The 60,948-nt window shown below is 54.2% G+C and overlaps 2 protein-coding genes across 2 annotated transcripts; both read left to right on the forward strand.

Annotated features, from left to right (window-relative positions):
* The first annotated feature begins 22,252 nt into the window (after nt 1-22,252).
* On the forward strand, nt 22,253-33,765 carry CNEP1R1 (CTD nuclear envelope phosphatase 1 regulatory subunit 1). Its single transcript, XM_028501970.2, has 6 exons — nt 22,253-22,394; nt 23,472-23,543; nt 25,626-25,699; nt 28,852-28,961; nt 29,082-29,136; nt 32,410-33,765. The coding sequence occupies exons 1-6, from the start codon at nt 22,370-22,372 to the stop codon at nt 32,449-32,451; spliced, it is 378 nt and encodes a 125-aa protein (XP_028357771.1). The 5' UTR covers nt 22,253-22,369; the 3' UTR covers nt 32,452-33,765.
* Nucleotides 33,766-38,053: 4,288 nt separating this feature from the next.
* Nucleotides 38,054-60,503, forward strand: HEATR3 (HEAT repeat containing 3). Its single transcript, XM_028501985.2, has 15 exons — nt 38,054-38,337; nt 38,456-38,628; nt 39,859-39,946; nt 41,587-41,699; nt 44,776-44,885; nt 46,658-46,798; nt 48,269-48,555; nt 51,979-52,069; nt 52,156-52,322; nt 52,577-52,659; nt 53,305-53,441; nt 53,930-54,018; nt 55,937-56,080; nt 57,770-57,946; nt 59,770-60,503. Exons 1-15 carry the CDS (start codon nt 38,200-38,202, stop codon nt 59,995-59,997), a joined length of 2,166 nt encoding a protein of 721 aa, XP_028357786.1. The 5' UTR covers nt 38,054-38,199; the 3' UTR covers nt 59,998-60,503.
* Nucleotides 60,504-60,948: the final 445 nt, after the last annotated feature.

Consider the following 60,948-nt stretch of genomic DNA (forward strand, 5'->3'; position numbering starts at 1 on the left):
CTGCAGAGAGAGCAGAGCACGTCGAAGCCGCGTGTGGCCGTGAGCAGCACGGATGTGGCCGGCGTTCTTCAAGATGGAATCCCCTGGGGGTTCCCTGATGAAGAAGCCCTTTCCTTTGGAAGATCGTGAAGCAAAATGTGAGATTGTTTTAAAGAACAGAGGAGACTGTGATCCCCAGGCAAGGAGCGCACACTCATTTACAGCAGCTCCCGGGGCACACCAGCGCCTGTGGAGGTCACTGCCGCCGGCACAGTTCCCTGCTGGAGAGCAAACGGATGACGACCTTGGCACTAACCCTCCCAGTTAACATCCACCATCCCGCATCCACCATCCCACAGTGCGCCTCGGATCACATCTGGGGCCCCCCCGTCTGTTTCCTCAGCCGGGTCCTCGCCCAGGGCTGCGGAACCTGCCTGCAGACCCCTCCCTCCCCTGGGTGCTGTCTCCACTCCCGCCCCGTCCTTGGTCCGAGACCTCAGACGCTCCCTCCCGCACCTGCTCTCCCTGCCCCCTTTCCCGCTCCAGCCCGCCCTACACATCCAACCTGTTCAAGGGCCCTTGGGAAACGCCACGGGACGGCTCTCATCCGAAACTCCCTGCCCCAGCTCTCGACGTCCTGACAAGACACGGGTCCAGCCCGTCCTCACAAGGTTTCCTCACTTACCGAATTATAAGCACCCCGTTCACTTCCAAAATTTCATTTCTTGGGACCTCTGGCCAATCAACTCTTCCCTCACTTCTCCCAGCCGTGTGCCGTTGGCCACAGCTCTTAGCAGCCCTCTCCTTCCAGGCCCCGCTCCCACAAGCCCCCTTCGCTGACACACACTCCTTGGGTCACCTCCTCAGAACCCAGACCCCACACGGGGATCAGCTCCTCCTTGTGGGAGGCCCTGCTCGGAGCAGAACACACAACTCTCAGCCTCTTCCGTCTCCCACTGTTACGTCTGCTCTCCCACTAGTTAGGGCTGCACGCCCTGTCTTATTGCACGGCAGGTAGAACAAGCAGGGATTGTTGCTTATCTTCATGTCCCTCCTACATAAGGTGGAGAGCTTCGCATATATCAGGGGCACTTTGTTATTATTTTTATCCTCCCCGGTGATTTCAGAGAGAGAACGGAGGTGGAGGGAGAGAGAGAGAGAGAAAGAGAGGAGCATCGATCAGTTGTCTCCCATAGGCTCCCTGACCGGGGATCAAACCCGCAACCTTTCGGTGCACAGGACGCTGCTCCAACCCACTGCGCCACCCGGCTGGGGCTGGCAGGTGCACTCGGAATGTCTGCTTTGTGAATGAGAACGGAACGTGATGGCAGGAACATGCTTTTCCGGCAATTCAGGAAGTACGGGCGGCTGCGGGACACAGGGTCGAGAGGCCGACAAGAAAAACAGGACGTGACTCACGTCTGCACGGTGACAGCCCACACGAGCTGGAGGCACCACAGAAACAAAGCTCGTTGGGGCCACGGTTTGAACATCCATTGTTGTGGCGCATGAAGGAGTGAGTCAGCCGACGAATGTATCACTGCACCTCCCCCCAATGTCAGAGTGACCAGGACGGCAGCGGCACGGCCAGGTTCACGGACCCCCTGGTGGAGGGGGTCGCAGATTGCCGGCACTGGGGGTCCCAACCCAGGGCTCACAGCAGACCCTGGGGCGCCACGCATCTGAGGAACACCTGAGGAACAGTCTCTGAACACCCCACCAGGCAGAGGGGGGCCAGACCAGCAACCTCCAAGCCTCCTCCCCAGCACGACACCCTGCACCCAGCCCCACCACTGTCAGCCTGGCTGTGGGACGGGGACAGCAGGGCTGCGTGAGCGAATCCAGCCAGAGATGCACGCAGTGTCCCCGGCTGGTGCAGAGCCTCGTCTTGGGGCTGCGAAAGGCCGAGGGAAAACCAAGCCGCTACGGACAACCGAGGAAGAACAACGAAGCCCCGCCCCCCACTCCTCCTTCAGAGGAGCAGCAACGTGACCCGAGGGCCGCTCTCGGCCACGCTCCCCGCTCAGCTGCGCGAGGAAACCGCCGGAAGAGGCCCTGTTTCCCAGCACCCCTGCCGCCGCCATCGTCTGGAAAATATTGACGTTTCCACGCTGTTGCAAGGCCAGAAGCGATCGCTGGGGGCGTGCGGGGCTCCTTACAAAAGCGCAAGTGAAAGCTGACCCCTCCACAAGGGCCAGGCGAGGAGAAGGTAAGCAGAGCCCCCCCTGCCCCCACCACCGACTCTGACCCGAGCGCTGGCTCCGCACACAGGTACCGCCCCTCCCTTTTGAAAGATCAGCCACGTGCCCGTAACTCTTTGACGCCATTGGGGGCACGAACATCTAACAGTGTGTCCGAATACTAGGTTTCCTCTGTGCGTACCCTCCCAGCCAAAGAGGTAACCCCAGGTCACCGAGGCCAACGCACAGGCCCCTAAAGGAAGGCTGTGTCGCCTCGCAGGCACGACGACGCTCAGGAACCCGTTCTTGTTTCAAAGTAGGATGAGTTTGGGGGCTTTTGCTGCCCTTTCCCATTCGTTCCTCCTTGCTCGTTATAATGGCAAGTACTGTATGGAGCCGCTGATCTTTGTCCAGTGAGACTCAGAGAGAAAAAGAGGGGGCGGGGAAGGGGGGAGGGAGGGAGGGAGAGAGACCTTGATTGATTCATGCTTGAAGGAGTCTATTCTAAAGGATACGAGACACTTTCATCAGAAGTGTTCGTCTTCCAAAGAAGTCTTCCCAGGATGCGGGTAAAGACTGGCTCGCTCGACTCCTAAACGCCCCAAAGTCCCGGGGAGCGAGCGACTCTCCGCGGCCGAAGGCACACGGGGTGGTGCGCAGCCGCTGGGTGGCGCACTCGCTCCCAGGAGTCACTGCGAGAGCCCTGCGCAGGGGTGCAGCAGAGCGCAGGGACTCGGATGTGCTCGGTGCCCCAAACCAGGGATTCTTCCTGCAGCCCCCCGGCATCCAGACCCCGAGGCCCCTGTCCTCAGGGACTGTCCTGCAGGCAGCACCCAGCTCTGTTCTCCCCCGGGGGGCAACAGCGCCCGGGGCTCCTCCCTGCATGGTTCCGGCTGGTGTCCACAGCCCGCTTCCCGACAGAGCAGAGACGCAGCTCGGACTTGCAGATGCGAAGCGTTTGCCCCCGTGCCCCGCAGCCCGAGCCGCGCAAGACTGTCCCCACGACCGCGAGCTTTATCTCTCATCACACGCTGACCATTCTTCACGCTGCCCGCCCCCTCGGACCCTCGCCACAAGGCGCTCTCGCTGGCTGTCCCTTCGACTCTCCACGCTGCCTTTTAACGGAGTGGTACGTTCGTGCCTCACCACCCCCCCCACGTCACTAGAGGGGAGGCGGCCCGGACGCTGGTCCCGGTCACCCAGGAAAGGGGGGGATGTGGAAATGGCCCCTGCCTGGGTTTGCATCCCAGCTCTGCCACGGACTAATGGGGAAGCCTGGACGAGTTCCTTCTAAGGTGGCTGTGCCTCAGTTTCCTCCCCTGTATAATGGGGCTGTCAGGAGAGCCCACCTCTAAGTGCTGCTGAGATGACTGAATGAGTTAACACGGGCGCCCAAGGCAGAGAAGGCCCTGGACAGACAGACACACGGAAGCCGGGACCACCCACTTCTGCCTCTGGGCCTCCCTCAGGCCAGGGCCTCGGCTGTGGGTCCCGCAGAAGCCGGCGCCACGGCGCCAGCGCCCGGAGCCTCCCTCTCGGAACCGTTCCCGGAGAGCAGCCGCCCTCCCTCGACAGCCACTCCCCAACCCTGTCCTTCCCTGGGCTTCCGCGGATGGGGAGAGCATTCTTCCACTCTGAATTATTAATCCAATCTGACACCCACCTCATCTCTAATGCGGGCAAGAGAGAGGCTCTGTCAAGGTTCATACCTATAAAAATCAATTCAAATACAGCTCCAGGAAAACGGCTGCTGCCCCAACTGCAGCGGCGGCTCCGCTCCGGGGCTGGGACTGCCGGCCGAGCGGGCCGCGGCGGCGACTTCATACACTCGGTGACTTGGAAGGGCTCCGCCACGGAAGGGGGCGGCCAGCTGCACGAGACCGCCGGCCACACGGGCTCACGCCCTCCGGGACTTTACACACTGGTCACGTGCAGGTGAGTACTCCTCCATAAGGCACCGTTAAGTAAAAGAAGTACGTTCCAGAATGACATAGAGGTGGGAGCCATTTCAGTTAAAAACAAGGTGGGCGCCGGGGCAGGGGCGGGGGGTTTGCATGGTTCTGAAAAGAGATTTCACTTTTATTTTTATTTTTTAATTCATTATTTTTTTAAACCTTTACCTGAGGACATATCCATCAATCCTAGGGAGGGGGGGAGAGAGAGAGAGAGAGAGAGAGAGAGAGACATCAATCAGTTGCCTCCTGCAGGTGCCCCCACCAGAGGCTGAACCCGTGACCCTTTGGTTTATGGGACAACACCCCAGCCAGCTGAGCCACACTGGCCAGGGCTGATTTCACTTTTGATTATCAGATACTTTTCTCTATTGATCCATTCCTTTGACTAAAAAAAAAAAAAAAAGACCCATTACCCCGGCTGGTGTGGCTCAGTGGATGGATTGAGCGCGCCTGAGAACCAAAGGGTCACTGGTTCGATTCCCAGTCAGGGAACGTGCCTGGGTTGTGGGCCAGGTCCCCAGTAGGGGGCGTGTGAGAGGCAGCCACACATGGATGTTTCTCGCCCTCTCTCTGCCCCTCACCCTCTCTCTAAAAATAAATAAATAAAATATATTTTTAAATAAAGAAAAACATTAGATGACACACTTCCGCTTCGCTGTGGAGTGCTGATTTGTCTCATAAGAAAATAACTGTGTGTGTTTGGAGCGCATGCCGTTGGCTGGTTGGTAGCACAGGGAGGTGTGGGCTGTGGAGGAAGGGCTGACCCCCAGAGCGGGTCCCAGTGGAGCTGACTGAAGAATCCCAAGAAGAGATTCTCGGGGGGCCAGAAACCCTTTGGTCCGTGGGTCTGTTTTAGTTACTAGAGGCCAAATGACTATGGAAATGTAAAAGTTAAAGCAGAATGGCCCTGACCAGTGTGGCTCAGTGGGTTGGGCGTCGCCCCACAAAGCGGAGGGTCACGGGTTCGATTCCCAGTCAGGGCACATGCCCAGGTTGCGGCCTCGCCCCCTGTTGAGGTGTGTGTGAGATTCAACTGATCAGTGTCCGTCTCCCTCTCTTTCTCCCTTCCCCTCTCTCTCTCTAAATAAATTTTTAAAACTTCTTTAAAAAAAAACCAGAATGGCTTAATATGATCAAGTTGACCTAAGGGACTTCCCAAATAGCAAATATTAATAGCATCCATTTTAACAAACACAGAAGTCTGCACAGTAAGAACACACCTAAATGACTACGAAAGCTTTTAGCAAATTGAGCCACAACAATAAAATGTTACCTTAGCATGTCTTCACCCCCCTTTAAGTAGCCCTCTTGGGGAGAATAAGAAGTTGGCAGAAAAGGTTTATATGGCTTACTGCTAAAAAACCCACAAAGACAAAATTACCCTTAAGAAGGAATTATTTCCCAGAGTCCATACATTACTTTCCACAGTTCTGGCACACTCAAAGGTGATTAAGTCTTCCGTTCAACTGGATTTGAAAGACGCGAACAATGGCTTTTCGCAAGACTTTTTTTTTTTTAATTTTCAGAACCCTATTTTGTGAGGCCTACTTCTATTTTGGTCGAGTGTCTTTGCTCAGCTGGGGGTGCGGAGTTGACGCCTGAAAGCCCAGCTCTGTCACAAGAAGGGCCTGCGCGAAGTCACAACAGAAAGGACCTCCAGGCTGATGAATCTGACTTGCCCACTGGATGAACTAAACCTGCAAGTAAGTAGATAAAGCTGACGGTGTTCGGTACATTATTCTGAAACATCGCTGTGTGGGCGTTGTTTTTTAAACCCTCACCTTAGGATACACGGGGGAAGAAAGAGAGAGAGAGAGAGAGAGAGAGCGCAACCAGTTGCCTCCCGCCGATTTTTTTAAAGCTTCTCTTTGCCATATGCTGCACCGCCATCGCCACAGATTTCCACAGCTACCTGCCACTTTCGCTGTGTCTGACGTGAACCCCGCCACGTGGTTCAAGAAGACGCCCGAAGGATCTGCGTGCGTCAGTACCAAGCATTCAACACCCACGCTGAAGACCAGGGTTACAACTACTCACGTGCCCAACGCAGGTGGACACACGCAGGCGCCTCACTGGAGAGTCCTGTGGTCGAGGTGTGGCGGCGTGGACCTGCACCTAAGACAAAAACAAGGGGCAGAAGCGAAGGAGGAAAGGCGGGCTCCGACTGGTCAGACGAGGGCGGAGCACAACGAGCTGTCCCGCGTGGGGCCCGAGAAGGGGAAAGGTTCTTGGAAAGCACGCCCTTCCCCGGGGCAGAGCACAGAGGCCGGGCTCCACCCTCTTCCCGTGGCTCCCGGCCGAGCCTCCCGGCCATGAGACGGAACAAGCAGATGGCTCGACGGGCGCAAGTCAAAAGGAAGCCGCATTTGCCCTGTTGGGCTTCCTAGCAACGGGGCCGGCCATGCCCAGAAAGCCAGCCGGCTCCGCGGAGAGGAGAGATGCCGCAGGGGGGTTCGGAGCACAGCGGCCGCCAGAGGAGGGGAGGGCTCCAGACAGGCCCCCCCTGCCAAGACAAATCCTGTGCCTTTGGACGCCCACACTGCCCACCCCATGGGGACCTTGGTTTCCCCAGCAGGTCCGGCCAGCCTCCCTGGCCCTGCTGCCAACCGCCTGACCACTCGGGGCCTTTCCCAGGGCAGCGGCCTCAGGCGAGCAACCCGGCCCAGCCACCAGGGAGTTGCTTCCCCCTTCTCCGCGGCGGGCAGGGCCCAGGCACCCCTAACGCACCTCGAGCAGCCGGACAAAAGGCCCATGTGCCGAGAAAGGCAGGTGTGTGCATGGGCCTTCAAAACAGCCCCTACGTGACCTGGAGGTTCCTGACGGGCGGCGAAGAGGAGTTACGCTGGGGCAGGAGTTGCTGTTATGGAAGTTATGAAAACATGCCCAGGAAACACATCCCCAGTGCAGCGCTAATGGCCACAGGAAGCCTTGGCATTATTAAACGGCGCAAGGTCACCCTGAGCCCTGGCAATGCCACTGCATTTTGCCACGTCCCCTGAGGGCCCCCTCTGACCAGCGGTGCCCATGAAACCCTCGGGGCCTCCCCTTCTCACTGAGTGGGCGGTGGGTCAGCCACTGTCAGACGGGAAATGGAATTTGCAATTACGAATACACCTCGGGAAATGCATGCAGTTTCCCAGGTGCTCGGTGAAGATGTTTAGAGGGCATTCTATTTAAGACCCGTAACAACCGTACGAGCTGGGTAACGTCAACCTCCCCACACACTTTCCACGAACACGTGAGGACACCGAGGCTCGGGCCACGGGAGTGGCCACGCGGCGAGGCTGCAAAGCCCAAATTCAGGTCCAAGTGTGCCTGGCTCTGAAGCCCAGGCTCTTTTCCCCACACCTCACAGCCCAGAAACTCAGGGCTTACCCCGGGAAGTCGCAGGTAAAAACAATGCAGGGAAAGCGAGGAAAGGGCAAGTAACCGGGATACAGATACTGAGCCATTCATTCCACATTTTCTCGGGAAGTAACACAGGCATGAGAAATTCTCCTTGGACAACACGGGGTGTCAGAGGAGGGGCTCCGGCGTGAAAGGGCTGCCTGCCCACTCCTGTCGGGGCTGGGCCACAGCAGGGCAGGAGCCTTCGCCAGCCCCCCCACCCCCGGCTGGGTGGGCACACCCAGGGCGGAGCAACTCAAGACCGAAGCCCCAGGACTCCTGCGGAGGAACTCTCCCTGCTGCTGGAGGGAATGCAAGGGGTAAAATCCCCTCGGAAAACAGAGACCAGCCAGTCCACTCCTAGATGCTGACCCAGAGAGAGTGAAAGCACGTGTCCGCCCCAAGACCTGGACACACGGATGTTCATGGTGGCTTCATCCAGCACAGCCCACAGCTGGCAGCGCCCCTCAGCAGGTGCGTGAAGAGCAAAGGGTGGTATGTCCGTACGTCTTTGTCTGTTCAGGCTGCTGTCACAAAATGCCACGGAGTAAGTGGGTGGCTCGGAATGTGAACAGAAGTGAGTTTCCTCGGAGTCCCCGGGAGCTGGAGTCTGGGACCAGGATGATGAGGGCTCTGCTCCTGGCCAGCGACGGCCAACGTCCTGCTGGGTCCTCCCAGGGCTTCTCCTCTGCGTGCCATCCCGACAGGACTGGGGTCCCGCCTCGGCCAATTCAGCGCATCTCAGTTACCACTTCGAAGCCCTGTCCCCAAGTCCGGGCTCACTGGGGTTAGCACTCCCGTGCACGAATCTCGGGGGAACCCGGTTCAGTCCACATAATGGACCGTTACTCAGCAGCAAAGAGGTGCAGCACTGACCCTCCCAACAAAACTGGCAGATCTCAAAAAATAATTGTGCTGAAAGAAACCAGATGCATCCCCTCCAAAAACAGTGTAGTGTATGATTCCGTTTTTATAATTCACATAGAATTATACAGAATATATACATTTGTGTAAAGCTCTAGAAAATGTAAATTAATCTACAGTGATAAAAGTAACAGATGCACCCTGGCCGGGTGGCTCAGTTGATTGGAGTGTCATCCCGTACACTAAAAATATTTCAGGTTCGATTCCCAGGCAGGGCACACGCCTGGGTTGCGGGTTCAATCCCCTGTTGGGTTGCATATGGGAGGCGACCAATCAGTGTTTCTCTTTCACGTCAGTGTTCCTCTCTCTCTAATCAATAAATGTATCCTCAGGTGAGGATTAAAAAAGAAGTAACAGATCCATCGTCGCCTGGAGAAGGGGGATTACAAACCCCGAAACGCTGGGAGGTGAGAGCTGGCCTCACCATTCTGACTGTCCCGCTGGTCTCATATCCACTCATCAAAACTCAAATTGTACACTTGAAACCTATGCCCTGGCTGGTGCAGCTCAGTGGATGGAGAGCCAGCTTGCAAACCAGAAGGTCACCGGTTCAGTTCCCAGTCAGGGCACACGCCTGGGTTTCGGGCCAGATCCCCAGCAGGGGGTGTGTAAGAGGCCATCGATCCATGCATCTCTCACACACTGATTTTTCTCTCCCTCTCTTTCTCTCTTCCTTCCCCTCTCTCTAAAAAGCACATAAATAAAACCTTTTTTAAAAATTCATTAAACACGTGCAGTGTATTATCAGACATCAATATCACACATCACTAATGATACATGAATAAAGCTGAAAAAAACCCAAGCCTCTTCCCTGCTTCATTTTCTTCTTCTTTAACATCAATGGGCTTCCGTGTGTTTGAGACCTAGGGCCGTTCAGAAGTCACGTAGATGCTGGGTGTCCTCACGCACAGAGCTCCGCTCTCGTCGATGGAGAGAGAGTCCTCCCGCTTTCCCCACCGTTTCAAATTAAACGTACCTGTCACTCGCAAAGCCTCCAGGAACGCTGGAGCGATTATTTTTAACTTTTTACTGTTGTATCTCAATTACCTCCAACTTATTAGACAGCTGATCTATTAAGTTCTCAGGATAGGACCCAGTGGGGATCAATTTTAAAATTAAAAAGATTTTTAAGAGTCGACTCTTAGAAGTTCCATCATAATTTCAAATTTCCCTGAAAACAATTTGAATGTTAACACTCCTCTGGAGAAATTCCAATCCAGCCTGCAGAAATAGGCGGAGAGCGGAGACCCGGCGCCGGCCGGGGGACCGCAGCCGAAACCAGTTTCTGCCACGAAACTGGACCAACACACCGCTCAACGGTGTGACTGCGCTGCTGAGCAAACAAGCCCAAGTGATTGGAAAACGTATATCCATGCACACACCAAAAAGAAAAAAGAACCCCACAAACGTTTAAGGTGGCTTTATTCATAATCGCCCGAATCTGGGGACAACCAGATGCCCTTCAGCGTGAACGGATAAACACACTGTGGTACGTCCATATGACGAGTCTTACTAAGCGATGAACAGAAATGAGCCCGCACGCCGCAGAGAGACACGAGGAGTCTTCAAAGCATGTTGGTGCGTGAAGGAAGCCCGTCTGAACAGGCTGCCCGCTGCGGGAAAGGCAGAGCTGGAGAGAGGCAGGGAGGACCAGCAGCGGCCAGAGGTTCCCCTTCCCTCCGTTTCCACCTCATGTCCTTTTTCCGGCCCGGGATCCCCTTCAGGACACATTCCCTTTAGTCGTCCAGACTCTGCTAAGGTGACAACTTTGTCAGCCAGAGGCTTCCCAGAGCCCTGCCCTTCCCGGTTTGCGCCCAGGACGTTGCCCCAGGACGTTGCCCCACCCGGAAACTGGGGGCCGGACCTCATTCTCTGCAACCTGGACAGCTTTCTCCGGGGAACAGTGTTTATTTGGGAACATCACCAGCAGAGGCCCGCTCCGCTAGATACAAGGGCTGCGAAGAGCCTGGTGTAGCCCCCGGATCCACAGCGGCACCCGAGTCAGCCTTATTTACAGGGACCCCGACTCTGACCAACAGCCATGGGTCGTGTGTCCAGGGCTGGCTGCAGCCGGACTCAGCGGTTTCCTAGACAACTGGTACCGTCAGCTTGCTGGGTTCCAACACCCAGAGCACATGTCGCCTGGGCTGCCTAAAAATACGAGACCCTGGGTCCCAGACCCTAAAAATACGAGAGCATTTTAACAAGCTTCCAAAGTAGGAGGAGCAAGGCAGGGCAGGGGGTGCAGGGGCCCCAGCTCCAGCTCTCTGGCTCTGAGTAACTAGGCTCCGAGGAAGGGCCGCGGAGCCGGGCAGCGATGTATGAAGTGACCGTGAGGAAGAACTCAAGGCAAAGGCCTGCCAGGGTCTATCTGGCGCTTGCACAGATGACGTGCAAACGAGCGTGCACAAGCAATTACGTCTGCAGACTACCTCCCAACAGGCGGGCATCGAGGCTGCTTTGTTTGCAGATTCCTCCAGCAATACAACAAAAAGCCTGAAGAGTGCTGACCAGCCCTGGTTGGCATAGATCAGTGGACTGAGCGAGGGCTTGAGAACCGAAAAGTTTCCAGTTCAATTCCCAGTCAGGGCACATGCCTGGGTTGTGGGCCAGGTCCCCAGTAGGGGGCGTGCAAGAGGCAACCACACATGGATGTTTCTCCACCTCTCTTTCTCCTTCCCTTTCCCTCTCTCTAAAAATAAACAAAGAAAATCTTAAAAAAAAAAAAAAAAAAAAAACAGCAACAGAGAAACACATTAAAAAACAACAACAACAAACGAGAACGCAGACCAGACTGGTCACATTGCGAATACGCACTCACAAAGGGTTTGCGCTTTTTGTCTACACGCTTCAGTGTTGTTGGAATCATTAAAAAACAAAACAAAACACTGTAACCTCCTGTGAATCTATAATAACTTCCAAAGTGAAAAAAAAAATGTAATGTGTTACTTTTGCCATCAAAAAAGATGAAAAAGGGATGCTGTTCTTTCAGTGCCATAAACTAAAAGGGAAGTAAAATCAGCAACAATGGCCAGAATCACATCTAGGCACGTGCATTTATGTCCTCCTCTAATTCTGCGGTTTACTCCAGGATCGCCTGAACACCAAGCCACGGATTTAAAGACTGGTTCACTGTCCCTTGTCCCTGCAGAAGGTCTTCCCTGCTGTCCCCCAGGAAGTCTGACCCATGAAGACGTCTAAGCCCCAGGAACACAAATTGTTTTCTAACAGGAAGTTGAAACACCACTTCCACAATATCGATAGCCAGTGAAACTTTCACAAGTGGAAATGCTTCCTTCTAACCCCCGCCCCCACACCCCGTCCTGCCCACTGCCGAGCAAACCCCACCCCGAAGACCAGCTCAGTACCACTCGGCGATGCCCTCCCAACTCGACTTCTCTGCCAGTGAACACGTTTAAGTCGATATCACACCAAGGGAAGACCCAGGGAGGCTGGCAGAATGTCTCACAGAGAGGAGAAAAGGAAGAGAAGTAAGGAGGAATGAAAACCACAGTAATTTTTAAAGAAATATAGCCTTGGCTGGTGCGGTTCAGTGGACTGAGTGCCAGCCTGCAAACCAAAGGGTCGCTGGTTTGATTCCCAGTCAGGGCACAGGCCTGGGTTGCAGGTCAGGTCCCCACTGGGGGACCCATGAAAGGCAACCACACATTGATATTTCCCTCCTTCTCTTTCTCCCTTCCTCCCCCTCTCTCTAAAAATAAAATAAATAAAAATTTTTTTAAAAAGTAAATGGAATGGCATGTGTTTTTTAGGACATTCACAAAGTCGTGCAACCATCACCACGTTTCTAATTCCAGAACATTTTTGTCACCTCCCCCGAAAGAAACCCAGAAGCAATCACCCTCTCGTCTCCCTTCCTCCCAGCCCCCAACAGCCACCACTGCGCTCTCTGTCTCTGTGGGCTGTCTACTGCGGGCGCTTCCTATAAGCAGGATGCCCGCTTCTGCGCCTGCGCTGGCTCCTTTCACATAGTGTGTCTGCAAGGACTCCCCACGCCGTGGGATGTATCAGTACCGCGTTTCCTTTTCATGGCCGAGTAATGTTCCACTGTGAGGACATCCCACTTTTGTTGGACCATCTGCCAGCTGGTTGTTCCTACTTTTTGGCTATCCTGAATAATGTTGTTATAACCATTCGTGTGCACGCTTTGGGGTCCGCATATGTTTTCAGTTCTCTCCGCCAGACACTGAGAAGTTGAACGTGCTGGGTCCTGTGTCAGCTGCCTATTGAACTCCTTGGGGGCCAGACTGGTTTCCCACCGGCCATGTATGAGGGTCTCAGTGTCTGCCCACCCTCATCAACCCCCGTCGGCGCCCATGTACCGTCATCGCCACCATCCAGGAGGGCGAGAGGTGGGGTCTCGATGTGGCATTGACTCGCATCTCCCTGATGACTAAGGATGCTGAGCGTCTTTTCACGTGCTTCGTGGCCACTCACATGCCTTCTCTGAAGAAACGTGTATCCAGGCCTTTGCCGCTTTTCAATTAGGTGACGTGTCTTTCAGTTGTTGAGTGGCGAGACGTCTCTGTATACGAAGGACACGGGACCTTCTTCAGGTGCATGGTTTGTAAACCTCGTTTCCCCTCCTCTGGGCTCGCTTTCCACTTCCCGGACAGTACCAGGACAGGAGGACAGAAGTGTTGAATTTTGATGAAGTCGGGTTCATGTACTTTTCTCTGGCTGCTTGGGCTTCAGGCGCTACATCTAAGAAACTACTATCTACCAAACCAAGGTCACTACAATTTACTCGTACATGTCCTTAACTCACATTTTGCTCCGAGGCTCAAAGATCTATAATGCAGAATATCCGTAGAAGGCCTTCTGAAGGTCCTTGCTGCTGAGCACAACGCCCACCTTCCCGTGTTGTGCCCAGGAGGTCCTAGGAACTTTGGAACCAGCCCAAGGGGCCTCGGCACACAGGCCGTGACCTCCGCCGGGAATGCTCCCCGCTGCCCCTCCTCGCCCCTCCTCGCCCCTCCTTCTCCCGGGTCACATCTCGTTCCTGAGGAGAAGCCTGCCTGACCGCCCCACAGGTCAGGCCACTGCCCGAGGGCGGCTCACACTATACCAAGTTCACGTGCCTGTTCCCTGTGCTGATCATGCTTGTGATTTCACGTTTATTCATGCAGCTATTTAAATGACGGCTCCCCCGCTGAACTGAGTGCTCCACGAGGACAGAGACGTGCCTACGTCTCCACTGACCGTGTTGTCTTCGGGGCCCAACACGGCACCCGGCACCCGGCACCCGGCAGGCACTCACTGACGCGTCTGCTGGCCAAATACATGAGTAAACACGGGTGAGGGGAGTAAACCAGAGGGTCACGGGCAAGGACCTCTTGGGGAGAGAGGAAGGAACACAAAGGCGAATGAGGGAAATCAGAGAATGCTTCCTGGAGGAGGGGACGCCTGCGCTGAACCTCAGGCAGCGGTCTTCCAGCCGGGGGCACGGACCGTGGCACCAGGAAACCGTGGAGTTCACGTGCGTGAGGGTGGACACTCTGAAGACGGCCCGTTTCAGACCCCGGCTTCCGTGCGCGCCCCTTCCCGGACGGACCTCATCTAACAGACAGAGGAAAAGGGCTGTGACCTTCCCCACCTTCTCCCTGCACAGTCGCCTTGTCCCACTGTCCCAGAGACCCGCCCTCAACGCCCAGAGACTCCCTCCAGCGAGTTATCCCAACGCGGAGGCTTCAGAACAAGATTAAAGAAAGCGGGGAAGGGAGAACAAAGCGAAGAATTTCAACCCGAGAGGCTGACGGGAACAGAGCCCATTTCATCCAATTCCCAGCACACCTCTGAGCCCTGTCTGTCTTAGAAGAGTGGGAGGGATGTTCGTCGGAGGGAGGCTCACTAACAGACCTACCTGATTAAAGATAAAGTCATCCCACCAGGTGCAAAAATCAACAAAAAAGGGACCACAGACCACAGTGAAAGAGCCCACAGCATCAAACTCTTGGAAGAAAACACAGGAGTAAATATTCTCAACTTTCACTTACTGACAAGTTGGACTTCAACAACATTTTTAACTGTTGTGCTTCAAAAGACACCATTAAGAAAACGTTTCCAGTAATAAGTCCTGGCTGGCGTAGCTCAGTGGATTGAGCGCGGGCTGCGAACCCAAAGCATCGCAGGTTCGATTCCCAGTCAGGGCACATGGCTGGGTTGCAGGCAACAGCCCCCAGCAACTGCACATGGATGTTTCTCTCTCTCTCTCTCTCTCCCCGCCTCCCTTCCCTTTCTAAAAAAACAAATAAATAAATAAAATCTTAAAAAAAAAGAAAGAAAACATTTGCAGGGGTCAAATATATGGAAATGGAAGGAGAGGACTATGGTGGCGAACACACAATGTCATGTACAGATGATGTGCTATCACATGGGGTCCTTGAAACTTATGCAATCTTACTAACCAGTTACCATGATAAGTTAAATAAAATTTCTTTTAGAAAGAAAATATTTGTGAATTATATGTAGGCATACCGTGGAGATTTTACCAGTTTGGCTCCAGACTCCCACCATAAAACACTGTGATAAAGCGAGTCACACAACTCCTGTTTGCTTTCCCAGGGCATAGAAAAGTTATGTAGAGAGAGAGGGGGAGGGAGGGAGGAAGAGGGAGAGTGAACCCTCAATGTGTGGTTGCCTCTCGTGTGCCCCCAACGGAGGACCCGGCCCACAGCCCGGGCGTGTGCCCTGCCTGGGAATCTAAATGGCAACCCTTAGGTTCACAGGCCCACACTCAATTCACTGAGCCACACCAGCCAGGGCCAAAATAAATAAATAAAATTTTTACAAAAAAATTATGTTTACACCATGCTATAGCTTATTAAGTGTGTGATAACATTATGTCTAAACAAACAATGTACATACCTCACTTTAAAAATACCCATGTGTCCATCAGTGGAAGAGTGGATCAACCAAATGTCACACACACACACACACAACCACAGTGGAATATCATTCAGCCTTCGAAAGGAAGGCAATTCTGATACATGCTCCAATGCGGATGAACCTGGAGGATGGTCTCCTGAGGGATACGAGCCAATCACAAAAGGGCAGATACTGTACGGCTGCACCGAGGCGAGGTGCCCAGAGTTGTCAAGGTCATAGAAACAGGAAGCCGAATGGCGACCGCTGGAGGCTGAGCGGAGGGAGAAACGGGGAGTGGCCTGATGAGTGAGGAGTCTCAGTTCTGCAAGAGACGACGCCCTGGAGACCGGCTGCACTGGGGGTTAACACTACTGAGCGGAACACTTTAAGACGGTTACGATGGTAAATGTTGTCACATGGGTGCTACCACTTCACACCTCCCAGGATGGGTCCAACCAGAAGGACAGGTGTCGGGGAGTGGGGGGGAGCATGAAGAAACCGGAACTCTCATACATTATTGGGGCGGGGGGGGGGGGGATGGTGCAACCACTCTGGAAAGTAGCTGGGCTGATTCTTAAAAGTTAAACGTAAATTGGCCACATGACTCAGCACTTCAGCCCAGCTGCCCGACAGAGAGGGCATCGTCTCCGTGTGAACAAAGGCTCGTCTGGAACGTTCATGGGAGCATTGTTCACAGTAGCCAAAACTGGGAACCATTCAAATGTCCATCGGCAGGCAGCTGGCGGTCCTGGCCTCCGTGGCCCCTGGGCCTGGCACAAAGATGACATGCAAAGGTGACCATGAAAAAAAAAAACGTAAACGTCAGTTTGGTGCTTTCAAGATCCAATTCTTTCGAGGGTGACAGGGACCTAACTGACACCGAGCCCCCAAGCCGTGCCCAACCCTGCTGGCCTTCCTTGTTCAAATGGCTCTCTCAGACCTGGGTCCCCCTTGTCCCCCAGCGTAGCCAGGACCGGCTTCAGACCGCTCCACCCGGACCCAGAGCCGGGCGTAGGGGATACAGGTGAGCAGAGACAAAGGTGCAGTCCTGCCCTCCTGGGGGGGGAAGCTGCTCATCACACGTGAAGCAGGCAAAGTAGTCATGAGAACGTCACAGATGCAGAATCATGGCTGTGTGGTAAGGGGCAAGGAAGTGGGGACACGGGGCGAAATGTTGACCCGTATTGATTCGTTTTCACTACCAAAAGATCTTGCAAGTTCTGTTATCGTCCCATTTTCAGGAGGAGTAAACGCAGGCCCAGAGAAGCGGTGTGACTTGCCCAGGGTCCTGCAGGGGATCGTCCCCCCAGATGTACAAGCAGGTGTGAGTCCAGAGGCCTGGAGTGATGGCCAAGTTCGCTGCCTCAATGAATACTGGACGAAGGACAGAATGGAGATTCCAAGGCGGTGAAGGGGCTACGGGCCAGGGAGGGCTGATCCAGGGAGCACCCACCTGCACCGTGTGGGCACATGCGGAGGGGGGGAGGGCCCTGGGTCGCTGCTGGAGCTCCCCAAGTTCATTCTGGGGCAACGCGACCAGCCCATCATCTGCCTACTGTACGGCTGGGGAAACTGAGGTCTCAAGGAGCTGGAAAACCGAGGTTCTGACCCGCCCCAGGCTCCCTAAGCTCCCCTTCGTGAGGTTGTTAGGGACACAGGGGCTGCAGGGAGGCCGGGCCGGGTCCACCGGTCCTTGGGAAGACTCTCGGCTGGCTGCGGGGTGGCTGCACCTGAGAACATGCCTTCCCTTCAGCCTGTCGGTTCTCGCCTTGCCTGCGGCCCCGCCCCATGGAGCCCCGGCTCCCAGGAAGCCCCGCCCACCGCGCCCCGGGCAGCACCGGCGGTCCGCAGCGCCCCCTATGGGCGGGCAGGCGCAGGCCCGCGCACCGCTTTGCTCACTGCTGCTTTTTTTTTTCCTTTTTTCCTCTCCCTTTTTTACTCACTCATGCCTCTCCCTCCCCGCCTCCTTTCCCTTGTCATTTTTTCAATTATTCATTCTTTCATGCCACAAATACTTGTGTGCCAGAAACTGGTTAAACACTAGGGATAAAGCAAAGACAGCACATTTCTGTGCCAGGCAGCTTAAGCTCTAGTAGAGGAAGGCAACAGCAAATCCATGGCTTTCGAATTTTTTTTTTTTTACCAACACCCACAGTTGCAATACGTTTTAGATCACTTCCCGGTACACACACACATAAACACACCCAGATGTAACACGGAGCCTCAAGTTTCAGAAACCACGCTCACCTTCAGACTGCCGGCTCTGCAAAAGCCAAATGAAAACCCACGATCCCGCAAAGCTAAAGGCTTTGTGAGGCCGGCTGCCGGGGTGGAGAACACCCCTGTGATGCTGTGAGTCGGGGCGGGAGTGGAAAGGAGACGTGGAGTCACTTTAAACCCACCCTGCACCTTTGATTGTCTCCTCTCGTACAGAGTTTTCATAAGAATAGCGGACCAGCTCAGCCGGTTAGAGCGTCGTCCGCCTAGGCCAGTGCTGCCGGTTCGATCCCCGATCAGAGCACATCCAAGACTCAGCCAATGAGTGCTTAAATAGTGGAACGACAAATCAATGTTTCTCTCTCTCTCCCTCTCTCAAATCAATTTACCAAAAAAAAAAAAAAATGTAGCACTGCTTTGGATACAAGCAATTTGGGCGCTAGTTGGCTTTTGAGGGGAATTGCATCCACAAAGGGAAGGTCTCTAACGGAAGTGCTCACTGTAGTTTGAACATGAGGATTGGCACTGCCGGCGAGAGTAGGTGGGCAAGTGTCTACAAACCAAACGAACTGAATCAGCTCCTTCTGGCTTTTGGTGAAAATACTGTATATTTGAGGTACATCATAAGATAAAAGGCTTTTCTATTTTTCAAAAAGTATCGGGAAAGGTGCATTTCATTACCAACATTTCAATTTCCCCCATTGTTTCTGAGCATGCTGGGCTAAAGAAATTATCTCTGAGTGGAGGAGGACCAGGTCACATTAGTTTGTACGTGATAAGTCTCGATAAAGCCTTTCTGATGTGTTTTCCAGGAGCTGCCAAGGCGAGAGGGTCTCAGGACCTCAGGACCAAGGGAGAACCCTTGTGGCAGAGGGGACATGCCCACGGAACTGAGGAGGACCTCGTCTAGTGGGAGAGCAGAAAAGATATTTTTAATGAGAGGTTATTATGCAATGTTTCTTATCCTCACCCGAGGGCGTGCTTACTGATTTTACAGAGAAGGAAGAGAGGGAGAGTAAGAAGGAAACATCCATCGGCTGCTTCTCGTATGCGCCCGACCTGGGGATCGAACCTGCAACCTAGCCATGTACCCTGACCGGGATTCAAAACCATGACCTTTTGATTTACAGAAAGACACTCCGACCATGTGAGCCACACCGGCCAGGGCTTATCATGCAATGTTTAAAACATTTAAAAATCTCGGTAAGATACACACGATGTTACCACCTCAGCCGCTGTGAAGCGCACAGTTCAGTGGCAGTCGGGTGCTGACCACACACCTCCACAGCTCTTGTCGTCTCTCAGCAAAACGAAACTGTCCCCGGGAAACGGTCACGCCCAGCCCCACCCCTGGCCCTGGCAGCCGCGATTCCACTTTCTGTTTCTATGATTTGACCGGGCTAGGCACCTCCTGTGAGTGTAATCATGCGGTATGTGTCCTTTCGTTTCTGTCCTATTTCATTTAGCGTGCTGTCCTCCAGGCTCAGCCGTGTGGTGGCGCATGGCAGAATTTCCTCCCTTTTCAAGGCTGAACGATGTATATGTGAATCACACTCCGTTTATCCACTCACCCATCGACAGACACCCGCCTTTCGGCTATTGTGAATAATGCTGCAAGGAGCATGGGTGTATAAATGTCTCTTCAGGGCCCCGCTTTTGATTATTTGGGGCATATCCCCAGGAGTGGAATTGCCAGATCATAGGATAATCCTATTTTTAATTTTGGGGGGACTGTCATAGTGTCCCCCACAGGACCTGCACCACCCCCACTAACAATGACGAGCGTTCCAATTGCGCTACATCCTCCTCAAATCACGTGGTTTTGTTCTTATCTTATTGATACGCTACAGTCCATTGATTTGTTTTTTTGATGCAAAGCCAACTTTGCCTTCCTGGGATACATCACACTCCATCATGTTGTATAATCCTTTTTAGATGTTGCTGGATTTAATGGGCTAATATTCTTTGAGGGTTCTGTGTGTATGTTTATAGAGATATCCATGTATTTTTTTAATGGATGATGGTGGGTATCAAATTGGCAGGGTGCTTGGGTTCCACTGAATACATTTAAAAGAGTTGATAGAACAGCTTATTTCCAAATGTCAATATCTGCACTATGCCAGGAATGCCATCTTCTACAAGTATGCAAACCCAGGATGAAAATTTCAGATGTAACTTGTAAAAGCACGAAGGGAGGCCTAGCACCAGTAAACATTATTTCGGGAGGTATGACTATGATGAACACGGTACGGGGCATCACTGTGGTCGTCACTTTAAGGAGCCACGGGAAAGTTCTGGGCACAAGAGGAATGCAATCTTTCGGTGTTCGCAAGCCTTGTTTGGGACGAGGGTGGACGAGACGGGTGGTAGGCGGCTGCAGGAAGTCCAGCTTAGAGGGTGGCTTGGACAAGGGCGGTAGCAGTGGAAGTGCTGAGGGGTGATAACGTTTTCAGTCTACATTGAGGCAGAGCCAGGAGGACTCGCTAACTAACCTGATACACTCACTGTGTGGAGAGAGAAAGGAACAGTAACAACCTCAGCTACGGGGTTTGGGGCCGGTAGCCACCGCTCTGGATACCCCTCTTTGAAGTCGGTCTTCATCACGCCACGATGTTTTAAGAATCTCTTGTGTTTACACCAGACTCTACCCTTACAGAGGACGAGAGTGAAAGATTTTTTTTTGCATTCTCAGCTCCTATCCCCGTGCCTGGAACATGCAGTCCTCCAATACTTGTTGACTGCCTTCTCCTTGCCAAACCTCCTTGATAGGACGTTTCCACAAATCTATCTCCGTTGGTCTCCCCATGTCTTCGGGTTCCACATTTCTTCTGATCATACGGCCGTATTTCCCTCTCCTCCTCCCTTGCCACCCCCCAGCCCCCAGGACCCACACGCATAGATGCCAGAGCCCAGTCAACTACAAGCATCCGTTCAACAGGCTGCTCCACACTGATGTGCTCACGGTTGAAAGGGAAAGAAGGAAAGCGAGAACCAGGTGGTGGTCCTTATTCTTCCCTCTGCTGTCCAAGGCTCTTGCTAAAACTTGCACCCACCCTTTTTTTGTGTGTTGCATCAGGCAAACAAAAGCCCAGCACTGAGCGGAACTGTCTCCTTTGAAGGCAAGTTAACAAAGCTCCCATGTATCACAATGCTTAGCCGTGTGCTATTCTTCAGTCTGTCTCCTTCCTCACCTCCCCAGGAGAGAGCCCGGGAGAGCCCGTCCCATCACAGATGTGCACCAGCCTCTCTCTGAGCCCCGCTGGGTGCCAAAGGGAAACGCGGGGCAGGAGACTTGGAGCGGCGGGAACGGGGTGCTGAGCAGGAAGTCAGGGGGATGCTTTACTTGCCGCTTCAACCCAGGCTACGCCGATCGCTGCAAGACCTGGGCAGACTCATTTTTACTTTTCTCGTTTGTACAGCGAGCCTACTAATAGCTACCTTGATAGCTTTCAAACTTTCAAACTGTCTTTTTTTTTTTTTTGCCAGAACCCTCAGGTAGGTGTACGCTTTACATTACAACCAGAAAGGACACGCACGCAACGGATAGGAAAGATCATGAAACAGTGCTTATGCTGGCTCTCCGTGATGCCGATATTTTTTACTTTGCTTTCGTTCATGAAAAAAAAAATAACAGTCATGGTTTGTTAGATAGATTTCACAATCCTCTCAGGGGATTTTGACCCATGGTTTAAAACGTATCTCCACAGAGGATTCAGCGGGATAATAACCGTCTGTAAAAAGGGTTTTTTGGATCCTGAGTGAGGAAGGCTCCCTAAATGGGAACTTTCCGAAGTGCTGCTTGGAACTTTCTTAGCCCTCACCTGGGCATGGCTGGTTTCTTCTCATACATCTTGGGCTTCTCAACCAAACTGCCCCCCCCCAGCTCTGGCTGGAGCTACCCCCCTTTATCTTGCTGTCCTATTACCCTGTTCCCAACTTCCTAGAACCACTGCCCTTATCTGAACCGCTTGTTCCGTGCTTACAGCCTGCTGTTAACCCTTCCACTTTGGCCCTTCCACTCTGAGGACAGGAATGTTGTCCGTCTTGCTCATACCTAAATCCCTGACTCAGCGCGGACCTCGTCAGGCAGTAAATAGTTGTTGCATGAATGAATGACCACAAGGAGATAAGCAAGAGAGTGTGTTAATCGAATATAAATGTAGTCGATGCCTTACCGGCTTTTTGAGAGTTTAGGTATTGGAGTGCTTTGTTTGCCTCCTTTATGATTTATGAAAGTTGTCTTGAGAAAGAAGCAATCAAGGGAGACAAGCTTGCTTAAAGGGTTGGCTATCCAGGAAAGAGGTACCATGAGTAAGGGATTCCATTATTTGGGGTTCTAGCTGGTTTTGCACATACTTCCCCTTGAGTCCCAGAGGGATGCGAGCTCGAGGATTACGGTATCCGTTGTCAGCGACCAGGGCGCTGCCCTTTGGAAGGTAGTGGGCGCTCAGTAAATATTTGAGGAATAAAAGAAACGAGCCGGAAACTAGGAGCGTCGGAATGAGCCAACTGGGTCGGGTAGGCTGCAGTTCCTCCCCGGCGCAGGCGGCGGCGCTAGCGCCCTACCAGCCAGGACGCCGGCGGTTCTTGGCGCCTCCGGCTGACCGTCCAACGCTGGGCCCCGAGGCCAGTGCAGGAGTTAGCCAATAGGAAGCCGCTTTAGTTGTGAGGTCCGACAAAGGTGCCCTATGAGCGTAGCGGACCTAGGCAAGGGGGCGGTGCGACGGAGAGGGGCCGGGAGGAGCGGTTAGGGGCGGGAGCTGGCGCTGCGGGCCGGGCGGAGGCCGCGGAGCTGCGATGCGGACGGGAGCGCGTCCGTGACCGGAGCTGCCGGCCGACATGAACTCGCTGGAGCAGGCGGAAGGTAGGCGCGCCGCCCGGCCGTGTCCCGGGCTCACCCCGGGGAGGGTGAGCCGGAAGGGGCCGGAGTCGCGGAGACCCCGTCCGGGGGACTGGAGGCCGCGTTGGGTGGGTGGACGGACGTGGTCCCGATCTCGGGGGGCGCGGGGTCCGACCCTGGAGCCCAGGGGCAGGCGGACCGAGCCGGACGCTAGTGGCGGCGCGCGTGGCCTCTGCGGACGCCGCGCGGCGTTGTGTCCGCTGCCCCAGCCCGCCCAGTTCCTACCTTGGCGCTCTACTTCGGGGCTGTTTTTGACTCGTGAGCAGGCGCCCGCACTTCGTGCGCGGTAGCACGGTAGCTCGCCTTACTCCGACAACCCCGTGGGCTGTTCCCCTGATTCCTGCGGTGGTTTCTGGGAACCACCGCGGCAGGAGATTGCCTCTCGATCTCCTTCTTTGAAGTTTAAAAAGCGCTCGTTCGCAGGGGCGCCTCGGACGCCGCCGAGTTTCCGAAGGCGTCGGGGCGTGGGTGGAGCCGAGACTCCCCTCTCGCCCCCTCGGAGGGAGGAAGGGGGACCGGCTTTTCCCAACGGCGCGTTAGCAGGTCGGATGGCCGGGAAGGCCAGGCGGAGAGCGTAGCTGTTGACTAAGTATTAATCTTACCGGAATCGGGTAACTGCATTCCAGGAGACCTCGAAGACCTGGATGTTAGGTGATACGTTGTTCTAATAGGAAGTCCTTCGTTCCAACAGAATTAAAACTCGACTTGATTTTGGTCCTTTTATTTGCAACCCCCCAATTTCTAGCTTTTGGCTCCGGCTTGAGGCTGCTGCTGCTGCTGCTGCTGCTTTTCCACAAACCTTTTACGGGGAAGCTTCTAAAAGCGAACCAGCCAGTTTCCTTATATGTGAAATTGGAATCGAAGAAACCTAATGTTTTTTGTGAAGTGCTTAAAGCTGTCATAGTAAACGAAGTAAGCAGTGCAGTGAGCCATGGAAGTTGGTGTGTAGGACCTGACGCAGTTAGAGTATCTCACGTTTCATCTTCATAGATGTACACTAGTAGGAGTCGCTAATGAGGAAATTGAAATCTCTCTACCTAGATCTCAAGGCTTTTGAGAGGAGACTCACCGAGTACATTCACTGTTTGCAACCTGCCACCGGACGCTGGAGAAGTAAGTGCCTGTGTTTTAAGGGGCAGTGAACAGCCAGTTGATACTTTTATCCCTGTGTAGCCATGATAATGCTTTGCTTTTATGTAACACATACTTGAATAACGAATACTTGCTTTACTAAACTACAGATTTCCTTTGGTTTCGACAGTTTTTAAATTTATTTAACTTTGTGAGCAGTGCATTATAAAGAAGTTTTACAGAAAAAGCTGGCGACCCAAAAGAACAATCTTTGTGGTTGAATTTTTATTTTTCCGTTAAAATAGATGCACTTTTTGTTTCTTTATTAAACAAATATTACAAATTTGTTAACATGGTAAAGTTTTCAATAGCCTGTTTACTTTTACAATTTGCCTACAACCTGTTGAAGTAAAGTTTTGTTCAGAAAACTCACATGTAATGTACAGGTTGGGGCCAGAGTAGGTTTACACTGGCGAGTGCAAGAAACGGTTTGTCCGGGTGTCACTGTTTGTTAATACTGTATTACCTTTCGTACGAACAACTGTAAACTTCCTTTGGCCCCACCCTATACTTTCAAAGGTTATGAAGGCTCTTAGTTGATTTAAAGTATGACATCAGCAAACAAAATGCTTTGCTAACTTTTATTGAGCCCAGTCTTAATTTCCTGGATGTGTATTGTTGAAACTAAATCCTGCCGAGAGAAGCACAGCAGCACGTACCAGGGACAGACTTTATTTCAAGTGCAACTCAGCTTGTGGGGCCAAAAGACCGTTAGGGAAGTTAGGGGTCTTTTTATGTTGAGATTTCTCCTGTAGTTTTATTAGATCTGTCTGCAGAGTTTGAATCATATGCTGTGAGCATTCTGATTGGCCAGAGTTCCCAAGTAGTGATTTTCTCAGGCTCTCTGGTTTACCCAGAGTGACTCCACTTGTTTCACTGCTACTTGAGAATCTTTTAAAATGCGTATGTTGCTGTCCCATCATATAAAGTGGGATGGAATGGTCCTTCTTCACTTTCCTGGTTGGTGGCCTCAGGCTCCTGTGTAAATGGCATCAGCACGGCTCATGCATGTGTGTAAAAGTAGGTGTGTGAGGTCCCTCTAGTGTCTCAGCTTTTGCTTTACTTAAAAAAAAAAAACTTGCACTATAGTATTTTTTTCTTACTGGAAATATGGAATTACAGCAAATTGAGTTTAATATGGTCTGAGCTGAGAACATAATTTTGAAATTTTAAATACCTAAAATTAATTTCCTAAAATGAGATTGATTTTGCCTGTGATTTGCCTCTTCTAAAGGTAAACCACCAGGAATTGTAGATAATTAAGGTTTTACTGTATTTCTGTTGCTCTTTAAAGCTTGATCTCTGCGTTTTAAAACTGTGCGCGCCCCACCCGAAAGACAGCGGCCGTCTTCATCAGAATGTTAACTCGGTCCTGGAGCCTTTTTATTATTTTTCAGTAAAGCCGTTTGTCTTAAGTTTCACTTCCAGTGTGTTCAGAACTTTTAAAAGTATTCTAGCTCAGTGGGGAGGAGAGAAACAGTATCTGAGATTTACTATCAGTAATATCTTCCTGACCTTCGTTGAGGGCCCCCCCCAGCCCCGCAGACTGCCCCCCAGACCGCCCCCCAGCACTGACCTCTGTCTCAGTGAACCGCGGGCAGCTGTCTGCTGTCTGCTGTGTGCGAGGCAGACCCTTCTGTCAGAGTGCTCAGGGCATTCATAAAGGGGTCTTTGTGTGAGTTGTTTACGTTAGAAAACGGAAGGCTGGGGTTTTTTTTTTACATCTGAATTTACAAAATGCAAAATCAGCACAAAGCACGCTGAAAGTTGCTAACACAGACTGTTAAAGGTTTACCGTGGTGGTTCTTACTGCTTTTACTTGCACTAACTTCCTAAGCTCTGGCTGAGTAATGCAGGGACCAGTATCACCCTCGCTTACCGAGGTTCACAAGTTTTAGGAGAATTCCTCAAGGTTCACAGCAAGTCCCCTAACTCCCGGGCCGGGTGTGTCTTCCGTTTAATAAAGCACCACTTCCTTTGGCTGTCATTTATTAGTAACTATTGGTTGCAGTGTCGAACGTTAAGAGCTTATTCCTTACTAATTTTGTGTTTATCTTTCATCAGTGCTTCTTATAGTGGTATCTGTGTGTACGGCTACTGGTGCCTGGAACTGGTTAATAGACCCCGAGACGCAAAAGGTAGAGATTTTGATTTCAAGTCTTTGATAGATTAAATGAGATACTGGCTATAGCAATGCTTTGTTCGCTGTAAAACACCATTCAGATGCTGCTACCTGTTACTGCTAATAGTGATGTTACTCCTCATGTTAGAAGTAGGCCTTACATTAATTTGCTTAAGAAAAACTTGGGCTGGCTATTGTGAATTACAAGTGTCTTTACAGGGGAAAAGGCCTAAGGAACACTGCTCCACCCACATAACTGGTCTCTCACGTGTGAACTCATGTGCAGCTCTTCCACGTCTCCCGTGTCCCTGTCTGTGCATTTCAGGGCAAGCGTCGTCCTGTATCTGCCTTATTCACTTAGTGTCCTCGGTGTGTGCTTTGAAAAATCAGCCCTGGCTGGCGTAGCTCAGTGGATTGAGCTCAGGCTGCGAACCAAAGTGTCGCAGGTTCGATTCCCAGTCAGGGCACATGCCTGGGTTGCAGGCCACTGCCCCTAGCAACCGCACATTGATGTTTCTCTCTCTCTCTCTATCTCCTTCCCTTCCCTCTCTAAAAATAAATAAATAAATAAAATCTTAAAAAGAAAAATCAGCGAGCGACACTGTCTCCCAGGCGCTCTCGTTGCTGATGCCTTTCCCATCCCACAAAGTGTTTGAAATGACTTTGCACAAAACACATATGATAAAGTAGCAAAATATAAACGTCATAAAAAGTCAAGACTAGGAGAACACCAATCCGCCTGGCGGGGCAAAGCCGGGAAGGGACCCGGGTCCCCGCGGTGCCGGCCACGCGGGCCAGCACAGTCCCCGGGACTGAGCTGCAGCTCAGGTCTGCGCCGCCTGGTCGGTAAAACCGCAGCCAGCTGCATGGTTTGCGTGGTCTCCAAAGAGAACACGTGTGAGCTTCTCAAGCTCAGAAGCTTTTATTTCCTCAGCGTTTACCTCTAAAAAAACCTGCCTGCCTGCAGTTTAATATAGGAAACAGCGAGAGCTGTCCCCCAGGTACGGTCCGGAGTAGCCCCGCGCTGAGTGCAGTAACGGGCGGGGTTCGTGGTGGTGTTCCCGGAGCAGCCCCCAACGCGGGCTGCCCCCGCCCCCTCTGCTGGCTGGGCCTTCGCGCCGCGGCCCGGCTTCTGTATCGGGGAGGCCGCGGTCCCCCGCTTCTCCGCGGAGCTCTTCCCACAGTGCAGGTTTATGTGGGTCATCGTGATGCGGTGTTCACGAGTCTGAACCCCACTCGCGCCCCCTCGTGAGCCGGAGTTGGGTGAGACCGCCCGCAGCGGCTTTCTCTGTGACCTTCCCGGTCACACGGCAGGAGACCCCGGGGGGAGGACTCCCGTCGGTGGTGGGGGAGATCGGGGTGGGGTCCCACGTTCGCAGAGGGGTGGGCGGCGGATAGGAAGCTCTCCCGAGTGCTCGTTTGTCAGAGCCTGAGCGCGAGGCTGTGCCTGGCACGCGTCTTCGGGGGGAGGGAAGGAGCCCGGCGAGGAGATTGAAAAAGGTCCGTCTAGGGAAATGAACCTGACTTCTAATTGGGAAAAATAGAAGCTGATTCCAGCTGGTTGAGATCTTAATAAAACACAGAATTAAATGTAATTTGAAACAGGCCCAAAACTCTGTAGTTAATGTGGTTTTCTAAATTAGGTGAGAATGGAACGGTTAGCCTAAGGGTTGGCTCTGTATGTCTTAGTATTTAATAACCTCCACCCTGACGGGAGATTTAAGTAGCAGTCGTGTCTGTAGCAGGAGAGGCGGGCTCCAGAGCCAGTGGCTCGCTGGAAACGCCCCGGAGAGGGGGACGGCAGCCCGGCCAGCACCTGAACGCCGGCCGGGGGAGGCGGCCGTCGGCGGTTGCCGTGGAGGAAAGAGGGCTGGTACCTGCCGGCCTGATGAGCATCACAGCGTGAGGCTGTCCATGCTGGCGCTGGGCAGGCCGCCTGAGAGAGCCAGCCCTTGGCGTGACGCTGTCCTCAAAGGTTTCCAGGAGCCGTGCCTCCGGATTCTTCCTCCTTCCTCGGGAGCTCCCCCCTCCTGCCATTCTGGCCTCTGGCTGCTGCACTGCACAGATTTCCTTGACCGGGCCCACGCCGGGCCGTCCGGCAGGTGCTCCTCGTCCGCCACCCTCTGCCCTGAGACAGGTGCGCACCTCGTGGTGTGACGGGGCTGCGGGGGCCCTTGGCCGGAGTCTGTCGCCCCTGCTGCTAGTCCGCTGGGTCTCTTCCAGACTCTAGATACGTGTCTCCTGGACCCCCATCTACCTTCCTGCCCCCCGTAGTCTGGCCTCGGTGCCGCTCTCGTTCCGACCCTCGTGCTGGACCCGGGACGCCTGTCCCTCTGCCGGCTCTCAGTGTTAGTTCTGTGCCCCCTGTTCCCTGCCGGCACCCGGCTGTCTCGGATGGGATTCGCCCTTTCCCCCCGAGCCCCAGTTCTGTACGGACAGCTCCTAGTCTTTTCTCCCTGCTCTCATGCCCTGCGGCCCTCTGAGTCTCGGCAGCTCCCGCACCAGACGACTCATTGCTTCTGCGAGAGGGAGGGCGGTGCTGGAGGTGAGCCTCGCAAGGATGTGTGGGAGTAGCTGGGGGGTGGGGAGGAGAGGAGGACTGTGACAGCGCGTGTGGCAGGGAATGACGGTGGGGCCGGGCTGTGCATGGCGGGGCTGGCCCAGCTCTCGCACGGGAGCTTTTCAACAGAAGGCAACCAGGTCACGTTTGACCTGTGTTTTCGTGGAGAGCAGAGGCCTCATGGTCATTCAGAGTGCTTACGAGCACCCGACTTTGCCACATGCTGTTTCGGGGGCTGGGGAAGGCCGTGCACGGGACACTGTCCCTGCCGTGGGGGAGCCTGAGCCTCGTGCTTCCGAACTGCCGCCCGCTGGGAGGGGCCCCGAGAGTGTTTTGGGAAGGGCGGGTTTTGATTACGGGGATGAATGAGTAGCGGCTCAGGTGTTTGGGATGAACGGGGGCAGCACTGCTGTGGTGTCTTGCTGCTCTGGAGACACAGAACGGATGTTACATACTCCATAGCAGAGCAGAGAGATAGGAGCGTGGAAGTCTTCAAACGCTCGTGTCATGGGTGGGCAACACGCTGCAGACGCGTGTGCGGGAGGGGGAGGCCGGGGTGCGTGTCGCTCCGCGGGCCTGACGCCTCTGCGCTGCGCTCTCTCTCGCAGGTGTCCTTCCTCACGTCGCTGTGGAACCACCCGTTCTTCACCATCAGCTGCATCACCCTGATCGGCCTGTTCTTCGCCGGCATACACAAGAGGGTCGTGGCCCCGTCCATGTATCCTTCACACGGTTGCTCTCTGGGCGCGGTGGAGGCGGTGGCGGCGCCGCTCGGTGAGCCGGGCGGGGCCGAGCGCGGCTCCTGAAACGGCAGGTTTCCTTGACCGCGTGCGCCCAGCATAGCCGCCCGGTGCCGGACCGTGCTGGCGGAGTACAACATGTCCTGTGACGACGTGAGTGTCCCCTTCCTTGGGGAACCGCGGGTGCGAGTGGGGAAGCCCTGAGCGGTCACAGCCTCAGCGCCTCCGTGAGACAGGCGTGTTGTTCACAGTGATGGTCTCCACGGAGCTGACGGGGGGACATTCCTCATCACGTTGATTCTGAGACACTTCTGTCTGTGTTTTAACATCCCCGAACTAGAGGGGCAGCTCACAGTCAGTGGTGTCTCCCAGCTAAATCGGTAGCGTGGCAGCGTAACTTTTCTCCGTGCTGCAGAGTCTGGCGCGCCTCACGGTGGAAACCATCTGAGGTTCAGGAAGCGCCGCGGTCATTACTGGCGGCTCGGCGGTGGTTGCTTTTGTAAACTGCCATGATTCTCCTGATGGTGTTCTGTATGTAGGGTCTTAAAGAGAGTCCCAAATTAATTGTCGGACTATGCACATGTGAACCTGCTGTATCAATGTATTCTAAAAGTGTTTCTGCTTTCAGTTTAAGAAACTATTACTCAAGTAATACCTACCCAGTAGAGGAAATCAGAAGGAAGAGGGAAAAAGTATTAGGGCAGAAAGACAGCTGGGTCGGTGGAAGAGAGTAAAGACAAAGCAGTTTGATCCTTTAAAAAGTAGAGGATAAGGATGGTGTTTCGGCCAAAAGGGAAGAAACAGGCTACTTAGTAGTGTTGTGACAGTTGGCTCTTTGGAAAAAAATGAATTTTAAAAAAGTACTTATTTTTCAAAGAGGAGGGGCAGGAGGGAGAAAGAGGAGGAGAAACATCGATGCGATTGGTTGCCTCTTGTCCATGCCCCAACTGAGGACTGAACCCGAAACCTAGGAACGTGCCCTGACTGGGGCTTGAACCAGCGACCTTTGCTTTGTGGGAGGACACCCAACCAAGTGAGCCACACTGGTCAGGGCCAGATTTGGAAGAAAGGAATTTTGATCTCTGCCTCACATCAGTTAAAAACATGAAATTCCAACTAAAGTCTTAAAAATATTTAAAAAGACATCCACACCCTCGCCAGGTGGCTCAGTTGGTGGGAGCGTTGTGGTTGTCCCTCCCCTGCCCTCACCGCCCCCCCCCCCCCCCCAAAAAAAAGGGTTGCAGGTTCGATTCCCAGTCAGGACACATACCCGGGTTGTGGGTTTGGCGCCCAGTCCGGGCATGCACAGGAGGTGAGTGCAGAGTCATTACTGCAGCGTCTTTTGTGGGAGTGACAGCCCCAAACCACGCTGTGTCTCCCCACCAGGCCCTGGGAGAGGAGGCTGCGCCCTGGTCCCACTGCGGGAGCCCGAGGGTTCTCCCTGGGGGGTGTGAGCGTTGGGTGTGAACAGTGAATCCCCAGATAGCATGCCCAGTGTGGTACCGTGTTTTAAAAATTTAATTACGAAAATTCCCAAACATAAAATAGTACAGAGAGTAGAGTGAACCCCCACATAGCCCCGACCAGCGCCAACAGTTAGTTCGTGGCCATTATGGTCTTGTGCCCCTGCCCGCATCCCCGAGGTGGGCAGCTCTGAAACTTTCCAAGTGATGTATGTTACCTTCAGACATTTCAGCGTGTTCGAAACAGCATTCTTACCGCTTACACGTGTGAGTGTGCCCCATAAAAAGCAGTCTCGAATAATTCATGCTGAAACTGGCTGCTTCTGTGAGAAGGCTGCAGTGTGAGGCAGGTGCTCGGGATGACTTGGGCAGGCCTGTGTTTGGATGTGCTGTGCTGAGATTACAGAAGCGCCTGGCTCGCGTCCCTTCTGACGGAGGTAGAACAGATCACACCCGAGGACGAACGGACCTGGGGGTGTCCGTGTGGCAGAGCACTGCGTGTGTTCTGGGAAAGGCAGGACAGCTGGGGCCCGGCGGCATCGGCGACGCTCCGGAGGCCGTGGGTGCGGGAGAGTGCGGCCCGAGGCCACTGAGGCACAGGGCCCCGCAGGGTGCAACGCGGGGCGGGTGGGGGGAGGGCGTGGGGAAGCGGCCTGGGTGTGCGTGGCGGCTGCATAGCTCGCACAGGCGTCAGAGCCCGGGGCGCTGCACACCGGACTGGGGCATCTCGCTGTCTGAAAATTCACTGCAGTGAGGCAGCGCGGAAATTAGCGCCAGTGCTTTATCCAGATGCCAAGGAATTACCAGAAATTAAATGGCCAAAAATTAAGCAGAAGTGAGAATCCAGAGATAACTGGAATCCTGACAACACTTTTGACCTACCTGAGAGTAGTAATAAAATCTGTTCATTAAAAACACCTAGAACTTTATCGACCAGAGATAATCACCGGGCTTTATATTTTGTCATGTGTTCCATCTTTCTACAAAAGAAAATGTGTTTCGGAGTTTTGACAACATTATGATGTAAGAGCCACCATTTATTAATCACGTGCAAGGTCTGCAGTGTCTCAGGTGGGGCCTTCCATTTGTCAGTTACATACTGTCCCACGTCGTGGCTGCATCACAGTTTAGACCCTGTTGGGCACGTGGTTTCACATGTTCCATGTTAACGTGAGTCGTGTGTCCTCCACCAGAACCTAACTCCACGGGTGCAAGGGACTGGGTTCATCACTGGGTCTCTGGCATTTCGCACAGGGCCTGGCACACGGTAGGCATCTGGTAAATGTTGAGTGAGGGCGTCAGTAACATACCCAGGTGTCACACTCAGTGTCACCAGGGACCACATCGGCCTCACGCTTGCCTTCAAAGGGCCGAATGTAACTTCAGCTCCTTTACACAGTCCTAAAATTAGACACCCGAGTCTTCCATGTATGTCTTTACACTCGCATTTAGTTTTCTTGAGATGAAGCCCTGCAAGTGGGATTGTGTGGCTTGTGTGGCGTGGGTTTTTTTAACGAACATGACGGCCGGCGCTGCAGGAGGGTTGCGTCCACACCTGCCGAGCGCCGGCAGCCGCGGGCCTGGTGGTGCAGCCCCGGCTGCACTGCGCTCGAGGAAGCCGAAACTACTCTTGGAGAAGCAGAATGTTTTGCCAGATACACAGTTTTACTCTTGTCTTATGCTCTTCGTTTGCCAAGGAGCCGGAGTTAGGGTCTGCAGGCTGGGTTTACAGCCCAGCAGACCAGCTGGCCGATCGCGAGGCAGCCAGTGTGGTGCCGGAGTAAAAAGGCTCCGGAAGAACACTCCACACAGAGAAAACTCTGAAAACGTGACTGTTAAGTGCTTGACTTCGAGTAAACGAGAGAGGTGTTCTGATCCCCTCTGCGTGCCCTCTAAGATTCATAGATAAGTGGTGGTGTTTCTCATCGAACCGTGTTTAAAAACTCTCATTTTTTACTTTTAGACGGGAAAGCTGATCCTGAAGCCTAGGCCTCACGTCCAGTGACAGTCGGCGGTGGCCGTCGCGGGCGCGCGGCGGCCTGTGCTCAGAGAGGCGGGGCGGCCGGTGGCCGGAGGGCCCTTCCGCCGCCGGGCGCGTGGCGGGCACCGCAGCAGCTGACAAGAAGCGTGCAATATTCCCCAGGTGGCCCGGTGCTGACGCCGCAGTGTCCGTGCGTCGGGGCCTCGGGTCACCCGAATGTCAGTGTTAGTGTCACTTTAGTGCTTCAGACCCTGCAGAGCCTGTCGGAGATGAAGTGCGTGTGTGTGTTACTCAGTGAAACTTAGAACCAGAACCTCACCAGTTTTGTAATGTATTTTTGCAAACTACTGTAAATAGCAGACCAGTGCCGTGTCAAAGAGGAAGGCGCGCATGGACTTGGTCCTCCTGCACCAGTGTTGCGAGCGATCCGGCTCGCCACCCCCATGCCCTTCACCACCAGCCGGCTGCACAGGGTGGCCGTGCCCTCCGCCCGCCCTCCCCGCCTGCGGTCACGGTCGCGGTGCGGGAGCCGCAGCAGGAGCTGAGCCAAGGCTGAGGACACCCATCACTTCATGGTGTTGTGGAAGCTAGAGGTGTGTGAGGAACAGTTTCTGTTGAACCAGACAGTGAACTTCAGCCACTTTGTGATATTTCCCTGTTCATTGTTCTCATTTAATCCTAAATTGACTTCGTATTTTTTTAATAATTTTAAGAACACTCCAGAGGCTTCTGAATATACCGGTTAGTTATAAATTATGTACCGTCTGGGAATTTGGTAGTCCCTGTTTTAGACCGCTGGATTCTGCGCTGTGGTCAGTGGGCTGTCGCGCTGGTGCTGCGCCGTGCACCGGCCCTGCGCCCTGTCTCGCTCGGGGAGTGGGGCGGCGCCGGGAGCCAGTCCGCCGTCCGCACCGTTCGGGGCGTGTGGCTGACGTGCCGCTCGTGCATGTTAGCCACACGCACGCCAGTGGCCCTCAGATTTAAACTGTTGGGATTGCTATGAGTATTTTAAAGAACTGGAGGTGCCTTTTACCTGTTTATTAGAAGATTTTGAAAACGTTTAAATTACTTCAAGAGCGATCTTTTAAATTTCATTTGACAGAAGGCTGAAAATTCAGTAACAGGACAAAAACTTTTTAGCTAGGCTACCATGTTCAGTTTGGCTTTCACGTGTATAAAATTTTATTCTTTGAACTGTAGCAATAAAACCCTCTGCTCCTAAGAATTCTTAAGAACTCCTAAGAAGTCTTAAGAGGGTATTCTATATATTCTGTGTTGTTTTATTTTCTGTAAATTTTGTAGGTAAATATGTGCATAAAATAAATACTTTATATATAATTAGTGATTGAGCTTTTCCTATTTTTAAAAAAATTTTTATAGAAAGATGTATTTATTTTTAGAGGGGAAGGGAAGAAAAAAGAGAGAGAAACGTCGATGGGTTGGCTCTCAGGGACCTGACCTGCAACCCAGGCACATGCCCTGACTGGGAATCAAACCGGCAACTTTTTGGTTTGTAGGGTGACGCCCAACCCACCCGCCCACACCCGTCAGGGCCTCCTTGTTTTATGGTGTCTGTAACTCCGAAAACGTTTACAGACACACAGTGTGTCTCAGATACAGGCCAGCTCCGGGTAGGATGTTCTGCTTTAACCGCCCAGGAGAACACGCTCCTAGCAGCGCTCGCACATCCCCGGTTCGTTAGGCTCTAACCTGGACCACGTCTTGTTCCTCGCTGTCTAATAACATTCGGCTCCTAATCAAAAAATGCAGGTTTTCTGCCCTGGCTGGTGCGGGTCAGTGGATTGAGCGCAGGCTGCGAACCAAAGGGTCACCAGTTCGATTCCCAGTCAGGGCACATGCCTGGGTTGCAGGCCAGGTCCCCAGTGGGGGGCATGCAAGAGGCAACCACACATTGATGTTTCTCTTCCTCTTTTCTCTCTTCCCCTCTGTCTAAAAATGAATAAAATATTTTTTTAAAAAAAGAAAGAAAGAAATGCAGGTTTCCTGGAAGTGCTTTACAAAGGTGCATTGCCAGCTTCCTCTAAGCGTGTAAAGCGGACGGTGGATGTGATGATCCCCAGACCTTTTGGGAGTTGTCAGCTGCTCAGTTACATGGAGGAGCATTTTAAAGCTCTTCTCCCCTGGAAAAACACACACCCATACTTAGCATACACTTGGAAAGGACTTCACAGATGTCCTGGTGCCAGACTATTTGGAGTGCCTCGGTTCCAAGAAAAATGTTTGTGAAAGGTTTTTCATACCTTTTCTCTTAGCAGAACAATCCATTTTCCAAGGAAATCTTTGCTCTGCTTGAAATACACCCAAGGATCAGTGCCAAGGTAGCTTCTCCTCCCCACCGCCCTCACCCTGTCATACCCACTCCCACACACTGTCAGGAAATGACTGACGGACTCCAGACCTGTAGTTTCACAAGCGGGCCAGCCAGTCCCGGGCTTTCAAAGGGACTTTCGGGCCCCATGACTGGTTAAAGACCGAACCAGACTGGAACCCCAGTCTCTGGGCTCAGTTGGGAAAGGTGTGTGTGTGTGTTGGATTTAACTCGTGAGCCGTTGTAACGTGGTCAGGGATGGAGACTACGCCAGACTGCTTTTGAATCTGAGATCTGCTACTTGCAATGAGGTCAGGTCCATAACCTTAGGTTCCTCACTTGTAAATTGGACATAAGGATAATCTCCTAGGTAGATAGTATATATATAGAGTGGGCAGAAGGAGGTTTTCCATTGTACACAGAACGCTATTGTATTACAATTTATTACTGTTATTTCCCATGCAAACAACTGTAAACCTACTTTTGCCCCACCCTGTATGGGATTTGTCAGTGTTCCAGGTTTATATTGAGTATTAAATGTTAATTCAGGTAAAGTACTTGGCCACAGAATCACTGCTCAGTAAATCTATTAAACCAAATCCTAAAAGTTAAATAATGGATCTCACTGTTACACCCTTACCCAATGTCAACCTCTCCGTTGGAATAACCAGGAGGAAATGCTGCGTATCTTTGGAACCAAGCAAACTTTTAAACAGTGGTTTAAGTGCCTAGAGGAAGGATATTGGGTGTCTAACGATGGAAGAATCTCAAGTGGTTCCAGGTGTCTTCTCATTCTCAGACACCCTCCCTGAAAGCCCGAGGGCGGGTGCGCTGCTCGGAGGGGCTCCGTATCCTGACTCTTGACTGGGGTTGAGGAGGAGCCCAGCCAGTCTCGGCCTTCAGCGGCCGCTCTTATTTCCTGTCGAAACCATAGAAATGGGAGTCTCGTCTGTTCCTTCAGACGTGCTTTCCGAGTGCTTTCACTTTGAGTAAGTGTAATTTCTACCTTTCCCCTTCTTTTTCCCCACTAAAAATAGGAACTGCATCTTGCCTGGGTGTTTTTTTTTTTTTTTAAAAAACGGTTTTTTAGCATATGACTGATGGTTTGCTCTGCAAAAATTCCCTCTTGATAAAGACAACTTGTAGGACAAAGGGGTGGTTAGATAGTCATTGCTTGAGAGGATTTAAAAAAATGACTGGTTAAGGATTATTATTAGATTATCAAAAGGTCATTGGGGTCATTGGGCCCCTCCTAAGACTGACTTCTTAATGGCTGGGGCGGGAGGGAGTGGTGGGGGCAAATGGAGACAACTGTACTTGAACAACAATAAAAGAATGTGAAAAAAATAGTAATAAGTTTTTAAAAAAGGTGGTCCCAGGAAGAGCTCTTAATAAAGTTCATCATTCATTTTTGCAGAAATGTTACTTTTTACAGGAAAGGGTAACTCGTGAAAAAGCACAAAATTCTCCCCTAGCTAAGGTTTTGAATGGTATTTTTCATCCTCATCCTTACGGGTAGAGAAAGAGCAGGAATCTGTTTTTCTTTCATCCTGTTCTGTCTGGATTCCATGCCCTACTCTCTCCGCATCATGTGATCTCTAGTCGCCGGAGAAACTGTGGCCTGTTTGGGCCGGGGCTGGGAACACGGCCACGTGAGAACGGCACAGTCCCGGCTCACAGGGCTTAGTGTCAGCGCAGGGAGCAAGCGGATGGGATGAGCACTGGGTATAACTGTACATGGGATGCAGGCCAGTCGTAACTCACTGGGAGCTGTGCTTCGAAGCAAGGAAACAGGGCATGCTCTCTGGAGGAAGGTCTGTGTCGGACTTCAAAATCTAGGAAGGGCACGAGGAAGCGAAGCCTGCAGAAGTGAGCCTCTGCCTTCACCGGGACGGGGTGGGGACGGGCTTATCTAGAGCCAGAGGCAGACGGCCCTCTGGAGGGCGGGACAGGCAGAGGACGAGGTGAGCTGAAGCTGCAGGCCCGGAGGAGACCCTGTGGCCGGCTGAGATTCTGATCTTTATCTTAAGGAAAGGGAAAGTCACTGAAAGGTTTTAAGCAAAGGGAATCAAAACAATGCAGAAATTGGAGGGACATTCATTTTGAAAAAAAAAAACAATAACTAGCTGCCCCATGGATAGGGTAGACAAAGAGAGACCAGAAGGCCACTTGGGGACCAGAGGAGACTTGGGCTAGGGAGGTGGCCGATGACAGGCCAGATACGAGATCTAGCAAGTAAAACCTGCCAACATATATTTGGGGCTCCAAGTTTTGTACCCAAAGTAGGTCTTGAGTAGGCTTGAGCTTCTGTGCAAGTTTAGCGACACCCCTGTGATGGTTTTCCAAAATACGCTGTAGTAATTGATGTCATTTCCCGTACTAGGCAGTCGGCTAGCTGCTTGGTGGCAGGTTGACTTGTGGTGAACTTTTCCCCATCCAGTGTTGCCCCGATAGCTAAGCATTTGTTGGGTGTTCCATGCACACCTGCAGTTACAAAGACTACCTGAAATTCTCCTGTACCTTTCCTTCATTCTTAGCACTCACCACAACTGCAATCAGTTATTCATATAATTACTGTGCATTTAACACATCCTCGCTGAACTGTAAACTCTGTGAGGACAAAGACAAAAAGGACAGGGACCAAATCTGTCTTCGTTATTATTTTATCCCAATGCCCAGCAGTGCACCTGGTGCTCGATAAGTATTGGTGAATCTTTTCATTGACTGTTAAAGTTTCAACCATTTATGTAGTGCTTATTATGTGCCAGTCTCTTGTTCTCAGCATCTTAAACACTTAAACGTTTAGTCCTTTAACAATGGTATTAGGTATATTTGATTGATGTACCCATTTCACTGGTGAGAAAACTGAAGCAAGAAGATCATGTAACTTCTTAAGGGGGCCCATCCTGAAACATTAACTGGCCTCTGTCTATGACAGGAGTCATGCTAAGCACCAAGGACCCAAAATAAAATCGTAGTTAACACTTCTGAGCACCTACTCTATGTCGGGCTCGGTGTTAGGTGTTTTACATGATTTTACTTAAGCCGCACAATAACCTTGCAAGTTAGGTAACCTTAATCCCATTTGACTGTTATGGAAAGTAAAGGTCTGGCAAGGTTAAGTAACTAGATAAACTTTACCAGCTGGTGGGAGGTGCAATTCCTATTACTATTCAAATCTAATCTCCTCCTCCTCGGGAAATTCCACGGGACTCCGCCCCTCAGCCAGGTCTGGCCCCGCCCACCCTCTCTACGCCTGCGCGCTCCTCGCTCCAGGCGCCGCCAGCGCCTGCGCACTGCTCCCCACGCGGCCCGGCGGTCTCCCGGGCCAGCTGAGCAGCCGCACGGACGCTCCCCGTCGGCCGGCCTCTGCTGCTGGCTGGGCAGCCTCCAGCGTCTTGCTGTCGCCCTCCTCGCTCGGTCTTCCCCCAGCGCACGTTGCCATGGGCAAGAGCAGGACGAAGCGCTTCAAGAGACCTCAGTTCTCCCCTACGGGCGACAGTCAGGGCGAGTTGGCAGCGGCGGAGAACGGGACTGAACAAGAAGACGATGACGGGCCAGCGGCGGAGCTGCTAGAAAAGGTGAGAGACCAGGCCTCGCCAGCCCGGAGGGACGGGGCGGGGCGAGGGGCCCGTGCCTGCGGCGGACCCCCTGCGCGCCTGCGTGCTGCTCGCCGTCTGACACTGCTCCTGTCCCCAGCTCCAGCACCCGAGCGCCGAGGTCCGCGAGTGCGCCTGCGCGGGGCTGGCCCGGCTGGTGCAGCAGCGTCCCGCACTCCCGGACCTGGCGCGGCGCGATGCAGTGCGCCGCCTCGGGCCGCTGCTGCTGGACCCCAGCCTGGCGGTGAGGGAGACGGCGGCCGGAGCGCTCAGGTGAGCAGGCAGGGTGCCTGGGTCGGTGTTTCAGACCAAGCGGCGCTGCGATAAGCCAGTGCCTTTTGTGTTTCGTCCTTAGTGCGCCTGGCCGAGGCAGCTGGCAAACCCCATCCAATGGCCTGGGCTCCGTATTAGAGGGGACCTGAACTCAGATTCCAGAGGCTGCCTTGCTTTCTGTGTGTCCACCTGGCCGCCTCATCGGCAGCAGCCACTTGCCCAGCATCGGTCCCTGAAGGCGCATTGTCCTCTCTCCAAGAACCTTCCAGAGAGTCCAGAGGTTCAGGGAACGCTCCCAGTGTATATGTGGCTGGTCGTCTAGGTGCAGGGGAGTTTGAGCAGGCAGCACATTGAGCCAGACAGCTGAGATCCTTGCTTTCCCAGGACGATGCTGGTGAGATGGACGAGACCAGTAAACAGATAAAATGGACAATAGAGAGACGTGCGGTGGAGAAAACCAGAGGATGATGAGCTAGGGGTGAGACGCTCTTTGAAATTGGACGCGCTGTGATGACAGCTGACGCAGCAGAGAGCCAGATATAGAAAAACAGGAAAGAGCAGGAACCTGACAGGGGACAGCAACAGCAAAGCAGGGAGGCAGCAGAGGGCTTGGCCTGGTTAAAGAAGGGGAGATGAGATTGGCAGGATGGACCAGGGATCAGGGTGCAAGGCTAAAGGATCTATTCCTTCGCAGCAGGAGTGACTTGATCTGATTGACCTTTTCAGAAGGCCGCTGGTGGCTGTGCAGCGAATGGCCTGTAGAGGGGGCCAGAGTAGAAGTTAGTATTTGTGGTCCTTGGTGTTCTATTACGTTTCATTCATTGACGGAGCAAGTCGGAGAGGGTTGCTTCAGGGGGTGTCACTCGCAGCATCCTTACCCTGGCTGCCCCTGACGTCTAGATTCCAAGACGAGGTCCCTTCACATAAGACTAGTCTGTGATTTATTCGCATTAAATAGGAAAGGTCTTCTCCCCTCTCCCTTGCCTGCGGACCCACGCTGCAGTACTATCCCAGATGGACCTGTTGGTCACATGACACAGTCATTTGTTTGCATCAGGATGGGTACGTGGAAACCGATGGATTGATTCTGAAACATCTTACGGAAATAATAAGCAGTTTCATCCAGGAGACACCTTAAGTGTGGTTAGAAACAAATAAACTTGAGAGCTTCACAGTGCTTTCTGACATGCGTGATCCCAAAGTAACACGTGTTTTCCACTTCTCGTGTAGAAACCTCAGCGCTTGCGGAGGTTTTGAAGTGTGCGACGACATGGTGACTAAGGACGTCATGACGCCTCTGGTCGCGCTGCTTAGAGAGGTATGCAGTTGTCACTCTCCTGGTGGCAGGTGTTCAATGTGGCTTTTGCTACCGAACTCAGTCCGGGGCGGGTGGAGGGTTCATTCAGTTGTTTAGTTCTTTGGTGTTAGTTACTTTGTCTTCCCTCAAAGCAGCCCATGGGAGTTTTGTTTCTTTTCTTTCTTTCTTTTTTTTTTAAAGATTTTATTTATTTATTTTTAGAGGGGGCGGGGAGAGAGAGAGAAACATCAATGTGCGGTTGCTGGGGGTTATGGCCTGCAACCCAGGAATGTACCCTGACTGGGAATCGAACCTGCGATGTTTTGGTTCGCAGCCCGAGCTCAATCCACTGAGCAACGCCAGCCAGGGCTGGAGTTTTGTTTCTTTTTGTGGAAACACTTCTCTCTCCTTGGTGATAGCGGTCTTCGGTTTGTCCCCACTCCACTGATTTAGATGCCAGTTGGAAAAGACCTTCCTGAAACTATAAACAGTATCCTTTAGACTTTAAACTTCATACAGTAAAAATAATTAGCATTATTGATTGCTTCTTTATGTGCCTGGTGCGGTTTCCTGTACTGTTCCATCCTCACAGCAGCCCGCTTGGCATCTGTAAACTATTCGTGTTGTACGGACGAGGAAGCTGAAGTACAGCTGTTAGGAGTTTGCCTTGAAGGTGACCTTGAGTTCCCAAATTTCCTATCATGCCAACTCGATTGCATGGGGTAGTCCAGGCATGAAGGAGCTCTCTCTCTGGCACAGCCCTGATCCCGTGTTCTGTACTGATGGGTAGTTTTCCCTTACAGCTGAGTAAAGAGGGTCCGGTTTTGATGAGAGGCACCGTTCTTGTTCCCTTTTAAAGCAGTGGCTCTCCTGGGAGTGATTTGCTCAACAGGAGACATTTAGCAAAGCCCAGAGCCGTTTTTGATTGTCACAGCCGGGGGTAGGCTGCTGTTGGCATGCAGTGGGCAGCGATAGAGGGTGCTCCTGAATACGCTACAGTGCACGTGACAGCCACCCACAACACAGCGTCATCCGGTGTCGGTGGTGCCGAGATGAGAAGCCCGGCTTTAGGGGGTGCCATGGATTACACCAGAGGGGCAGCACTGCGGAGTGGTTCGCAACACCTGCTTTGGATCCAGAATGCCTTGACCGGATTCCCAGCTTCACCATATACCAGGCTGCACCTTCCGCAAGCTGCCTGTGCCTGAGTCTCCTATTTGAAGAGGGAGATTGGGGATAAAAGCTCACCTGCTTCATAGCGCTGTGGCGGGACTGAGTGACATGATGTACGGACAGGGCTTAGACGCGTGCCTCGCACACGGAGGGCGCTGTGTGGGCATCCACTCTTAGCGGGTGCTGCCTTTCTCCGCCTCTTTGACTGTCTGTCCCATCAGAGGAAATGTGTGGTGTTGGTTTTACCGTTTAATTTCAATGTGAGATGCTTTATGCCTAATTTGTGCAATGACTTAGGACCGTTTCTCGTCTGTGTCTCCTGCCAGAGGGGACCAGGGCTGTGGGCATGGTACGGCGTATGAGGATTTGATTGGCTTGCAAACCGCTGTCATTTCTGCTGTTCCATTTTGGTGACCCATCGTGATCATTAGCCTTTTTGTGTAAGCAGTCTCTCAAACCAGCATGCTAACCACTGTATTTGGTTGCAGTGCAGTGCCGGACTGGATTCCAGTGAGATGTCGGCACAGAAGGACAAAGACCGGAGTGGCAGTTCTGTCGAGAACATAGCCAACGAGGCTGTGAACGTGCTGTGGAATGTGTGGTAAGGCGCGCGGCAGACCCTTCCTGTCCCGCCCCGGAGGAACGGCTATGCTCCTGGGCGCACCTGTAGGTCCCTGGCGGTGCTGCTGGGTAGGCGGCCAGGTCACGTGACCTAGGATCAGCACCCCTCCACCCACCAGCTTAGCCCTTCCCTCCTGGCCTCACTACTTGACAGCCCTCCCCTCCGGTCCGTACTGCTGACCACAGCCAGAGGCACCCTGGCCGTGGGCACGTGCCGCACACCCTTCCCCGCAAGGCCCGGGGCAGCCGCTGCTCTGGCCTGGCATCTGGAGTGACACAGGGACTGCCGGGCTCAGCGGCCGCCTTACTCCTCCATCGTGGCGTTGCCGTGTGACAGGGACATCGATGCATGAGAGGAGCTCCTGTGGCCCCGTGGGGAGAGGCCATGCTCCGTGTCCTGGCGGTGCCAGTGGTGAGGAGGGGGCACTTGCCATTAGGAGTGGAAATGGTGACAAACGCACCCTGGGTTTACTTTTTTCTGCCTCGTTTTATGGTCCAGATTTTTTTTTTTTACATATATATTTTATTGATTATGCTATTACAGTTGTCCCATTTCCTCCCTTCTCTCCCCTCCACCCTGTACCCCCCTCCCACCCACATTTCCCCCTTTAGTTCATGTCCATGTGTCATACTCATGAGTTCTTTAGTTTCTACATTTCCCGTACTATTCTTGCTCTCCCCCTATCTATTTTCAACCTACATTCTATGCTACTTATTCTCTATACCTTTTCCCCCTCTCTCCTCCTCCCACCCCCCTGCTGCTAACCCTCCATGTGCCCTCCATTTCTGTGGTTCTGTTCCTGTTCTAATTGTTTACTTATTTGCTTTGGTTTTGCTTTAGGTGTGGTTGTTAATATTTGTGAGTTTGCTGTCCTTTTACTATACATGTCTTTTCTTTATCTTCTTTTCTTAGATAAGTCCCTTTAGCATTTCATAAAATAAGGGCTTGGTGATGATGAACTCCTTTAACTTGACCTTATCTGAGAAGCACTTTATCTGCCCTTCCATTCTAAATGAGAGCTTTGCTGGATAGAGCAATCTGGGATGTAGGTCCTTGTCTTTCATGACTTGGAATATTTCTTTCCAGCCCCTTCTTGCCTGTAAGGTCTCTTTGGAGAAATCAGCTGACAGTCTGATGGGAACTCCTTTGTAGGTGACTGTCCCCTTACCTCTTGCTGCTTCTAGGATTCTCTCCTTCGTTTTTACCTTGGCTAATGTAATTATGATGTGCCTTGGTGTGTTTCTTCTTGGGTCCAACTTCTTTGGGGCTCTCTGAGCTTCTTGGATTTCTTGGAAGACTGTTCCCTTTGCCAGATTGGGGAAGTTCTCCTTTATTATTTGTTCAAATATGTGCTCAATCTGTTGCTTTTCCCCTTCCGATTCTGGTACCCCTATAATTCGGATATTGGAACGTTTAAAGGTGTCTTGGATGCTCTTAATCTTTTCCTCAATTTTTTGAATTCTTATTTCATCATGCTTTCCTGCTTGGTTGATTCTATCTTCCTTCTGGTCCACTGTATTGTTTTGAGACTCATAATCCTTCCTTTCACTATTGGCTCTCCTCCGCATGTCTTCCTGCATCTGTTTTATGGTAATCTGCATTCTTTCATCTAAATTTCGTCCAAAATCAACCAGTTCCGTGAGCTTTCTGATCACCAGTGTTTTGAACTGTGTGTCTGATAGATTGGCTAATTCTTGGTCACTCAAAAGGATGAGTCCCGGGGGACTGATCTGCTCTGTTGAAAACATTTTTTTTTTTCCCCTGCCTCTCCTTTTTTTTTTCCGGTCTGGTTGCTCTTGTTACGGTGGGGGGCGGAGCCTTAGGTGTTCACCGGGGCTGGGCTCCCCCGTCGCTAGATTATGACGTTATATGTGGGGGCGGGAGCGGGGCGGGAGAAAACAATGGCGGTAGTTCCGTTCCCCTGGACTCAGACCCTTGTCTGGGCTTCTGGGCCGCGAGCTCTGCCCTGGTCCACAATCGCTGCCCCTCTGGGTCCCCCAGCCGCAGCTTGCGTACTCAGGGGTCACCGCTGCCTTCTTGCGCGCCGGATGGCTTTTGCGCCGATTTCGCGCCAAACCTTCCCCCGACCTCCGCGCGCCGCCGACCCGAGCCAGCCCCGCGCCCGCCCGGCTCGTCTTCTCCTACCAGTCCGGATGAATGTGTCTACTTCAACTTCTTGGCTGCCCAACTTCCATTCAGATAAATCCTCTGCCGGATCTGGGTGTTATTCTGATAGTAAATTATTGTTGTAAATTATTGGTTTTCTAATCTTGGTTGTAGGAGGAAGTACGGTGCGTCCACCTATTCCTCCATCTTGCCGGAAGTTATTCTGGTCCAGATTTTTAGCAAGATTATAGCTTCTGATGTAAACGCTTTTGGGGTGAGGAGCATGGAGAGGCCTCACCTCGACTCATCCCTGTGGTAGGGGGGAAAGCACAGGAGGCCAGACCCAAGGAGCCGCCGCTAACAACACGTGTGTGGTCTTCGGACAGGGCGCTCCTCCTTTTGGAGCCTGGGTTTCCTCGTCGGTCTCGAAGTAAACAGTTTCTAGGATCTCTCCCAGCTCTAGTGTCCTGTAAGAAAACTGGGGTGCAGGTAAAGAGTTTGGCTCCAAGGGACCGGTGTGGAAACGAAAGCCCAGGCACCAGCTGTGCTCACATACAGTGGGTGCGAGTGTGCGTTGGCCTGGGCATCCTCAGCTCCGAAAGTGGGGGGCCCTGGACCCCAGCTCTGGTTCTTTTAAAAGCCTCGTTTAGGCCCTGGCTGGCGTAGCTCAGTGGATTGAGCTCGGGCTGCGAACCAAAACATCGCAGGTTCGATTCCCAGTCAGGGTACGTTCCTGGGTTGCAGGCCACGGCCCCCAGCAACCGCACGTTGATGTTTCTCTCTCTCTCTTTCTCCTTCCCTTCCCTCTCTAAAAGTAAATAAATAAATCTTAAAAAAAAAGAACACATAATTTTTTTAAAAGCCTTGTTTACTTCATGAACGCCTGTGCTTGATTCCTTAACGTTAAAATACAAATAGTAAAACTCCCCCCCCGCCTTTTTCATTTCAGCGAATGCAGTAGTAGAGCCGTATCTATATTCAACAAAGAAGGCTGTCTGGAGATTGTGATCAAGTTTTTAAGTAGGTTTTCCACCAACGTTGACCTGGCTGTTTCAGTAGGTAAGTGGAGCAAAGGTGATGATTTATTTAGTATGTGCGGCCTTATTTGAGCACTTTAATTCCGACGTAGTGTGTTTATTCTACGAGAGTGGGTTTTTATCTCCTGTGGGAATGCACAGCTGAGTTCTTTTAAAATCTGTGCTTAGTACTCACACGGTTTTCCCGCTCTTCACTCGGAGAGGGAGGGAGGGAGGGAAGGAGGGATCACGTGGGCCCGTGTGGTTTCTCGTGCGTTACCAGTCTCAGGAACCTCTGGTAATTCCCGAGCTTTCGTCGCCCGTGTACTGAGAAGCAGGCACCCCTACCAGCAGGCCTCGGAGCCAGAGGTCGTTGGAATTCAGGCTTCTTTCTCCATCTCGGACCCCTGGCTCACACTGTTGGCAGCGAACCGATAGATAGCCTGGGCCTGCTTCCCTTCCGTGGGCGGGAAAGGAAGGTCTGGCATCTTCCCGGCCCCCGAGTGTGGGGTTAGACGCCCTTGCGGGTCCTCACTCAGCAGGGGTGGGAGGCAGAAACCAGGGGGCGGGGGCTTGGGGAGAGGGGAGACGTGGCCGATGGAAAGCCTTTCTGTTCTGCCCGTCGCGCCGGCAGCACCTTTATTCGGCTCCGCCTTTCTCCGGCACGGACCGCGAGTGTCCCCTTCCTGGCGTTTCTCTCGGCGCCCGTGGGTGCCTTTGAGAGAACAGGAAAGGAAAAACAAACAGTGGGCCAGACACGACCGGGAGAAACTTAAAAATCATTTTGTTAGAATGGACTCTTTGGCAGTGGGGGTGGTCAGTGAGTCCGTGTGCATTTTACAAACCGTGGGGCAGGCGGTTGGTAGGTGGCTTTTTTTTTTAAACATTAGAAACATCTGTACCTTTTTTTTTTTTTTAGATTTTATTTATTTATTTTTAGAGAGGGAAGGGAGGGAGAGAGAGAGAGAAAGAAACATCAATGTGCGGTTGCTGGGGGTTATGGCCTGCAACCCATGCATGTACCCTGGCTGGGAATCGAACCTGGGACACTTTGGTTCCCAGCCCGTGCTCAATCCACTGAGCTGTGCCAGCCAGGGTGGTAGGTGACTTTTAACCTCAGGGGACGGTTTCTATTAAGATGAGAATTTCAGGAAAGTTAGTCCGCAGCTTTGAGAAGAAAAACTTGATTCCTGGGTTCCTATTTCTGTTCCTCGGCCTTGTTACAGATTGATTTGCCTTATTTTAATTTAGGGGGGGAGTTACATGGCTCACATGCCTCTTAGTATTATACCCACCCCTGAATTTGCTCATATTTTTGTATAAAACACTTTTTTTCTTAAATAGCATTTCACCAGAAATTGCTGTAACCTTTAAGGTCACACTGAGCGTAAGGGAGCCGGGATGTCCGAAACCCAGGGCATGTGACCGCCAACAGACCTGCTCCGAGGGTGTCGTCCTCGGGTGGTGCTGGGCCCCCGGGCTGCGTGCTGCCGGCCCTGATGAGTGGCCAGGATAGGCCTTCACTGATGTTTATAGTAACTGGACATGGTCATGGCATTCGAGAGCCTTTAAAATAGTGTTCATAAAAGTCTGCTTCTGTAAAGAAGGATACTTTAAGCCAAGAGAAAAGAAAATCACAGCACAGGCTGTTGGGGGATCCTCGTGTGGGCGTGGTGCCCTGAGGATACACACCCCACAAAACCAGGGGTGTGCAGAGAAGTCGTAAAGACTCCACTGTTTTCCGATGAGCTGTTTTGGTGTGAGTTACCCTCGCAGGATCCATTGTCTCTAAGTATTCGGTTTCTGTCCTTGCAGCCTACTGCTTGCAGACGGTCACGGAGGACAACCCGGAGCTGCTGAAGTCTTTCAGGGCCTCGGCCTTGCAGGTGCTGGAGTCGGCCATGCTGGCCCCGGCCAGCTCCATGGAGCACATTCTGCTGAAGACACTGGTGGCAGGTAAAACCCGGCCACGCACGATCAAGTGCCTTTTAGTGGCTTGTCGCGGGCGGAGACGGGGGCCGAGCTTCCCCTGTTTCCTCCTGTGCTTACGTCTGTTCTGAAAACTGTGTCACTGAAACGGAGACCCGTAATGCAGGCGGTTGTGCACCCCGGGGAGCCTTCTGGAACCGATGTGCTTGCAGAGCAACGCCCACTGTGGTCTGGTGGGGGCGCTGCAGCCAGGGCCCCTGTTAGCCCGCAGGGTGAAAAGTCAACCACGGGCATGGAAGACGTGGCTGCTCCCTGTTCCCCCAGACCTTTACCCCCAGCCCTTGGGCCCCCCCAGAATGTCCAAATACAAACAAGAAGTAACCTGGGGATCTGCTGAGTAGTTGGTAATGTTACAGCTTCTCTAGGCCTTCTTCTCTTGCCCTTTGGCCTTGCAGAGGTAATTGGATCTCGAGAGGTGTTGTAGTTTTTTTTTTTTTAGTGCTAAAATACACATAACGTGAAGTTTTCTATCTTAACCACATTTAAGTGTGCAGTTCAGTCGTGTTAAATAAATCCACGTTGTCATGCAAACGACCCCCAGAACTTCCTTCGTCTTGCAAAACTGAAATTCCGTACACGGGGAACAGCTCCCCACCCACTAACCGCCCCAGCAGCCGCCTCCTCCTTTCTGTCCACTCCCGGCGGCACCTCATGGGCGTGGAACCCTGCGTTGTTGTCGTTGGGTGTTTGGGGTGACCAGTTTCACTTCACACAATGTCCTCAGGGTTCATCCTCATGGCAGAGTGTGTCAGAATGTTCTTCCTTTTCAAGGCTGAGTAATACGCCACTGTCTGTAGGGACCGCACTTGGTTCATCCGTGCTTCTGCGGCTGGCCACTGGGGCGGCTCCCTCCTTCCGGCTGTTGACGGTCGCCGCTGTGGATGCGGGGGTCCGGGTGTCTGTCTGGGGCCCTGCTTTCACTTCTCCTGGTGCCTATCCGGGAAGTATCTGTATTTTAACCGTCACTTCTTACACAATTATCCCAGTGTTACGGTAGCTGGCGTTGTCTTAGGATAATAAAAAAAAAGTGAGCACCTGCAGCCCGGTGTGCCTGTGAGGCTGTGGGGCTTGAGTGCACCCTGTCCCACTCGCGGGACAGAGGCAGCTGCCTCGGAGAGCCGCTCGGGGGAAGGTGACAGGAAGGGAGGCAACTCAGTTTGTTGTTTTCAGAGAAACTCGAGCAGTGTGCCCGGTCTCTTGCTTGGTGTTGTATCAGAGGAGGGTGTGCCAAGTGGGGGGGAGGACTGGGAGGGGCCACACTAGAGGGGGCTGCCTCCGTGCACAGCCTTGTGACATTTAATTAAACCCGAACAAAGGCAGTGGGGTCAAGACGTCTTGAAATTACAGCCGAGCTGTAAGAACCAATCGCGTGAAAACCGTCTTTCATCCGAGGTTTCACAGGCGATTGCTTTGTCTTCGCGCTCATTTTCTCCCCAGGCACCGTGTGGAACCTGAAGGAGGCCATTCCGTCCAAGAGCCAAGCAGAAGTCATGCACGCTGTCCTGAGGATCGTGTCTGAGGCGCTGGACGTGGACGCGGGGGAGGCGGTCATTCGATTGAAGCAGGCCGAAACGCAAAGGCTGCAGACGGCCTCAGAGACCGCGGAGGCCACCGAGGCCGCCGGTGGGGGCGGCGTGGCCACAGACAACGACGAGGACGAGATGGGAGCGGCGCCGCGGGAGCGGAGGGGCAGGAGGGAGGCGTCCGTGTCCGATTTCCTCCCGGTAGGTCAGCCCGGGGCTCCCAGACGCGGGTTAGGGCGGCGGGGCCCCCCTCCCAGTCGGTGTCCCAGGTCTCGTGGAAGAGCGTCACGGCAGCGTTGGTTAGCAGGTGGATTTCAGCGATGGTTGGTCCGTGTTTCCCGTGAACTCTCACTTAGAACGTTAGAAATCTGCGCTGAAAGGGGAAAAGATCTCTTTGAAACGAGGCTTTTCTGTACAGCAGAGTTCAGAGACGGGGCGCACCAAACTTCCGCCCCCCCAGAAGCGTGCGACTGTCTCGGGAGCTGCCGTGTCCCCGGGTCCCCCTCGCGCCGTCTCCCGGACTGTCCCCCGGCGACAGCGGTTTTCCCTTCCCTTGGGCTGCCCGGCCCAGGACACCTGTGTGCCTCTCGTGTTGGTGCCGGCCCGACAGCGGCAGGCCGGGAGTCCCTCTGCCCACTGCTGCCGCGAGGACCAGGGCACCCGGTTGTGGGGGGAACAGAGGCGGGCCGTTCCTGCAGCCTGGGTGACGGGGGGCGCGCGAGTGCTCCGGTGTGGCGTCATCGTGGGTGCAGCAAACCTTTTGTCCGAGCCGGTCCGCAGAGCGGGAGCTGTGCTTAGAGAGAGTGGCCCATGGCAGCGAGCAGGGAGTCGGGGGTCAGCTGGGGCCAGGACGTGACCCTCCAGGTGCACCCTGTCACTGTCACTGCTGCTGCCCAGGGCCAGGCGCTGGGTCAGGTGCCTGGAAGCGAAAGGTGATTGAGGCAGATTTCCTGTCTTCAGGGCCCGCTTCGTCTCGGGAGGAGGGATACATACTTGTGGTTTACCGCGGCGCCTGTGCTGAGGACCGCGGCGGGGCTGGGCACGGGCTTCTGAGGCAGCCGCTTGTCTGCAGCAGCCTAAGGGCAGAGGGCGGCGAGAGGCGGTCAGAGGGGGCTTGGGGACAGGACTCCTGAGCCGACCTCACAGCTGGGGCACAGACAGCCCAGGGAAAGCAGGGTCGTGGTGTTATGGCCCTGGCAGCGGGACGCCCGGGCAGGAGGCTGCTGAGCTCATCCTGAAGGAGGGTGGCGAGGCCCAGCCGGGAAGCTGGCTGCCCACGGCCCCTGCAGCCCCACCTGTGGCCCGTCCTCGCTCCTGTGAGGTGACCTGCAACAGGACGGTCTTCATTCAGCGCCGTGGACGCTGGTCAGGTTATTACGCCCAGCGAGAATTCTCTAAGTGAGAGTGCCCCTGAAAATCAGTCTCCTGCTTTTTCGAGTTCACGGAGTCTTGTAACGCGGGACGTGGCGATGTCGTCAAGAGAGGAGTGCAGCTAGAGCGACTTGTCCAGCCCCCGTGCGTGGCTGGCAGGTGCGGAGAGCGGGGTCAGGTGCCAGGCGAACGCTGCCCCGGAGGTGATGATCGCGAATCACACAGGGTCCGAAAAGGCTGGTGCGCCCCGGAGGTGATGATCGCGAATCACACAGGGTCCGAAAAGGCTGGTGTGCCTGCTCCGGTGCAGGTGACGAGTGTGCGAGCCCCGAGTGTAGCGTGTACTCCCGTCTCTCCCGTGTGTCTGAGTCAGGGCTGAGGAGTTTAGAGTTGGCCACGTGGGACGGACGGAGGCGCAGCCGTGTGCCCGGTCCTCCCAGAGGGTGCCCGCAAAGAGCCCTGGGGACACCTCTTCCCTTGTCACGGGGGGCTCGGTTCTCGATCCAGGATAGCCGTGGCGGTTATCAAACCGTCGTCTGCTCGGTGCCATCCCCACGCCCGCCCCCTCTCCCCCGCGCTGCCAAACACCTTCACGCACGTCTCGGATGTCATAACATTTGCTCTGCGCTGGCGCTCTGCTCCCCGTCAGGGTGACAGCAGTGGGAAGCTGGGCGGAGGTTCTGAGCAGGGAGGCATGTGAGGAGGTGGGGCTTGACCTCGGATGCGGCTGAGCTGCAGCCGCGCACACGACCAAAGTGGGGAGGAGCCCTGTGCGGCCTGCAGGCGGGCGTTTAGTCGCGTCCCCCACACGTGGCGAACGGGACAGTTTTTGCATCCGTCCTCACCAGCAGTGGAAGGAACACAGGCATCAAATGAGCCACGTCTCTTCAATGAGCAACTTGCCCTTTTTTTTTTTTTTTAAGAACGTGGTTCGAATTCCAGTTAAATTGTTGCACAAGAAGTTGCTGGAGGATTGTAAGTGAGAATAAACACTCTGGGCAGGAAGTTGGGACTGGGTCACAGGTCTCCAGTTGTGTGTTTCAACTGTGACCCAGTCAATCTGAGGAAATGAGATATCCGAGTAATCTGAAATGCCCCGTACCAGTGAAATGCTTAATAAATCACACTGCATCCATCGTTGAGACAATAAAACACACGTTATTTCTGGCTTGTGCACTCTTCTGGAATGTCAGTGCAGCTTTTTTTTTTTTAAGATTTTATTTATTTATTTTTAGAGAGGGAAGGGAGGGAGAAAAAGAGAGAGGGAGAGAGAAACATCAATGTGCGGTTGATGGGGGTCATGGCCTGCAACCCAGGCACGTGCCCTGACTGGGAATCGAACCTGCGACACTTTGGTTCGCAGCCCGCGCTCAGTCCACTGAGCTACACCAGCCAGGGCCCAGTGTAGCTTTTCCACTTTTCACAGGTGACTTGCAAATTAAGGTCATGGCAATGTATGCAACCCCTCTCAAGAACGGTGATTGATAAGTTCCTGCTAATTCATTTCCAGAGGAAGAAAATCCCCCTCCTCCTCCTTCAGCGTTGAAGAAGTGCCTTACCGTAGCCTTCCAAGGAGGCCCGAAGGCGGGCCCGTCCGCCCCCAGCCCAGCCCTGCGGGCCACGGGGGGCTCGCCCGTAGTTCTGGCCGGTGCGGTCTGCTCCAGGGAGACAGCCCAGCCGCCAAAGGCAGGCGTGCTGTGCCTCGGTGCCCGGCGTCCGAGACGGGCTCTCGCTTTAACCGTGGTGTGCTCAGCTCCTCCTCAGTACGCTAGGTTAAGTTCCGGGGGGATGCCGCTCACAGCTCCCGACTGTCCCCCCTCTCCAGCCCACGGAGCAGCGCGTAGGGAGTAAGAACCGCGAAGGTAGCCGGCAGCCCCGGTGACGGCTGCTCACTCCCCAGTGCCGGGAGGAATCCGCGCCTCCTCCTTCTCATGACTCCTGTCCCCACCCCACCCCCGTGGCCGCGTGTCTTTGGAATCATTGAGCACCCGTGAACTCAGGCACGGGTGGCAAACACGAGGCCCGAGGGCCCAACCCGGCCCTCCCCCTGGTCTCTACCCAGCAGCAGCACCGAGCTCTTGCTGAACTGTGAAGGACTAGTTACATGTACAGTCTTAAAGTCACATCCGGCCCTTTGAAGGCAACCGCGAGGCCGATGTGGCCCCTGGTGACAAGGGGTTTGACGCCCCTGAGGGGGGATTCCCGTGGAGGCACCGGCCGCACGTTGAGAGTCGGTGGTTTGATTCCCCCTAGCCCACCGACCAGGAGCGGAGGGAGGCCGCAGCGCTGCTGACGGCCCAGCAGACGGCGCTGGAGATCCTCGTCAACATGTGCTGCAGCGAAGGTGGGAGCCCGCGTTGTCCCCCCGGGGCTGGGCGGGTGGGTGGGCAGCTCCCGTGGCCTCACTGCGCTGTGCCCCGCCCTCCCCAGGCCCCTCGGACGACGAGGACGAGTGGGAGGAGGCGCTCTCCAGCAGCGACGAGAGCGAGGCGCTGGTGGAGGACGCCCTCTGTGAGGGCGCGGGGCAGCTGCTCTCCCCGCTCTGCCTCTCCCACGAGGTCCACGCCGCCCTCACCAGCTTCCTCCTCCCCCGGAAGGTACCCGTCCTCGGTCTGGGCTTCCCGTGCAGCTGGGGGGGGGGGGGGCACAGCTGCTCGTTGTGTGCTTGGGGGCGGGAAGCCCCCACAGTGGGTGACCGGTGACCGGGAAGCCAAACCGAAGGACAGTCCCGGACGGGGGCTGACCCCCCCCCCCCCCCGGGGCGGGGTGCGTTGGGGCGGTGTGAAGGGGTCTGTCTGGCGTACGATGAACCTGCTCCTTCACTTCTGCCTCACGACGCCTCAACATCCAGGTGTTTGAGAAAACGGCCTTCCCGAACAGCGCTGCGGTGGGCCTGTGCTCCCGGAGCCCCGCTTGGAAACCTCTGGTCAGAAAGTAAGGACCTGCCTGTTTTCCAGACACCTGTCGTCATTGTAGCGTGACAGGGCGGACCACTCGGTAGAAGGGGCTGGGGAAGCGTGTGCTTGTGTGTGTGTGCGCTGAGGCCTGAGGGTGTGCATAGGGTGGGCTCACGCTCGCCCCAGCCCGGAGGCACCCTCACTGCCCGACAGCGGCAGGACGGACGGGTGCGTTCCGGCACGATCTCAGGGGAGACCGCTCAGCCATGAACGGGGTCTGAGCCAGAACTCCACGCCACGCGGATCAAACACCGCCGGGCTGGAGAGCAAGGCACGACCCGGCGTGCACACACTGGCGCGGTTTTCACGAAGCTCAGACACGGGCACCACCATGCTCTCCTGTTCGGGGGCGCACACACGGGTGTGAGCCTGGAGAGAAGAGTGAGGAAATGTCCCCGTCCAAGTCTGGACCTTCGGGGTCGGGGAAGTGGAGCGTGCCAGGGGCAGCGGAGGTCGTCCGGGAGGGCGCCAGCCTCGACCCTTACAGTTTGATTGGCTGGAGGAGGGTTCAGCTTCGGCCTCTGCTCGCAGCCGCTGACCTGTTCCCCGACGCTCCCCGCCGGACCAGCTGGCCCCGGGCCCTGGCCGGAGAAACAGATGCCATCCGCCCCCTCCCTTGCAGAATGAGCACCGTGCAGTGCCGAGCCCTCCTGTGCCTCCAGAGCCTGGTGTCCCTCCTGGAGGTGGAGCACCTGGGCGGAGCGCCGGCCCTGCAGGCACTGGCGCAGCACCTGTCCACGCTGCTCTTTTCCCAGCCAGGTGAGTGGGTCGGCCTGCCGCGGAAGGCCGCTCAGGTGGAGCGGGACTGGAAGGGGCAGGGACTCGGAGTTTGCACGCCGGGTCGTGCAGCCTGCAGAGCCCTTGCTGAGGCCGCCAGTCGCCAGTCGTGCCCCTGCAGCTGCCGGGGGGTGCAGGTCCCTGGGTGTGGTTCTCTTTCTCGCTGAGATTGTTTCCATCTGGTCACGTCAGACCAAGTGAGGCCGAGTCACCAGTGCCTTAAATTTAGGCTGCCTGAGTGTTTGGCTAATTGTCTGTTCTTTATTTTTCTTCTTAAAGATAAAGCCACTTACCTGGTTTGCATGTGAACGGGTGGCGCAGAGGACCTGGGGTGGGAAGCGGCCTCCCTGTTTGCACGGTGGCGGTGGCATGCGTTAACACTCAACGTGCTCCGACTGGGGTCTGTTTCCTTTTGTACAAAACCGCTCGTCTGGAGAAAGGCAAAATTCACGTTTCTCTCTTGTTTTCAGATTTTGCTCAGCACGTCGACTTTCTGGAAGCCATAAGCAGCGCCTTGCGGGCCCTGTTGCAGACAATGGCCTCCAAGAACATCCCCCAGGTGAGGGTTCCAGTTTCCTGTGTCCCCGGCACCTCTGCCTCTGCGTCTGCTTCTGCAGCGGCGCGATGCTCGCGGCGGTGTTCCACCCCTACGACCTTTACTGTGTGCGTCTTCGGGTCCGTGACAGAGAGTGGGCGTGGGAAAAACGTAGCCACCACACCGAGACCCACGCCCTCAAGTGAACAGACACTCCCTAATCACCAGGGGCGAGCCGGCTGCGTCCGCTGGCCCTGCTCGGTCCCAGTCACCGGCTGTCCCTCAGTGTCCTTGTGCCCCGAGTGCCCTGCTGGGCTCCATTGCTCTCCGCTGTCCTGGCATCACTCTGGGTGACACCCCTGTCCACGTAGCTGCTCTTCCTGGCGACCTGGCTTCGCAGTTCTCGGACCCCCTTCTCCCCAGTGCCGTGCGTACCTCGAGCCCTGGCACCGTGGCCATGCCCACGTCCCGGAACAGAGCCTGCTGGGCTGGGGGAGGGGGTGTCTGCTGTCCACTGTGAAGTGGGCTCTGCATGGTTGGCCTTTAACGGGGACTCTTCAGAAAATTCTCTGTATGTTTTTTCAAGAAAATAACTTGTGGCTCTTAGTTCCTATGAAATGGGATTATTATAACGCCTGGCCCGCTCGGCAGCCACGGGAGGGCCAGAAGCCCTTCCACCTCGGTGCTCACAGGGATGTCAGGCACCGTCACTGATGGTGTCCATGGTGTCCGGGCGGGAACGGGCTGCGCCAGCCCGACTCGCAGCTCAGGCTGGGTGCGTAATCGGCTGGTCACATGTCGTCAGGCCACACGTCCTCGGGCTGGCTGTGCCCTGGGCTCGGGCCGTGGGTCTTAGGACTCAGAGGAGCCTGGCTCTCTGATGCTGTGTAAGGACAGGAGGCCGAGGGCCCGCGTGCCGAGGGAGCGCGCCGGCCCGGACACAGCTGTCCCGCCAGCCCCCCCGCCGCTGTGCCCGCGGCACTCTTGCGTCGGGCGGCCCCCGGTGTGAGTCACCCCGGTAGTAACGCCACACGCCTTCCTCGCCCTCCCAGCCTGTCCCGGCGAGCAGCAGCTCCGTCGTTTGTGGGTTTTTTTTCAGCAGACTGTTTTCTGAGAAACTGGGGCACACTCGCTGTTACCTTTAGATCTGGCAGTGTGGTGCGGGTGAGTCAGCAGTGAGTGAGATGATTTGGAACTGCTCGGGACTCTTCTATAAAATGACAGCCAGCGTGGAGTGAGTGTTCAATGTGTACACTCAGCCCTCCCAGCCCCCCTGTGAGGGGAAGGGTGGGGTTCACTGGGGCTCAGGGGCTTGTGCCGTGTTGCCCGGTGGCAAGCGGAGGGGCTGGGATTTGAACCCAGGATGTCAGACTCCAGGTCCCGAGCCCTTAAGCCCATGCAGCAGGACACTCGAACTCCACGATACCGTGCCTGCACGTGCGTGCAGATGAGCTTGACATGGAAAGTACCGCTGCCTAGCGGAGCGCTGCGTAACTCAGTGGTTTTTACGGTCTTCAGTAATTGACCACAGCACATCTCAGAGTGAGTTCTGGTCCTGTGTGGATTCAGGGAATTTTTATTAGAGCTGCGTGACCCTATTACATTTTGAAAACACTTTCACGATCGATGCCAGAAAGAAACTAGAATCTCTCCGGTCTGAGTGCATTTGAACGGAGTCTTTAAGTGAAACCGATGGGAGCCGACCCCCCTTTTCTGGGCTCCCAGCTTGGGGGGGGGGTCCAGCGATGGCAGCGACGCCGACGGGCCTCGTCTCGGCTCCGAACGGCCCGCCGTGCTGCGGGGCGAGTAGAAACCTGTAGTGGCCCCTCTGCCGAGGACTCACGTGGTCCTTGGAGCCGGGCAGCCCGCGGGAGAGGCCGCCGCCGGCCGTGCGCCCTGTCCTGAGCTTCACGCCACACGCGCCCCTCTCCCCCTCTGACAGTGCATGACCCCGGACCAGCTGATGGTGCTGTGCAGGGCCGGCCTCCAGAGCGCCAGCGTGGGTGTCAGAGTGAACGTGGTCAGTATCCTGGGAATCACGGGCAGCGTCCTCGCCAAAGAAGACGGCACCCTGGAAACTCTCAAGGTAAGACGGTCCCGTGGCCCGTGGCTGTCGCTGTGGGTTTCGGGGCACCGCTGTGGGTGTCGTGGGGAGACACCGTGCTGAGAAGGTGCTCGCGGAAGGACGCCCGTCATACCCCCTGGGGCTCGCTTTCACCGCGGGGATTAGATGGGGCTCGGGAAGCCGAGTCCCACTTTGCCGTTTACCTTGACTCCAGGGATTCTTCTCCAGAAGCGAGCTTGTCGCCCATGAAAGGCAAGTTTAGAATCGTGAGGTGCCCCGGCCTCAGCCTCTGCATGTTGTGCGGTCGTCCTGCCCCGAGGCAGCTCCGCCCCAGGCCGCGTGTGTGCCCGCGCCACCCCCCCCCCCCCCCCCCCCGCCCCACGTACCTCCCGCTGCCGCTGCTGCCTCGAGTGCCCCGGGAGCTCACCCGGCACTTTGCTCCCAGGCGTGCCCTCAGCACGGTGCGCAGTGGCGGCACTGTTAGAGATACGGTGTCACCGCCCGCGGAGGACAGGGATGGCGCAGGTACCCTGCGTGGGGCCAAAGCCTGCTCAGGTGTGGGCACTGACGGGAGGAACACCACTTAGCAGACGGCACGCTCACCCTGCCAGGCACTTCATGGTGACAGTGTCAGTGACAGTGACATCTGTCAGACCCTTATCTTCAAAAGATGACACACGCACACACAGGAACACTTGGAAAAGGGCAAACAAACAGAGAGAGGAACACTCACCCCCACCCTACACGCCCAGTGCGACTGCTTCACAGGTGCCGTGTGCCCCCTGCTGCACAGGGTCTTGTGATCTGGGCGCTTAGATTCAGATGAGGAAACTGCCGCCCAGCCGGGCAAAGGGACTGTCTGACGGCCACCCTGTTACGGGGGAGCCGGGCTTGGACTTGGGGTTCTTAGCGTTTCCACTCTCGCACGTGTGACACCGGCTGTGCACGTGTCCTTCAGACGTGGAGGGTGAAGCTGGGCCACCAGACAAAATAATTCACTCTTGAACCGCTCTCTGCAGGTTAGGAATGGTCTGGGCTTTTTGTTTGTTTGGCTGGTTTTTGCTGTTAAAGATTTTGTTTTTAAAGAGGAGAAGGAAGGGAGAAAGGGAGAGAAACATCAGTGCGTGGTTGCCTCTTGCACGCCCCCTACAGGGGACCACAACCCCGGCATGTGTCCTGACTGGGAATTGAACTGGCGACTCTTTGGGTAGCAGGCCTGCGCTCAATCCACTGAGCCACACCAGCCAGCCAGGGTGGGGATGGTCTGTGTATTGGCTAGCCAGTTGTGAAAATTGGGCACAGTGAAACAAAACGAAAGTGCATTGCTCAATTTTTAAAATTGTCTTTGGGTGTTTTTCATAAAATTCAAAAAGCACAATTTTTGTTCCATTTTGACACCATGGGGAAAGCCTTTTTGAGGGAGGCAGAGGGGAAATTTTATAATTTCCTAAGTCAATCTTTCATGTATCATCTATGCATCTAGTTCATTTTATTTAGGAACGTAACTTCTAATGCATTTTATTCATTTTCCTTATACTTGGTATATTTACAGATACATGTTAAGTCTTTAACCTTTACCCTTCTCAAAGTTTTGATTTTCCGCCGGCATCGCTGCGTACGGCATCACGTGCGCATCTCTGCCGTTTAAAGCCGGTGCTCGGGAAACGGCCCTGGGGATCCTGGGGGTAACGTGCGTCTTGTTGGCCCCAGGCCATCGGGTGCTCCCTGCTGGAGGTCGCCACCAAGGACCCTTCGCTGGTGGTCGCTGGAGAGGCCCTGGACGCCCTGTTCGACGTGTTCGCCGACGGCCGAGAGGCCGCGAGGGCCTGCGTGCAGATCCGCCTGCTGCCCGCCCTGCGAGAGCTCCAGCCCGTCTTCAGGATGAAGGTATGCTGCCGCCCGGTGCGGAGTGCTGGGGGGGGGCAGGGGGAGGGCGTCCTGTGGGAGGAGGGGCATGCACTCCCCCACCTCCGGGCCCCCTCCCGGTGCCCGGAGCCCCTCAGCCCCACCTGCGAGCGCTGCCAGGCTGAATCAGAGCTCGGACCCCGTGACCTGAGCCGGGTGGCGCGACGCCTCCTCCCCCTGTAAGTTAAGGGGTGCCGCCAGGGCCCCTCGGGGGTGCGTGCGTGCGGGCGGTGGTCTGCAGCCCCCGGGGCTCTGCCGGGTCGGCCTCCAGCCCCGTCGTGTGTCACGTGCTGCGCGTTACAGGCTGCTGTCCCTGTCCTGAGCGTTTCCCTTCGGTGCTCGGAGGAAAGGCAAGCTCCCTTGAAGTGAAACAGCTGTCTGTTTGGCTTCTGGATCTTAAATTCAACATTTGCTTTTAATCTTTGTGGAGGGAGTAGAGGTTCTGAAGGAAGACGATCTTTTCGCTGTTTTTCACTGTGCGCGTCTTTGACCGGGCGAGCTTCAGACGCAGAACGAGGGCCTCACGGAGGGAACTCGGTGATGGGTTTTAGGTGAACTGATGGCGTGCCTAGAAATGTAAACGTTCTGAAAAACTTTTAAGGCATAAAAAACAGTTGTGCGTCCCAGAAGAAAACGGAAACACGGGCTGGACACGTGTTCTGTTGTTCTTACCCCTGAAGTGGGTGCCGGTGTAGGAAGGTGAATGCTTATTGGGAGTACAAGGGAGAAAACTCTATTTGAACAATGATTAAAATAAAATTATTTTTAAAAAAAGAAAAAAAACAGAACGTGAACGCCGCTTTGTCTTTAGTGCCTTCGTGGGCTGGCATGGCCCCACCGGACGCACGTGGGGCTGGTGGCCGGCACCCACTGGGCTGGGCCTCGCCCACAGGGGACTGAACGCCAGCGGGGAGAGACGGGGCAGCCCCCTCCTCACTGCGTTTCGCTGAAGCCTGGAGTTTTTTTTCTTGGGTGCTTTTTTTTAATATACTAGGATGGGTTTTTTTCTTCGGTTTTACTTATTTTCAGGGGGAGGGGAGGGGAGGGAGAAAGAGAGGGAGAGAAACATCCATGAGTGCGAGCAAGAGCAACATCGCCTTTAGCACACCCCACCCCAGGCGCGTGCCCTGACGGGGGCTGGTGACCTTTGAGTTCTTGGGCCGGCACTCGGTCCACTGGGCCACATCGGCCGGGGCCGTTTTGCTTCTGTTTTTACTGGGACAATGACTGGGGTAGAATGGACACGTGGTATCGGATCAGTGTCCGATGGGGTGTGCCACGTAACGGTCTGATATGACGTGACGTGCACACCGTGACGTGATCGGCACGGTGCGTGCAGTTAACCCCCGGCGCCTCGCAGGGAGACACGTGTTTTTCTCAAGAGGGGAGCTTTTCAGAGCTGCTCTCTCAGCACCTTCCCAGTGCATAGACACGGGCCGCAGCGCGGGGATGGCCAGGGGGGTGGGGGGGAGACGGAGACGGGGAAGGGGCCAGAGGATGGTGACGGCAGGTGGCCCGGCTCTGGGTGGCGAGCACACGGTGCAGGGGACAGGGGACGCATGCGAATTACATGCCCGAAGCTTATCTGATGTTGTCAGCCAACGTCACCCCAATAAATTTAATTAAAAAGCGCACAAGCTTATCTCCGTGGCTCCCCTCCTGTGTCCCACTGACCTTGGCAGTGAAAACGGTTCATCCAATTCTGGCAGCTGTCTTGTTCCGAAAGAAACACGCCCCAAACCAAATGCTTCCTTTGAGGGAATCGGTCACTCACACCAGCTCACCCAAGACTCCTCTTTTGGCAGATACGGAAAGAAGGGAGAGGCCAGTACAGCCCCGACCAGCTGCGCGTGCTCGACAACGTGAAGACGAACCTGAGGAGGTTCGTAGCTTATCAGGAAGCCGTTCAGCAGGGACCGACCGCGGAGCCCCCCGAGCCGCTGCGGGAGGGCGCGGCCCTTGCCCCCGAGCGGGCGCGCTTCGGAGAGCCGTCGTCTAATGCCTCTGCCCTGAGTGTTGATTCGAGGTTCTAAGAACTTCAGAACCGGTCGGAAACACTTCCTTAGGCTCTGGGATCCGAGTGCCTTTCAGGTGCTCTCGAAATTCACGTTCCCCGCACGTTCCAGTCGAGGAGACACGAGGAGCAGAGACACAGCGGGGTCTCAGGGGGTTCTCGAGAGCGGTGGGGAACTTCTAACCAATCGTATTTTTCTGAAATTTTGCCCCCCCCAAAAAAAGAGGAAGTCTAAAGTATTTATTGCTTGGATACTCTTTTAGGTCAATATCATTTTATATTAGCTGAATTTTTAACTGAACGATGAAGACAACTTTATGAAATTAAACATGTGTCAATCATGTTTCCCTTCTACAAAGCGATGAATTTGCGTTTCATCGTGGAGTGAAATACACCAACGGGCTGCCAAAGCCACGGCCGCGCTCTGGGGGGGCCGCTCCGGCGTGTTGCTTTGTAAGCTCCCTCCTGTTGCATTTGATACGGAATCAGAGTTGGGAGGGGATATTTTTAAATAAAAATAACTATTTTATTGAAAGCTTTGTGCCTTACAAAACCTCTGTAACAAACGTCAGCTGGTCCCCGTCCTGAGCGTTCGCCCGCTGATGGACGTTGCTTTGACCACGCGTGCGATCCTGGAAGCAAGGTGGACAGCGGGGTCCCCGGCGTTCCTCTCAGCAGCGACCTGCAGGTGCCGAGAACCGCAAGCTGTGGCTGGGGGAAGGGAACAGAACCTACTGAGGAGCGGAGAGGTAGACCACGTTCACGGACAACGGGAAGGTGATGTTTCTCCCCAAACCCGTCTGTGGGTGCACGGCTGTCCCATCACAGTCCCCACAGGATGATCTGTAGAAATTGATGAGCCAACTCTCAAATTACGTGGAAAAGCAGGGGATTTAAAATACAATTTTCAGAAAGAACAAAGTTGGGGAACTTCCACACCCTAACTAGAAACTCAGCAGAACGCTGTGGC

Source organism: Phyllostomus discolor, chromosome 12 (genome assembly GCF_004126475.2).
Source record: "Phyllostomus discolor isolate MPI-MPIP mPhyDis1 chromosome 12, mPhyDis1.pri.v3, whole genome shotgun sequence".
Taxonomy (NCBI): Eukaryota; Metazoa; Chordata; class Mammalia; order Chiroptera; family Phyllostomidae; genus Phyllostomus; species Phyllostomus discolor.

Bases quoted from the DNA above. Each gene is read 5' to 3' on its own strand.
- CNEP1R1 (XM_028501970.2), top strand. From the start codon at position 22,370: ATGAACTCGCTGGAGCAGGCGGAAG. The intron at 25,700-28,851 runs GTAGAGATTTTG...TCTCTCTCGCAG, and splicing joins TAGACCCCGAGACGCAAAAG to GTGTCCTTCCTCACGTCGCT. The intron at 29,137-32,409 runs GTGAGTGTCCCC...TTTTACTTTTAG, and splicing joins ACAACATGTCCTGTGACGAC to ACGGGAAAGCTGATCCTGAA.
- HEATR3 (XM_028501985.2), top strand. From the start codon at position 38,200: ATGGGCAAGAGCAGGACGAAGCGCTTCAAGAGACCTCAGTTCTCCCCT. The intron at 38,338-38,455 runs GTGAGAGACCAG...TCCTGTCCCCAG, and splicing joins CGGCGGAGCTGCTAGAAAAG to CTCCAGCACCCGAGCGCCGA. The intron at 53,442-53,929 runs GTGAGTGGGTCG...TCTTGTTTTCAG, and splicing joins GCTGCTCTTTTCCCAGCCAG to ATTTTGCTCAGCACGTCGAC.